This window comes from Emys orbicularis, chromosome 5 (assembly GCF_028017835.1).
Source record: "Emys orbicularis isolate rEmyOrb1 chromosome 5, rEmyOrb1.hap1, whole genome shotgun sequence".
Classification (NCBI taxonomy): domain Eukaryota; kingdom Metazoa; phylum Chordata; order Testudines; family Emydidae; genus Emys; species Emys orbicularis.
Window position 1 is genome coordinate 102,619,087 of NC_088687.1, and position 72,089 is coordinate 102,691,175.

At 43.7% G+C, this 72,089-nt stretch overlaps 1 protein-coding gene across 1 annotated transcript; it reads right to left on the reverse strand.

Annotated features, from left to right (window-relative positions):
• Window positions 1-8,049: 8,049 nt before the first annotated feature.
• Window positions 8,050-42,062, reverse strand: PGM2 (phosphoglucomutase 2). The gene is made up of 14 exons (XM_065404834.1): window positions 41,961-42,062; window positions 29,202-29,369; window positions 24,863-24,969; window positions 24,415-24,499; window positions 22,633-22,716; window positions 21,551-21,744; window positions 20,688-20,877; window positions 19,791-19,888; window positions 14,118-14,298; window positions 13,930-14,023; window positions 12,927-13,056; window positions 11,260-11,449; window positions 10,426-10,559; window positions 8,050-8,530 (listed from the first exon to the last, which is right to left on the reverse strand). The coding sequence occupies exons 1-14, from the start codon at window positions 42,012-42,014 to the stop codon at window positions 8,428-8,430; spliced, it is 1,812 nt and encodes a 603-aa protein (XP_065260906.1). The 5' UTR covers window positions 42,015-42,062; the 3' UTR covers window positions 8,050-8,427.
• Between the last annotated feature and the right edge of the window lie 30,027 nt (window positions 42,063-72,089).

Here is a 72,089-nt window from a genome sequence, read left to right on the forward strand (position 1 = left end):
AGAGATTACACAAGATTTTTGACAAAGTTTGTAGATAAGGATAAACCTATTTGTGCTGAACAGATGTACAGCAAAGCCTACAAGATTTTATATGCCGTCATCCACCAGAGGCTCATTGTAGACCAGGAGGTATTGCGGATGACAAGACTTACCCTTACCCAAGACTGTTTGCCAGAAGCTGGGAATGGGTGACAGGGGATGGATCACTTGATTACCTGTTCTGTTCATTCCCTCTGGGGGACCTAGCATTGGCCATTGTAGGAAGGCAGCGTACTGGGTTAGGTGGACCTTTGGTCTGATCCAGTATGGTTGTTCTTATGTTCTTACCCAGATTTTTCATCGAGCTTGTAAAAAAAGCATAGAAGGTCTTGATGATCCAAGTTACAGATAAGTGATACATTATATAGACCAATATTTTCATAATCATTTAGACACAATCATGGCAGAGACAAATGGAAATTTAAACATCACAGCATTTTTCTAACCTTTAAGTTTGTTGGTAGGTTTCAGAGTGGTAGCCACGTTAGTCTGTATCAGCAAAAACGAGGTGTACTTGTGCACCTTAGAGACTAACATTTATTTGGGCATAAGCTTTTGTGGGCTAAAACCCACTTCATCAGATGCATGGAGTGGAAAATACAGTAGGCAGATTGTGTATATATATATACACACACACACACACACACACACACACACACACACACACACAGAGAGTACATGAAAAGATGGGAGTTGCCTTACCAAGTAGTGGATCAGTGCTAACGAGACAATTCAATTAACATGGAAGTGGGCTATTATCAACAGGAGGAAAATCACTTTTGTAGTGGTAATGAGGCCAATGTAATCAGGGTGGCCCATTTCAAACAGTTGACAAGAAGGTGTGAGTAACAATAGGGGGCAATTCATGTACTGTGTATATATGTATATACATCTGCCTAATGTATTTTCCACTCCGTGCATCTGATGAAGTGGGTTTTAGCCCATGAAAGCTTATGCCCAAATAAATTTGTTAGTCTTTAAGGTTCCACAAGTACTCCTCGTTGTTTAAGTTTGTAGTAATTCTTGAATACTGTAGTAAAACAAATTTAAAGCACAGTAGCAGATTCATGATTTACAACTATGATAAATGTCCCCGTAGAGAACCCTGTTTTTAGAAATCATGCATGGTTTTGTATTGCAGCGTTGGCCAACTGAAATACTGTCTGATATGCAACTTCCCTCAGCTCACCTTTCATATACCACACAAGAATGTCAGTGAGATGGTGTACATTGACACACTTTCAACAAAGTACATTTATTAATAGACTTCCTTATCAATCAGAGGCAGAAACAGCTACAGACACAACTGTTAGTGAAGAGGGACAAATTCATTTTCAACCACAAGCTGACCTACCCTCTCAAGATCATCAACAGTAAATACACAAGCTCCTGATGTGCAGTCAGCTAGGACTCCGCACAGTGGTGCGCTGATCATCAAGAGCACTTTGGATGACACTCCTGGAATGAGTTGTCTCTGGCCACTAACAACAATCAATTTAAGTGTTGAATCTGCAACATCTGTCATGCCAGTTGAACTTTACAATTTGATGCCCTGGATTATTGGCACATCAGAGGCACCAACACTGGCTGGCTATGTTGATCTTCCAGATGATGTAGACCGTAAACTCATATTACTTTGCCAAGACTTTGTTTACCTTGAATCCAAGTGTTGAAAACAGTCACCTAAATCCCTTTGCCTTGGATTGACAATTACACTTGACAAGTGGTCGCCATACTAAACAAACTGGACATTGTGCATCTGAAAATACTGTAATTAGCCATGATGACACATGCCTTGCTCAGCTATAGCTTGATAAAGGTTCTGATGAGATTCCACTGGGCTTTGCAAAGAAGGCTTCAACAGTTCTAGTATGGGACCATATCGATTTTGGAGAAGAAACCCTATCTGGATCCTGTAGAGCCACATCACTGAATCAACCCCAACATTAAGCAGAGCACCACTGCCAAAAGGTGTATATAGTTCTCTTAAAGCACCCCGTAAATTTGTGATAAAGCAGTACTATCAGAACAAGAGGCAAGGTCCACAAGACTTGAGTCATAATACACATGCCCCATTAAAAGCTGAGTTACAGATCAAACCTGGAACCTGTACTGAGAAATGAACTGGCATATATTTGTATGAAGGCTCTCAATGCTGACTCATGTACACTTCCTGGAGGGACATGTTTTCATACTACTCTTCAGCATGACTGTGCTCTTGAGAAATCAGCTATCCCTTACCTTCCAGTTATTCAGGCATCACCAAACAGATGTCTACTGTCTACACAGTTCTGAAACAAAGTAATTTCAAGCTTATCAGCTATACAATAATCACGTAGTCTTGGTCTTTGACCAAGCAATATATACAAAAGCACAAGTCCAATGCAAAGAAGATGACTATACAAGATGTTTGATAGTGTGGCTAGGCAAATTGTACAGCTGCATGTCATTTCTAGGTGTCCTTGGCAAAGGATTTGTGGATGCAGAACTTTGTGGTATCTTGATAGAGTCAGAAGTTGCTGCCCAAGGATCAGAGTGTTCCGAGAGGATAGTGTTATAATTGCAGTATGACAGCACACACACTTCTGTATGAAAACATGCAGCATCTGAGATTCCAGACTTAAATCATTTCCCATGGACAAAGCAAATAAGTACCTAGAGGTCATTAAAAGAAAATGAAACTAGCATTCCCTGTTGACTTGTTTGATGTTCTGTGTAGAGCGGCTGAAATCACCAATGTAGTCATGAAATATGAAGACTTTGTCCAGAGAAAGAGCAAAGAGAACCCAATGTTTGCCTTCTGGAGCTCTTACATAAACATGGTGCAAATCTTGCTCCCTTTTGTGAGAGCAACCCAAGCGTCTGACTGGGAGTTGCATCTTTCAGTTATACGCTTCATGAAGCCCTGGTTCTTCTCTTACAATCAGAAGATACCTGGTATAGTTTGTCTATCATCTTGACTGGAAATGGAGAAACTCCTCATCACACACTCAGAATGTTACACAGAACTCAGCGCTTGAGGACAGTGGACAGCCCAACATCAAAGTGGACCTGGGTTCTCTTAAATTGCATGTGACCAGACAATTGAATAAACCTACAATAAAGTTTCAAAAGCAAAAGGTGGTTTGATTGGATTGACGCAAAGCCATTCAGCAGTTTATCGCTGGATCTTGTCACAACATAAAAGAGCTGCTATAACGACATAGCGTGAAGTGACGGCAGGCATGACTCCAGAGGCATGGAAAAAGAAAGATCTTGTCAGCACAAAAATTCAGGGTGATGAGACAGCTATAATGAGCATTCTGTGCACTACTGAATGCATGATCAATCCTTTTGATGCTCCTCAAGATGGACAAGTGTCTAAGTGTTGTAGCCACTAGTGAGATTACAAATTATATGATTGCTGCTCAAGAGAATGGTTCAAGAAGTCCATCAGTGCAATTTTACCTGTGTCTGCTTTCTGCTACTCAGGACATTTTCTTCTCCCATCAAAAGCCAGAAAACATTCAGTGATCAAGTCAAACCAAAAGCAAAAGTACCTGGAAAAGACATGATCCCTCATAATGACAAGAAACTCTTTTTGCAAGACTTCTTGTATGATCTCAGGGAAATCTTGAGCCACTCTTTGGGAGCAGTTTCCTACCCTCTTGCTAGTGCTGATGATACTCTGGCAAAGACCAACAAGTCATCTCTGCTCTATCTTCCTCAATCCAAAGGTGGAGAACACCTTATTAATCATGTTCCAGAGAATGATGCAATAATCTTTGATGGAATGGCTGTCATCCAAACACTATGTGATGATCCTTCAGACACCATTTTAGTGTACTTTCTTGAAAGCTTAATCAGGTACAAGTGTACTCATCTGGACTTTGTCACAAATAAAATGTATTTTACTCAGGGAATAAGCACTAAAGTGCAACACAATTCAAAATGAACACTGGATTTGAATAGGAAAATAAAATTCTGATTTATATCAATGATTACATCAATTCATACCAATCCAGAAAAACTGTCACTTATAAATATTTAATAAATGTCATGTAAAAGGGATTCTAGTAAAGAGGTTTGTTTTACTTTTTCAGTGCTATTGCTGAGGAAAATAGGCTGGTTGGCAAGGAAAATAGTAATATTTTAGGTATTTACATAGAAAAATGCATCAGACGCACTAAATGTATCATTTCAAGTAGTTAAGCTGATGTACAAATACTTTTCTTGAAGGTAAATAACATAACCCAGCCTACGATGAAAGGTGAGTATTGCTGAGAAAAACAAATTATGGGGATGGGTAATACCTTGACCTATTCTTACTACCTAGAGACAAACAGGTAATTTATTGCACATATCTCTTAGACTGATGATTGTAGAAAATACTGATGCATTAAATACCTAGTAGGGCAAGAATTTTTAGTTCTCTAGCACATTTTATTGTCCATTGATACTAAAAAATAGGGCTGTCGATTAATTGCAGTTAACCCACGCGATTAACTAAAAAAAAATTAAACACGATTAAAAAAATTAATCACAATTAATCTCAGTTTTAATCCCACTGTTAAACAATAGAATACCAATTGATATTTATTAAATATTTGATGTTTTTCTACATTTTCAAATATATTGATTTCAATTACAACAGAATACAAAGTATACACTGCTCACTTTATATTATTTTTATTACAAATATTTGCTGTTTTTAGTAATACTAGAAATTGAAGATGTGTACCATCTTTGGCTGTGAAGTTAAATCTATCTTCATTCTTGCTCCTTTCCAAAGTATTTAGTAGAAACAAATGGTTGTAAATCATGACAATGTATTTGTAATAAACTGTAGGAGATACTTTTACCAAGTGGCTACATGACTAGACAACTATCTTAAAACAGCTGTTTACATATATAGGTTATAAATTTAAGAGTTCTGTGAAAGTCCAAAGCAAACTGTTTTGGGGTGAGTTACAGCAGTAAATAGATGTAAATTACAATTACACATAGGAACTCTGGAATCAGACCAGTGGTCCATCTAGTTCAGTAGCCTGTCTCCAGTAATGGCTAGTACTGGTTGCAAGAAATCTTTTTATGGACCCATGTGAAATAATTTGCCCATAGGAGAAACTTCTTAACCATTAGTTAATAGTTGGCGTATGCCTTGAAGCATAAGGGCTTATATCCATTATTTTATCCTAACTACCATAGATATGTCTGCTGATGTTTAGGTCTCCGTTTCTGAAACTTAGTAAGTGTTTGGTCTCTATGACTCAAACTTTAAGGCCAGAAGACACCAGGATCATCTAGTCTGGCCTCCTGCACATCACAGGCCACAGAACCTAACCCACTCACTCCTGGAGTAGGCCCATTACTTTTGGCTGAAGTTACTGAAGTTCTCAAATCTTGATTTAAAAGTCTTCAACTTATCAAGAACCCACCATTTATTCTAGTTGAAACCAGAAAGTGACCCATGCCCCACATGGCAGAGGAAGACAAAAAACCTCTAGCATCTCTGCCAATCTGACTTAGGGGGAAATTGCTTCCAAACCCCAAATATGGTGATCAGTTAGACCCTGAGCATGTAGGTGAGACCCTCAAGTCAGAAAACTGGGATAGAATTCACTGTAGTAATTCAAAGTACTCCCCCTCTTGTGTCCCATCTCTAGCGGTCATTCTTAGCAGTATTTTTGTCCCATTTTTTAGTCATCTGATCACATTAGGAGATTCACTGAGCCAACCAAAATGACTCCCATTAAAATCCAGTCCTTTTAACCATTTACCAAGTTGAAAATTACTATTCCCATTGTGTTTTCTGTCTTTCACTTTGTGGCCACCATTTCTTACAGGATTTTAATGGTTATACAGAGTAAGCATTTCTGCTTCTCAGAGCTTGTAGCAGCTAAGCGCCACATTGGGCTATCTTTGGCACACCCACCATACTCACTATTGCCTCCTCTTTAAACCTACATGCTGTCAATAAGATCCATATGTAGTCTGATACAGCCTTCAATCATTTGAATTAAAAAGTAATGTGCTAGTTTTAACAAATATGTTCTGTTGCCATTTTCATAAAAGCTCCACCATATAGCGTGTATGTTTTGTTTGGTTAACTGCTTCTTAATTACACTTAGTTGTCTTGGTGGTTTGTAAAAAAGTCACATTCTGAATATGTACAGAACAGTGACAGCCAGGCATCAGTAGCGCTGTACCCTTTTTTGAAGGTTACACAAATTATCATCAGGTTTTACTGTTTAGAATAATCCTTGCTCTAAAGTTAAGGTGACTGAAGCAAATTAATTCTTACTGCACTTCTCTGGACTCTAGAAACATTGAAATAAGGGGTAAGACATCAGGGCTTTTGCTATCTACGAAGATATCATCTGCAATAGGATATTACTTTACTTACAATGTAACTGTCTAGCTATAAACATTCTGCGTTGTCATAGCCTAATATCTTGTGTACAGCCTAACATTTTCCCTTGCGTCAAAATAAGATCCTAGCAACTACCCATATATGGAGTAAGATCAGTAGTACTTATTTTACAGTACCCTGTTTTTTCCATTTTACCACTTGTTTACAAAGGAAAACACTGAAATACAGGAATCTCACTTTAAAAGGAATTATATTTTGTTTTCAAGATTCAATTCAGGTTTACACTATGCCAAATACATTTTAGCACAATAAAACAAACATACACAAGAATGTTGAGTTACAGACTAACATTTTGACCAACACTGGCTGCATGTACAATCCCCAACATTAATATGGCATTTACAATAAACACACATTATATGGTACTCATGAAGTATATTCATAATTCCAGACTGCAGTGTGTCCTCCCCTGGTTTTAATAAGTTATTTTAGAGTTGTCCTTGCATTTCATTTTCAGAAGATGACTACAGGGGCAATGAAAAGCCATATGCATGGAATTTCTGTACAAAGTGAAACATCCTAAGTCTCACTGAAGTCAATAGCAAACCCCTTCCGCCCGTTATCATTAGTAGTATTTAATAAGTAATTATGGGCCCAATCAAAGATCAGGGCTGCATCATATGAGGCACTATATAAATATGTACCAAGAAGCCAGTCTCTGCCCCAGCATGATATTAAGTGTCTTTAGAGAAAGACACAGGGCTGGCATGCTCAACTCCAACCCAAGATGCTGCATTTCCTCTTCCCCTGCCTGCAAGATGATGTATTTTCGTAGACACCCTGGCAATAGACAACCAATGTCCATTCTGGCTCTGCTTCATTGGACTAATTTATGCTGCCTAGCATATATGTAGTAATACGTATTATCTGCTCCATATTTTTATATATATTAGTATGCATTAAACACCAACAACATTAAGCACAAATATTGTATTAGTGATGTAGCCTAAAACTAGCCTACACCATAATCCCATAACTTCTTCCATTTGCTGATGTAAACATTTGGTATAAGCACATAAGAAACTTGTTAAAATCAAGATAGAATGAATGTATGTCTTAGTTTAAGCTAGGGGAGGCATCTTCATGGACCAGTACCTAGAATGCTAGTATCTAAAATAACAGAACAACAAGTTAGGGAGCTGGGACAAACTGATGGGTTGGATTTTAGTGACATGTAAAGAGATATACAACTTGTATTATGTATAAATAATACCAGCTGAAATGTGTAACTTGGGGAGCACTCCTTCTGTTTAAGGTAAATGTAACATCACTGCATCACATGGCTTCCCACACACTGGTATCGTATATAACCTTACTCCTGTACCATATTATTATTGTCTTATAGCAGTAAAACATGTCCACATGGTTCATTATTAAATAAAATGTGGTGGTCAAGCACTTTATCAACACCTACAAATTCACCATCAACCCCAGTAAAATCCTGCTATTGTGGCTAAAAATCACTTTTGGAAACCTGCTCTTCTAGGGACATCTACCCTGATTTTACCAAAATTACCTACAGATTTCCAGTGCCCCTTAGTTACACAACTAGCCTGCCTTGCAAAGATAAAACTAGACATATTCATGCAGCGCTATCCAGTTCCCCATCATCAAAAACGTGGTCGTTACATTGCTATCAAATTAGGCTACATACATGTAAAAAGCAGACTGCATTTACAGAAATTAAGGCAAGGCAAGTACAATACAATATTTTATTAGAACAAGACTTGATTAGTGAAACATATTTGCATTGTATCAGACAATATTTGGTTGCTAGTTTTTATAAGGAATCCCTTGATTTACCCGGATAAAAGAAGACATTAGACCAAAGAGGATGTGGAACACATATTGGTAAGGACATATATTTTAATAATTTTTTTTTTTTGGTCCTTAAAAATCCCTACTTTTTAAATAGTGTAGGGTTTTGCCCATAACATGCTGCAAGATAGTGCAATTAAGGAAACCATCTTAATTGTTTACTCTGCCTTGGGCTGCAGTTTATTTTTTTCTGGTTGAAAGAAATACTCTTCGATAGCACTGACCAGCTCATCTAATTCCTTCTTCAGTTGCTCAGGGTCACTAAGAAAAAAGAAAAAAAAAAAGGAAAACCAAGTAACAAAACCAAAAAATCAAAGAAGAGCAGCAAAAAAGGCTAGAAGGAAAAAAGGTCTATATTCTGAGGGTTTGTCAAGACAGTTAGTGCATGGCAAGCTGGGATGTAAATTACAGTACACTAGCAGTCCGTGTGGACCCTGCTACTGTGTGATAGAAGTTCCCCAGTGTGCACTGATTTATATCCCAGCTTGCCCAAGCACTAACTGTTAGTCTAGACTAGCCCTCAGTCTGATGTGTGATGTTTTAACCGCACATTTTCTATTAATGCTAGTAAAATTGCACGCTTGATTTCTTAGAACCACACGTGGGACTATGTCAGTGTTTAGCTCTAATCTTTGTGTATCAAGGAACTGAATTTACATGTTTGTCCATGTTTTTCAAAATATAATTTGATATATGACAACAGCTGATTTAAGCTTCAAATCTTTCCCATTCCATCCTAGTTCATATGTTTAGCAACATTTAGACCTTGTATCACATTTTCTTTCATTCACGATAAAGCATAAATACCATTAGCCTTATTTAACAAAAGTTAAAGTATTTTTAAAATATGCTATAAACATATATTCATATTTTTGAATCCATCCGTCGCCTCATCTTAGATTGTAAGCTCAAGGACTGTCTTTTTCAGATATTGTTATATAGAGTCTATCACAATGGGATTGGGGCCTTTAGGCAAATATTACCATAATATTCAACATTAAATATTTAAAGATAAATTTTGATGAGCAATTCATAGACGTTGTTTTCTGTTTTCTATTTGCGTTAGTTGTTAGTGTCCAAAATCTTCAATTATCACTATAGCTTAGCAATCAAAAAGTTATGGACACAGAAAAAGGAAGAAATGCAAACTTCTCCACAATACTCCATCAATGTGCTTCAGCCAAAACATAGCACATTGATATGGCAGTCTCCATTTCTATTCAATTCCTGACTTCTGCTGAAAAACTTCCAAAAAGTGTTTTTTTGTTTTGTGGAGACCAACTGAGCCACCAATTCATTTCACACAGAGCATGGTTCAGACACTACCAATCTGGACTAGATCTGAATGACTAACCTAAAAAGTAAAATACTACATATGCTAATTGTCAAAACTATAAGGCACATTTCCCCCTCCTCCCTTTTAAAAACAGGGAAGGAGGGTGCTTTGAGATTTGAAGTTGCTTGCTTTGATGATGGTAGGTTATACTAATTACTGCACTTAGAACATTACTTGTGATGTACTCTTAATTTATCTCAAGAAAGCCTAAAGCATAGAGACATGTGCCAGTTTTTAGCATCTGTACATCTACATAAATGTGTCCTTGGTTGAAAGAGGAGAGGAAAGATAACGTAGAGCTTCTGATGAGGGATCCAGAAGTCCCACCACATAATTAAGAGTATGTTCTTTGAAGAAAAAAAAAAAAAACTCTCCAAATTTTTTACATTTATGAAAGTGGGCCAAATTCATCCTGGTGTCAAACAAATGGGATAAATACCAAGATGTTATTTGACTTATGACAGTTGATTTCAAGGGTACTTGAGTCAAAGGAATAAGTATGATATTTCAGTAATTAGAAGTCTTGACAATATTAACTTTGAAACAAAAAAAGATTTGAGAAAGGAAGCAGCCCTTTCAAGTCACCTTGGAATATTTTAATACAATTTTAAAATGGTATCAAGTTGAGGGCCCCTTCCTGCTCCTACGGAAGTCAAGACAATGTTCAATGGAACTTCAGTGACAGCAAGAATTGGCCATTAATGTGTCCCAAGCTTTAATTCTGCACAATTCTTTTGCTAAAGAGTGTAATTATTAAAATTATATTAAAATAGGCCTTTAAAAAAAAAATAACAATTTAATCCTAAAAGCAACACAATACCTGTTTCCAGGAGGCGCACAGAGTTCAGCATAGTATTTGATTTTTGGTTCTGTCCCACTGGTCCTCATAGTAGCCACTCCTCCATTAGCAAAAGTAAATGTTATCATCTGGCTACTTTTACTGGTAGGAAGCACCTAGAAATACATATAGACATACACACACACACACACACACACCATAGAATAGCTTCCTTAAAAGTTCACTACTTAAATATATACAATGAGTTTTAGATGCAAGGGGGGGAAAAAACCAACAACTAGTATTCAGTACCAAATACACCAACTGAACTATTTTATTTTGGCCTCCCAACTTCAACAGACATATTAGAGTTAGTCACAATCTTGCCCTCAACCTAGGAGTTGAAAAGTGAAGCCATGTCATGGCTTGTGAGTCACTATTAGATAATACATCTTGAAATCTTGTCAAGATTTTGGTAGCATATAGAAAAAGCTACATAAAGCATGTGCTCAGTGACTATCAAAAGAAAAAAAAATAAATACAAATCACCCTTGATTCTAAAAGAAGGCTAAAGAACCCAAAGCTTCACATCTGAATAGATATTTTACATTTCTTATATCAATGCTGAGGGGAAAGATAATCCCTCCAAGCAGTAGGAAAAAACAGAAAAACTTGAAGCTGTAGTAAAATAGCACAATCCTCCAAGCTTCCTCAGCTGACTCTGCCATTTTATGCAGCTTAGACAAGATCACAAAGTATGGCTACAAGAATCTGCAGTTTTTAGTTGGGATTTTCACTTCTCTCAGTGTTAAGTATATTGTTAGTCATAAGACTATAAAATCTGATCTATTATTATTTTTATAAAAGGATACTTACCGCCTTTTGATCAGGCTGGCTGCTATCGTAGCCAGTAGTTAGATCCCTTACTCCAGAAACTTTAAATTTGCCACATGATTTTGGGTAAGTGTTCTTTCCATCATAATTTCTAAGTTTCTCAAATAGCTCTTTAATAGTCTTAGGATCATGGCAGATAAAATATGAAGCTTTAGTAATGTGGTAGCCATACCTGTTAAGAGAAAATATAATGATTGGAGAACACATTGTGTATACCTTCTCATTGTGATACAAAACACACCATGATACATTTGTGTTTATAATGCATCTAGGTCAAGGGTTCTCAACCTTTTTCTTTCTAAGGTCCCTCAACATGCTATAAAAATTTTACACCCCACCTGTGCCATAACAACTGCATATAAAAGCCAGGGCCAGTGTTAAGGGGTAGCAAGCAGGGCAGAAGATCTTACATACAAGATGACCAGTAACCGTTGGCCTATGCCTTGTTTAATGTAATCATATACCATGTATCTGCAAAACTTTCAGTAACACACAGGTCTTACAGGCACGAAATAACATTATATAAAAGACAGGGGCCAGTCCTGTGTGTAACATGAGCTCTAGTCTCCCATCAAGCACATCTCTTTGGCATTAATGGGAATTACACATACACCAGGTGCTGAATGGACCCACCTAAGTTTACAGTGTTGTGACTGTGTTGGTCCCAGGATATTAGAGAGACAAGGTGGGTGAGATAATATATTTTATTGGACTAGCTTCTGTTGGTTAAAGAAACAAGCTATGCCTTGTTTATGTATCTTGTGAAGCATGTAGAAGATCCCTGGGGTGGGTTCATGGGGGATGAGGCTGTACCATTTCCCAAGATACTCAAACCTTCAAAAGATGAGTCTGGGAGCTTAAATTCACAACTTTGCTAAACGCTAAAAAAATCATGGTCTTAAAAAGACTGGATTTATGACTTATTACAGCAAACTGTAAGTAACCCACTAACCCTTCCTTTTTTGTCCTATGACTGCAGGGGTGTTAATGGGCCACTTCACCTTGAATGGCCCCTTAGAATGTGTGTTAATTTCTTATGCTAACCGATCTGTTCCACCTTGTATGTAAAGGTGACACTGAGTACCACTCCCAGACCTGAAGAGCTTTGTGTAGTTCTAAAGCCTGTGTCTTTCACCAACAGAAGCTGGTCCAATAAACTATATTATCTCACCCACCTTGTCTCTCTCTCTGGGACCAACACAGCTGCCACACTGTAAACTTAGGAGGTTCCATTTGGCACCTGGTGTATTTGTAATGCCCATTAATGCCAAAGAGATGTGCTTGATGGGAGAATAGATCTCATGTTTCATACAGAATTGGACCCTGTCTTATAGAATCTGTTTTTTCTTGCCTACAAGATCTATGTGGTACTGAAAGTGCTACTGAAACAGTTGTATAGCTTGTCACATGAATAAAGACTCAAACTGAACAGTCAGTTGAGGCAACTGTGTATATTCTTAAAAAGAGAGAGACACAGGCATTGAATATGTTAAGCTTTGTTTTTATGAGACAGGGCAACTAGCAAGAAGATAATTACTGTTGCAAAAGTACTTTGCCTCTATATTGTATTACATATTATTCAGTAGCAAGTGAACATACATAGTGGAGATGGAGAACACCCGATAACTAGACAATGAAATTAAACTCACTCATCATAGATAGCTTTCAGCTGCTGAGACAAAGACAAAATTTTGGTTGCTAGCCAACTAGACATCTCTGCAGTTATAACAGCAGCACTGACGCCATCTTTGTCCAGGACAACAGGGCTGCACATATATCCTAAACAAAAGAAAGCATATGAAAATAAACCTGTAACAAAAGGAACTAGCATATACAGAGACAACCAGGTTGACAAAGAAATACTGACGCACTGCAGAAATTGAAAGTTTTAGTAAACAAAAGTATCTTCATCACATTCTGGTGTTAGGAAGAGCACCCATAAAAATGATTATATGATAAACTTCAACGTTTCTGTAAGCAACATTTCAGGTGATTTTTCTGCACAAAAAGATGAAATTACACACTTTAGTACTGTAGATCTATATCAGTGAAACATTTTCCAACCACTTGCAGATCCACTCATAAGAGGTACTTTTACAGGCGGGGGGGCGGGATATCAAAGTTTCACAATGGTGAAGCTTAACCACAGAGTTTGGTCCCCAATTTGATTCTTTCCATATGGCAGTATGTGGTAGTGCCAACGGAACTCCAAAACTCACTCTTTCACTGGTGTTGGAGTGCTATTCTTAAAGAAAGAAAAAAAAAAAGCTTCCCAAATGTGCCATATTTGTGTGTCAATTATTCATAACAATTAGAGTTGTTTGTTTTGTTTTTTAAATTGTCACCCATGGAAACTTGAATCTCAGATTTCAAGTTAACTTGGCTTCTTCATGGCTCATGCATACTCTGCAATTGGAATTGCGTTAACAATTCTGATGATAATGTACAAACCAGCTCACTACCATATCTGCATCACCTCTGAAGTGCTACAATAAGTAGTAAAAACTTAGTCAACCAGGTAGATATGATACTGAACACTCACGGGGAGTGAGTGTTGAAATGATGGCATTTTTACATAGCCACTTTCTGGAGCAGAAGTGATCTTTACTGTTCTACAGTGCACCAGAGCTATCTATACTGTTCATTTCTTACCTATAGCTTCTTCAAATGCAAATAAAACAGTTTTCCCCTGGTCCGTGAGCTGCTTGGCTCGATTTCCCATCCACTTGAAACCTGTCAATGTCTCCTAAAGTGAGATTGCAAGGGGGGAGGAGGGAAATGTAAGATAAATTGCACAGAAAAACAAAAACATGAATAGAGACTTTTACACAACGGTTTACCTCAAAGTGAAAGCCTTCCTTCAGTGCAATTGCTCTCAAGATTTTGGAAGAGACAGTACTGGATAACATGTACACATCTTTGATGGCAGTAGGGTCTTGATTCTGATTTTTCCAGCAAGTGAAGATCCACCAGCCTAAAAGAGCTCCAAGCTCATTGCCAGAAAACACTTTCCACTCACCACTGAAAACAAAACACGATGCAACCATTATAAAAACAATTTAAAAGACAATACTGGAGAACATTTAATAGTTGTTGTATACAAGAAAATTGGCAGAACAGATGAAGTAATCTAACCGCTATGGAGGTGAATTTGATTTTCAAAGGACAAATGGGAGTTAGGCATCCAACTCCCACTGTAAAAAAATCAATGGGAACTGGGTGTCTATTTCCATTTGAAAATGTTCTTTACTTTTTTATCCAACTAAAATAAGACATTCTTCTCCTTGTCATTCCCATTGGCTTATGTGCCTGTCAAAAGCTGCAACAATTCACTATTCACATTTGATGATACTTGTTTTTAATTCTGTTTAGCTTTAACAGTTGCATTTTTAGTTTTAAATTAAGGTATTTTGGTTTTGGAGCATTTACATCATATCTTGATAAAAAAGACCTCGTATTCACAAGCTACAGCACCAACATGACTTAGGGTAAAACAACTCGGTACTAAATGACCATTATTTGAGTGGGTTCAGTGACAGTCTGGGCTACTAATTTTCACTTAATGACAAGTACATCAGTACACTAGGTCATTAAGGAAGAATGGAAAAGTCTCAAACATAGGGAGAAATATCAAAAGGGTCAAAGCTGACTCAATTATTGGAAGAGCAAGGAAAACGAAGAGAAAAGCAGAAGAGAAAAGGAGAGAGAGAAAATTGTTCAAAAACCCAGTTGTGAAGGGGAACAAAGACATCACTAAAGCTGACATAAATGAAGACCTACAAAAACAGTACCTGTTGTGAAAGAGAAGCAGCCTCAGTCTCTTGCATCTATTGATGCCAATAGGCACAAAGTAATGCCCAGCAACAGTTTACTGTAATAGCAGATGACAAATTACTTGCGCTCTAACGGGAGTTTCTGTCAAGGAAGAAGTACAGATACTGTAGAAGTCTATTCTTAACATACTAGTTAGTGTACAAACATCTTCAGCAGGAGGAAGAGGACAGGACTCAAAATGCAAGGACTATGGCTGGCCAAGAGATCAGGAAAGAGAAAGGCACAGAAAAGCAAGTACACACATTGTGTGCTTAATTCAGACCTAGCTCTCACTGCTATAAAAGTGTGCTAAACTACAAGCAGAGTTTCTAATATAGAATATTAAAATCAGATTTAAAAAAAAACTAAAGATGCATTTGGCACTCTGCTCTAGGTAAATGTCCCCAGCAGAAGCATTTTCTTTTCCCTCAGTGCCAAGGAAGTCTTTTGTGTGTGTTTGACACATGCAACATTTTGCTGGTTGCTTGACCTTCTTCCTAATTAACACATTTGCTTTTTATATTTTATTTTTGCTGGTATGCTAGTGGACTTGGAAATTCTGTTCCTGACTGAAATGTACTTCTGATTTAAAACTTCAGTGCACGCATCATTATATAAGAACGACCATACTGGGTCAGACCAAAGGTCCATCTAGCCCAGTATCCTGTCTTCGGACAGTGGCCAATGCCAGGTGCCCCAGAGGGAATGAACAGTACAGGTAACCACCAAGTGATCCATCCCCTGTTGCCCATTCCCAGCTTCTAGCAAACAGAGGCTAAGGACACCATCCCTGCCCATCCTGGCTAATAGCCATTGATGGACCTATCCTCCATGAATTTATCTAGTTCTTTTTTGAACCCTGTTATAGTCTTGGCCTTCACAATATCCTCTGGCAAGGAGTTCCACAGGCTGACTGTGCATTGTGTGAAAAAATACTTCCTTTTGTTTGTTTTAAACCTGCTGCCTATTAATTTCATTTGGTGGCCCCTCGTTCTTGTGTTATAAGGAGGTGTAAATAACATTTCCTTATTTACTTTCTCCACACCAGTCATGATTTTATAGACCTCTATCATATCCCCCTTAGTCGTCTGGTTTCCAAGCTGAAAAGTCCCAGTCTTATTAATCTCTCCTCATATGGAAGCCATTCCATACTCCTAATAATTTTTGTTGCCCTTTTCTGAACTTTTTCCAATTCCAATATATCTTTTTTGAGATGGGGTGACCACAACTGCACGCAGTATTCAAGATGTGGGCATACCATGAATTTATATAGAGGCAATATGATATAATCATTTTTCAATGGGGGGGGGGGAGAGAAGGCAAACCTAGGTATGTCTGCTGGCAAAACATTAATATCCTGGAACTGACATGGCTACAACTACACAGCATAAAACATTTTAGAGTAAATGATGACAGGCTTCATCTACATGTCCTTAACGGACCCAGGGGAGAGGGTGCTGACAAGTCCATTCCTCTTCCCAGGTACAGAAGAGCCTCTCTAATCCACACAGCTAGAGCAAGGAAAAGCCCTTGAGTTGCTGTAGGAATGAAGAGGATCTGAGCTCTTCTGGTGCGCAGGAAGAATACTTGTGCTCTCCTCCTCTTCTTCCGTGGGAGCTTGAGAGCCTGAGTTCATTGGAGTGGTGTAAACTCAAACCTCTCTAATTTCAACAGCCACAGGAGGAGACATGTTAAATAGCACTCTCTCAGTGCTTAGCCAGTGTCAAGGATGGGGCCTGGGTTTCAAATCACTCTGATAGCTCATACATAGTGAAATATCACCCATACTGCCCCTGCCCTTGGCAGCAGCAGCAGAACTTTGTTCTGTACTGCAAGGAAATGAAAACCTGAAGTCCACCTTCAGTACAGGTTTACAGTAGGGCTGTCGATTAATCGCAGTTAACTCACACAATTAACTCAAAAAAATTAATAGAGACAAAAATATTAATCGCAGTTTTAATCATACTGTTAAACAACAGAATACCAATTGAAATTTATTAAATATTTTTGGATGTTTTTCTACATTTTCAAATATATCGATTTCAAGTACAACACAGAATACAAAGTATAAAGTGCTCAGTTTATATTATTTTTGATTAAAAATATTTGCACTGTAAAAAACAAAAGAAATAGTATTTTTCAATTCACTTCATACAAATACTGTAGTGCAATCTCTATCATGAAAGTGCAACTTATAAATGTAGATTTTTTTTGTCACATAACTGCACTCAAAAACAAAATGTAAAACTTTAGAGCCTACAAGTCCACTCAGTCCTACTTCTCATTCAGCCAATCGCTAAGAAAAACCATGTTTGTTTTACATTTACGGGCGATAATACAACCCACTTCTTAATTACAATGTCACGTGAAAGAGAGAACAGGCATTCGCGTGGCACTGTTGTAGCCAGTGTCACAAGATATTTATGTGCCAGATGCACTAAAGATTCATATGCTTCTTCATGCTTCAGCCATTGCTCCAGAAGACGTGCTTCCATGCTGATGATGCTCATTAAAAAAATGCGTTAATTAAATTTGTGATTGACCTCCTTGGGGGAGAATTGTATGTCTGCTACTCTGTTTTACCCGCATTCTACCATATATTTCATGTTATAGCAGTCTTGGATGACCCAGCACATGTTGTTCGTTTTAAGAACACTCACTGCAGATTTCACAAAACACAAAGAAGATACCAATGTGAGATTTCTAAAGATAGCGACAGCACTCAACCCAATGTTTAAGAATCTGAAGTTCCTTCCAAAATCTGAGAGGGACGAGGTGTGGAGCATGCTTTCAGAAATCTTAAAAGAGCAACACTCCAATTCAGAAACTACAGAACCCAAACCACCAAAAAAGAAAATCAACCTTCTGCTGGTGGCATCTGATTCAGATGATGAAAATGTACATGCATCAGTCCGCACTGCTTTGGATCGTTATCGAGCAGAACCAGTCATCAGCATGGACGCATGTCCTCTGGAATGGTGGTTGAAGATGAAGGGACATATGAATCTTTAGTGTATCTGGCACGTAAATACCTTGCAACACGGACTACAACAGTGCCATACGAATGCCTGTTCTCACTTTCAGGTGACATTGTTAACAAGAAGCGGGCAGCATTATCTCTGCAAATGTAAACAAACTTGTTTGTCTGAGTGAATGGCTGAACAAGAAGTAGGACTGAATGAACTTGTAGGCTCTAAAGGCTATTAGCCAGGATGGGTAAGGCATGGTGTCCCTAGCCTCTGTTTGTCAGAGAGTGGAGATGGATGGCAGGAGAGAGATCACTTGATCATTACCTGTTAGGTTCACTCCCTCTGGGGCACCTGGCATTGGCCACTGTTGGCAGACAAGATACTGGGCTGGATGGACCTTTGATCTGACCCAGTATGACCATTCTTATGTTCTTATGTTTTAAATGCAGTTTTTTGTACATAATTCTACATATGTAAGTTCAACTGTCATGCTAGAGATTTCACTACAGTACTTGTATTAGGTGAAATGAAAAATACTAATTCTTTTGGTTTTTTTACAGTGCAAATATTTTTTTTATCAAAAATAAATGTAAAGTGAGCACTGTACACTTCGTATTCAGTGTTATTGAAATCAGTATACTTGAAAATGTTGAAAACATCAAAAAATATAAATAAATGGTATTATATTATTGTTTTAACAGCACGATTAATCGTGTTTAATTTTTTTTAATCGCTTGACAGCCCTAGTTTACAGCTGTATAGATTAACTTCTGCTCTACCAGATTAGGTGAAATGAGAAAAATTATATTTCTGGGTGGTAGTATTCAGCAGTGCACTCCAACTGAATCTCTATCATCTGGTACAGCTTTTCAGAAGCTGTCTATATGATGCTGGTCACTCAAGGGGACTACTGGATGGTGAGCCAGAATTACAAGTCACATAGGCTACAGGCACATCTGACAAATGTGGCAGGTCCCCACTTTCTGTGGCCCCAGCAACAGAATCTAAACAGGTACAAATGTCCAGCTATGCATGTTTTACAATGGAATTGAGAACTAGTAGCCAGATCATCGGAAGTTGCTGAGCACCTACAAATCTCACAGAAGTCAAAGGGAGATGCAGATACACAGCATCTTTGAAAAATCAGGCTCAAGGTGTCTGATAAATATCTTACCATATGTAGTCAATCACTACCCCTATTCTTGAACTGGGGAAAAGATAGAAGGGGGTTGATATCTGAATGAACTATGCTGTCCCCCTGATTCTGGAGGTCAATGAAAGAGTGACATGCAATTAAAGATGTTAGTTACTACTTACTAAATGAAATGAGTGAGAAAGCATGTTTTGCAGTGTACTACGGAAGGTTTCTATTTAAAAACCTTGATAAACTATAAAGTAGACTAAGCTATTTGGGGTAAGAGCTGTCTCTTCATATTTGTCTTCTTTTTGTACATTACCTAGCACAATGGACTCTAAATCATCATTACAGCCTCTGGGTGCTATTGCAATATAGGTATTATCAATTCGCCCTGCCCCGCCCCCCCACACTTTTAAAGATCTCAGGGTTTCCCAATAATATCTATGAATCTACAAAAGATAAGGCCAGAAGGAACCATTGTGATCATCTAGTCTGACCTCCTGCATAATACAGGCCACAGGACTTCCTAGAATTAATTCAGGCTTCAAGTCAAATAGCTGTGGTTGAACTACAGCATATTTTTATTACTGTACCTTTCTTGTTTCTCTGCAACAAGAAGTCGATCAGCATCTGGGTCATTTGCTAAAATAATTCCAGCCCCTTCTTTTTCAGCCAAAGCAAAAGATAACGTCTAGAAAACAACGGTAAAGTGCAACACCAGAGAAGGATCAATACTTCCAAATAATATTTTCACTTTCTTATAGGTCTGTAACACTCCCATTTTATTTTCACTTGAACCCACAAAACCACAAAGCTAACAGAAACACTCTCCTTAATTCATTCAAGGGTACCCTCAGTATTGTAGAGATCTCAATGGGTAGCAGCAGTACATCAAAATAAGATAGGGAGTGTGAAGAGTACATTAATTACACCTATTTCTACATTTGGGGGGCTGATTCAAAGCCCATTGAAGTCAATGAGACTGCATTGAAGTTAATGGACTACTCACACAAGTCAAGTTACTCCCATGAATGTTTGCAGATAAGGCCTTAGATAATGTTTTCACCCCTCAGCTCATTTGGTATCATCTTATTCTATAGTTTAACTGTTAACAGCTGTTGGATTCAGGTTGTTAAAAAATTATTGTAATTGGACACTTTTTTAAAGATGGAGGAACATTCTCAGTTTGTTTTTTTTAAGGGCCATTTTAGTCTCCATGCTGATACTGTATATTCTACTGGAGAGCTAAAGAAAAAAAATCTTCTGGTTAATAACAAGATAAACTACTAGTTCATTAAAAGCTAAACAGGAACTATGACCTTGTTAGCTTTTCAAGAAATCGAATGGAATAGAAACTCAAAATGAAAAACTATTTTATAAAAATTTCATACCTAGGTTTACAGTGACAATTTCTGGCTGGTGGAGAGAACACTTTTTAATATAGATTGCAAATATTTAAAAAAAGAAAAGAAAAAAAAAAAGATATTTACCAGTACACCTTTACCCTCTTCAGGATTTGGGTACTTTACTGTTGGAAATTCTGGATCAGGATCCTTCTGTTCAGGAACAGCCAATGGAGGTTTAAAGTCAAATGCCTTAAAGGCTGACTGCACAAATTCATGGCCTACACCATGCACAGAAGTGTGGATGAACTTCAGCTTTGTTTCCTTGTTTATATTCCTGAAATGAAGTAAATTAATGATGATGTTAAATTAATATGGCCACTGTGTGCCACTTAACGGGGTTCAGAAACAACCATGACTCAATACTCTGCAACAATGTTAAACTATGAAACCAAAGACAGTTAGTTTGTATTAAAAGGTACCTTTTTTTACCCCTATCTCTAGCCCTACATATGACTGTACCAAGACATCAGATAAGATAAGCTCTACAGAGCACCAGAGGAGGGGAATAACATGCATGATTGGCTGATAACATTCAGTACCCCAAGTTGAGTAATGGCATTTAAACGGACTTCTACATAGGAGCAGAAGCTAAACTGAACCACAGTGCTATCTATTGCTATGTTATTTATCTTTCACTCACCATATGCTTTTGTTATAATTTTTAAATACTTTACTTAGAGGCACATACAACTAAGAACTAAAACCACTTATTCTCCTAAATTTGTAATATTGCAGCATCATTTTTCATACATTCCTGGCTTTCTAGTATATTGAGTTTAGCAGTTGCTAGCCTAAGGGTGAAGTTAATGTAACTGACAGAAGTTAAAGTTTTGGAACCCAGCTCCTCCAACTCCCCACCCCCAGTTTTAGTTTTAATCTTTCTTGTTTAAAATCAAGTTAAAAATATAGGTTGGTCACCAAGAGAATGACAATCATCACCAGCTCACCTGTGAAAGCAGTGCTTTTGTATGTCTTTAAAGTAGTCCTTATTGATAGTGACATAAGGATCATGAAGTAGCAAGCTGCTGTCAACCAGACTGTCATCCCAAGCCTGAGGCCATGGCTCTTGGTTCTCTTCAATAGCTTGAGAGATTCCTTTGTCATGAGGTGAGGTTATCTGTGCACCATTTTCCCAATAAACCTAAATGGTACACAGGACACACAGGGGTTATTTTAAACATGAATACCTTTACTGCTTTTAGTTGGCTAAATCCTGGAACAACTCATGGCTGATTCCAGTAAATAAATACAGTGTAACATACTTTGGATATAGATTTCCCTAAGCTTTGTTTTTCTGAGGATGTCGTACCCTATATTTAAATCCCCCATGGAAACCAAGTAGACCACCATCAGGCTCATCTCATTTAGAGATAAAACCAAATTTCAGACCATTTGCTAGGCAGGTAGTTAATACTTGTCCATAGTATATTGTATCAACCTACATAGTTTCCTCTAATTTTATATATAACCACTATGCATGAGACAAAGGGGGGAGGGGGGGGGAGAAGGGAGGGAAGATTTTTTTTTTTTTTTGGGTACTAAAAAAGAATTTTTAACTGCAAAAGCAGTCAAAAACTTTTAGTCCCCAACAACACCTGCTTCTCTTGGTCTTCGAACTACTTCCATGCATGCAACAAATCATCAGTTTAAGTCATGTTACTATAAAATTCTTAAAACTTTCAAAGGTCTGAACATATTTGAAAAAGCAGCAAGATTATTGAAAATTAAAAACATTATATATAAACATTTTAGAACAGTGAAGCAACACATTCTGGAGGAATGAACACAGGATAAATGACAAAGATCTGAGTTCTAATCTTGCCTCTGCCCCTAACTTGCACTATAGCCCTGGGCCAGCCATTGTCTCATCTGTAAAATGGGGATGATACTACTTACCTCCCTCCTTCCTAGGGCTACTATGAAGATTAAGGACTGGATAGCTTTTTGAACATACAGAGTGCTATTATAAATGCTATTATTAAATAGTTATGTCTGAAAACAGTGGAAGATTTAAGTTATATAGGAATACCTTGTAACCATTATCTTGTTTTGGGTTATGGGAAGCAGTAATCATAATTCCAGCAGAAAGTTTCAGATGAGTTATTGTGTAGGGCTGTAAAACAATAGTATAAAGAGAGTTATCCTGGAGTCTCCATCCTGTCAAATTCTGGGAATCAAGCCATCGATGCAACCATACAATCATGATTTCAAGTCTAGAAAATATCAGTATTCTCTTTATTGATTGTGAGCCATGCCATCTAGTGGCCTGACTGGTTAACTGCAGGCATATTCAGTACCACACGTCATATAAAAGTGTAAGGTCAAACAAAGAATATTTGATTTTCCAAAGACTAAATCTGGACTGAATATACCAAAATAATGAAAACAAAGAAATAATGTATATGAAAAATATTAGCCCAGTTCATTTTACTGCTGTGAAATGTAAGTATAACTAATTCCCTTCACAGTACGTTTCAACTGAAGTTTATTTAAAATTAGAGCTATAGAGTATCAATATTTAGGTCAACCAGAATTCAGAGTACAGTAGATTCCTCCAATTTGGGACAGCACAGTGAACAACTGTCACCATCAAGAAGTGTTCCTAACTCAGAGGACATTTTAAAAATAATGCTAGTCTCCTGAGAGCAGTAGCCAGTCCACTGTGTTACTGGACTGGTCCACAAAGTTAGTAGGCATTTTGTGCACTGGGTTAGGGACCAGATCTTGTTAGTTGCATGGCAGCCCAGCATGGCCAAAAGGAGCAAACCAACAGTCAAGAACAGGCAATAGTGAAAAATTCACACAGTATTACGTTAAAGGAGGAAATGAAAGCTGTTACATGAGCAAACATGTAGAAAAAGTATGAGCACAAGACACACTAAAGACCTAAGCATGACCATTACAAGAGCATATTCTCATTAAAGAACAGTCATTGCCATCATATGGCTTAAAATAATTTCCTGAAAGACAACTCATTGAAGCATGGCCTCATTGAAGAGTATTGTATAGGAAAACCAATATTTTTTTCTTCTATCTTGAAATTAGAAGAATATATTTGTAGAACATAGTAACCCAAGGATGATGGGAGATATAGGACTTTATTGTTCCAATCTATGAAATGTTTAATATTTTTCCTACCAGACAGGTGTGCTGCTGTAGCGCCAGTTTAACACTAGATAGAAGTTACTGGAATATGATATTGCAAACACATTAAGCAGTACAGGAGGTCCTGAAATACCCAATACCATTGGCAGTTACCAACTAGTTAGTAGCTGATCTAGTTTAAATAATGTTATTTGCTGGAAATATTGTCCAGATTCTTGGCATTCAAGCTCACCTATCTATAAATATATATGCATCTTTTGGAAGACATCAGCCATTGCTCATAAGCAGAAGTGTAGCGGCTAATCTTCCAAAATTCAATAAGTAACATGTACCCCATCAGGCAGGTGTGAAGGGACATACATATCCTTCAGAAACTCTGGTGGCTCTCACATCCCCATCCTTCAGAAGAGCTGCTATCTGGGCAGCAGCTCCATTTAACAGTATGGTTAAACGAAATCAGAAACAGGCAGAGCACTGGCTGCTTCAGAAGAAGCTGAGAAGTTCAGGGTAAAATATTGACTGCATATCCTAATCAGTTCCTCTATGGCTTACTGTACCTGAAGCAGCTAGGATCTTAAATCAGCCTGAGAGTAGCAAACCAATGAGCTGATAAATCAGTTTGTTTTTTCTAAAAAAAGATAATAGTTTTTTGTACTTGACAGTACCCCATTATGTTGTATGAAAAATAAATTATAGACAACCATACCACAAAAGGTGTTGGTGTTATATTGGAGAAGAGGTACACTGGAATTCCCTGACTGATGAAAGTTGTTGCAGCAAGCCTTGCAAACCTAAATGACAATAAAAGTTTATTTGGAAATACATTCATGAGATTCTCTCACTAGACAGTTAAATAAAACTCACAAGGAGCATATAGATTTGATTCTGGTGTAATTCATTTGTCCCTTATTCTGGTTACAAACATGGTCCAAATTTGCAGTACAGACTGGATTTTACCTGTATTTCATACCAAAATGCCAAAGAAGAGCAAAGCTATATTTCTTATCTTCAGATGTACAGTGTACACATTTTTACATTCAAACTGCACACACATCTAACTGCTCCAAAGAAAATGCTATTGAAGCAGTGACCAAACTAGAATACATTCCATATAACATGCAAAGAAAATCATTTCTACAGATTACTAAGAGTACCTCTTGCTGCTACTTCCACTTGAAGGATGTGCGCGAGCATCAAAACCAATAACTACCCCTCTTTTCTTTAGGTCACTGAAGTTCTTTTCAAGGTACCTGCAAAATCCCTAAAGACAAAAAACTCAGAACTCAATCTTAGTATTTTTAAATGTGGCTGCAATAAATTTTAAAATCTTAAAAAAAAAAAAAAAAAAAGGCAAGTAAAGTACTCTAAATTGGTTTAGGGTAAAATTTTCCGGGAGCAAGAAATATTGATTGAAAACCAAGAAAATGGAGAGTCTTCAAACAAAAAACTACCACTGATGGGTTTTATAATGTGAATAATTCCAAATGAAAAATTTAATCCAGGTAGACTAGATAAAAATGATAATTTTGGATTACTGAACTTCAAAAATGATTAATACAGATGCTCTTTTCCCATGCTTCTGGCCTGAAAAAGTAATCACTACTAGTCAATACATTCTATTTTTAATCTCAAAAAACACCAAAATGAAGCCTGTTTAGGACAAAGTAAATCAGTGACACGGGATAGGCCCCTACTTTTATTCAGCATCTCCATGTACAGCAAATCTACTCTAGAATGTATGTGGTATTAGAACTTTTATGCAAATTGAGGCTTACTCAGATTTACTAAATTGGCTTAATTTGTGATTTCCTAGATTTTTAATGCTTGAGACAGTAGGAAAAGCAATGGAGCTCCTTTAACTAAGCTAACAATTTTGTACATAAATTAGGGTTGTCAAGTGATTAAAAAAAAAAAAAAAATTAACCGTGCTGTTAAACAATAAAATAACTTATTTAAATATTTTTGGATGTTTTCTACAGTTTCAAATATATTGATTTCAATTACAACACAGAATACAAAGTGTATAGTGCTCACTTTATATTTATTTTTGATTACAAATATTTGCACTGTAAAAAAGAAACAAAAGAAATAGTATTCCAATTCACCTAATACAAATGCTGTAGTGCAATCTCTATCATGAAAGTTGAACTTACATTTGTAGAATTATGTACAAAAAAAATAATTGCACTCAAAAATATAACAATTTCAATTTAGTTTCAATTTAAAACCCGAGAGCCTACAGTCCACTCAGTGCTACTTCTTTTTCAGCCAATCACTCAGACAAACAAGTTTGTTTACATTTGCAGGAGATAATGCTGTTTGCTTCTTGTTTAAAATGTTACCTGAAAGTGAGAACAGGCATTGGCATGGCACTGTTGTGGCTGGCATTGCAAAATATTTACAGGCCAGATGCACTAAAGAGTCGTATGTTCCTTCATCTTCAACCACCATTCCAGAGGACATGCATCCATGCTGATGACAGGTTCTGCTCGAAACAATTCAAAGGAGTGCGGACCAATGCATGTTCGCTTTCATCATCTGAATAAGATGCCACCAGCAGAAGGTTGATTTTCTTTTTTGGTGGTTCGGGTCCTGTAGTTTCTGCATCTGAGTGTTGCTCTTTTAACACTTCTAAAAGCATGCTCCACATCTTGTCCCTCTGAGATTTTGGAAGGCACTTCAGATTCTTAAACATTGGGTTGAGTGCTGTAGTTATCTTTAGAAATCTCACATTGATACCTTCTTTGCGTTTTGTCAAATCTACAGTGAAAGCATTCTTAAAATGAACAACATGTGCTGGGTCATCATCCGAGACTGCTATAACATGAAATGTATGGCAGAATGCGGGTAAAACAGAGCAGGAGACATACAATTCTCCCCCAAGGAGGTCACAAATTTAATTAACGCTTTTTTTTTTTAAAACGAGCATCATCAGCATGGAAGCATGTCCTCTGGAATGGTGGCCGAAGCATGAAGGGGCACATGAATCTTTAGCACATCTGGCATGTAAATACCTTGCAACGCCAGCTACAAAAGTGACATGCAAATGCCTGTTCTCACTTTCAGCTGACATTGTAAAGAATTGGGCACCATTATCTCCCGTAAATGTAAACGAACTTGTTTGTCTTAGTGCTTGGCTTGTAGGCTCTAAAGTTTTACATTGTTTTTGAGTGAAGTTATGTAATAAAAAAAAAATTAAAAAAAATCTACATTTGTAAGTTGCACTTCCATGATAAAGAGATTGCTCTACAGTACTTATATTAGATTAACTGAAAATTACTAGAATTTAGCAGTTACATGGCCCAATGCGGGTGGTGGGCTCCTTTTGCGCTGGTCTGGGCGTGGGGGAGCGGCCCCTTTCTGGTCTCCTCCTCTTATGGGGCACTGGGGACTGAGAATGGTGCCACCCACTACCCTATGTGGGACACCTATGTGGGGAACCCTGCTGGTGCCAAGGGTCTCTGGCAAAGTCCTTCCTCAGCGCTGACTCATGCCTCATCGGTGCCGGCACACTGCACACCAATGCTGAGGTGCTCTGTCGGCTCCGCCGAGCCAGGGTCCTCCATCAGAAGGATCTTGAGGTGCTGATCCATCTCCTTCTGAGTCCTCGGATAAAATCCCCTGCAGATCTTGCAGCATTCTTTCTGGTGATTGTCCCCCAAACACTTCAAGCAGGAAGCATGGGGGTCACTTCTTGGCCTAGACTCGCCACATGCTGCACTGGGTTTAAACCCCAGGGATCGAGGCATGCGGGGGCAATAAAGGGAGAGGGTGTGACGTTATCTAATTAAAATATGATCATGCAAACTATTGTTGCTACAACTGTTATATAATTGCAACAAATCTTATATAAAGTGTGACACATTGCCAGAAAGGGTTAAGCAGCTTGCAGGTTGATTGACTCTGGGTCAACAATTAAGGACACGTTAGAAAAAAGTGTGTGAATGGTAATTAAGGCCATTCTATGGTAGATAGGGTAGAACTTTGAAATGCAAACCTATATTGTTAGAAATTAGAGGTAATGCTAATTGTATGCGTGTACTCATATCCTGTTTAATGCTAGCCATGTAAACAGACAGTTCCTGTCTGTCACTATAGCTATTGATTCAGAGATCGAAAGGGAATATTAACATTTAGATGAATCTTGGGTGCAATAATGTCATTGTCTGTGTGTCTCTTTAAAGTTTGTGATAAGATAATTTATCCATTAAGTAGTTTATGTTAATCCATGTAGTTAATTACCGGTGAGGTTTAGGAAACAGAAGGTTACATTAGAAGCCTATTGTTCACCCAGAACTGTATGGTCAAGTGGCTGCTAGAAAACTGTATATAAAAGACCCTTGGGTCCTGATCCTGTCATCTCAGATCTGCTTGATGCTTCAATGCAGGGGAAGCTTAAGCCACAAGATTGAGATCCCAGCTCTGACTGGACCACCCTGAATATAATTTGGACTATAACCTATGGACCAATTCTGAAAGAACTCTTTGCAACTACAAAGCTCACCATCTCTGCTATGAATCTGAACCTCAAGAATTATACTCATGTCTGTATGTATACTGATCTTTTAACCAACACACTCTCTTCTCTTTTTAATAAATTTTAGTTTAGTTAATAAGAATTGGCTGTAAGCGTGTATATGGGTAATATCTGAAGTATTCATTAACCTGGGGGGTAATGTGTCTGATTCTTTGGGATCGGTAGAACTTTTTTATACGATGAATAAGATTTTCAGTAATCCTCATCATATTTGACTTGGGCATCTGGGTGGAGGCCTGAGGCTGGGCTACTTTAAGGGAACTATGTTGTTGGCTTCTGGGTAACGAGTGAGGTATTATAGAAGCTGTTTTGTGCTGGCTTGGTAAATCTAAATATTGGAATATCCACCAGCTTTGGGGATTGTCTGCCCATTCTTTGCAGTTCACCCTAATTGAGTGACCTAAGTTGGCTCCCCTGGGACTCCAGTCACAGGGGATTACCTGCTAACTGAAACTTATCTAACACTAATCTAACTATTTACAGGACAAAAGTTCAAACTACTAGAAAAGTTGCACTTGCAAAGCAAGAGCTAACAAGTGTTCCAGCTAACCATCACAGATGGTAAGAAGGAACTGAAGTGGCGACAGGTCAGTAGGGCCCTATATTCAGCGCCATGAAGGCACGACCTCAGGGAGCGCCCAGACCGACCCAATGGGTACTGCTAGGGGAAAAGCCTTCCGGTGCCGCACAAGCACACCTAATTGGAATGGACATGAGCAATCACTTGAAGAAGAACTAGAATTTCAATAGATGTTAGTGGGTTTTCTGAAGTGGTCAACATTGGCCTAACTCTGCTCCCACTGAAAACCACCCTTGAGGTTTTGGACAGTGGTTAAGCTCAATTTTATTTCCATATTTCATCTGGTTACTTTTTCATTAAAAATATTCATTTCTACTGAATGCAGAAGAAAAGCCTGCAGTTAAGTAATAATAGAAAAACAAAGTGAACCTGGTACCTGAGTTGTCTGGATAATAGTCAAGTCATTCATCTGAGAAATTCCTGCCCCCATGGCTGCTCTGAGTCCTGCTGTGCCAAACTCCATCCGTGAACTAAAACATTTTTGTAGTTCTCCTGCATTTTTTTCAGCAACCAGTTGCTTCACTATTTCTGAGGTTTTAGTATTCTGTAGAAAGATAAAATTACAATATATTGCTATTCTGAAAAAGCTTGTTATAACTTTAGTCTCAAACTGTGACATTCCTTACCATTTCTTCTACTGAACTGATTCTCAGACTAGACTTGATATAGCACATCTAAAACTCCAAAGTATTGGTCATAACACCTTCATAATTTTAATCAGTGTTATTAAAATGGATTGTTATTCCAATACTATACCCATAATGTGGCATACCAATTGCAGTTTGCATACCAGTTTGAGAACCCGATGCTGAAATCTTAGAAATCTTTGCTACTTTTGAAAGTCTGCCAGATACAAGAATATTAGAATATAAGATGAGAGAATTTCTGTTATGCGAATAAAGGAATTTGAAAGAGAAAGCATACTGAAAGGCTATTTAGGGAGATTAGTAATTCTGAAATATTACTTGTATAGTATTACAAATGTGCATGAAGCGGGGGGGGGGGGGGGGGAGGGAGGAGAGGAGGGCAGCATCTCTGCCCCACAAGTTTAAAGTCTTCCTAATACAATAACTACAGGAGGAGGAAATAAGTGAAGGGATGAAAAGGGAGGGAAGATCAGGGCAAATATATTCCAAACAAGCAATCATTGGAGAGAATATATTCATCCATCCTGACGGTTACACTTTTTAAGATTAATAATAAGCTACTTTAATCCTCCTTGAATAAGTGAGTTTTGAAGAGGGAATTGGAAGAAAGGGTCTCATCACCAATTCTAGAATACAACCTTACTCTATTCATAATGTGGTGGGGGCTTTGGGGTTTTTTTTTATTTTGTTTTTTAGTTCATTATGTGCACCACTTTGGAGGCATTTTCCCCTTTTCTTGGAATGTTACATGCGAAACAATTATAATATCTCATTCTATGAAGTGCACAAGATCTTCACCATATTAAAATACCCTTACATTTGCAATCTCCATATTAAAAAGAGTATTGGGTTCAAATTTCTACAATAGTTGTATTTCCCTGAGCTCTGATGAGCCAGACAGAACATTAAGACAAGTGATGGTCCAGTGGTTAAGGTACTAGCCTAGGACCTGTGAGACCTGACCTTGAGTACTTGCTCTGCCACAGACTTCCTGTGTGACCTTGGGCAAGTCACTTACCTCTGACTCAATTCCTTGTCTGCAAAATGGGATGAATACTTCTTCTCTACCTCACAGGGTGTTGTAAGGATAAATACATTAATGATTGTGAGGCACTGTGACGCTCTGTACCTTGTGCACCTTGTAAAATGATTGTGTGGTATCCAATGCAAAGTTTGTCACGTCGGGTGTCTTCAGAAGGCTCATGATGCACTGAGCATTATTGTTACAGTAATGTTATAGGTTATAATTTCATGCATGTAGTTATGAGGCTGAAAATGTATCCTCATGGCTTAAAACAGGGGTCTCAAACACACGGCCTGTGGGGTTCTTTCATGCGGCCCGCCAAGCTCACCGCGCCCCCCCCCCCCGCCTACCCCATGTCGCAGCGAGCCCCGCGCCACTCCCTGAAGCGGCTGAACTACTGTATGTCCCTGCAGCCCCGGGCAGGGGCGTGGGAGGCGAATAGAGGGCTCCGTGCTCTTGCAGCTCCCATTGGCTGGGAACTGGGAACCGCGGCCAATGGGAGCTTTGGGGGAGGTACCTAGAGGAGCAGCAAGAGCAGCACATGGTGCTGTTTCCCCTCCCCCCCCCCCCCCCAGGGACTCCGGCTGCTTCCTGGAGCAGAGCGGAGCGGGGCCGGGGACAGGGCAGGCAGGCATGGAGCCTGCCCTGGCCGTGGTGCATGGCACTGCCACCCCAGATCCGCTCTAGGTAAGTGGCACTGGGCCGGAGCCCGTACCCCGCACCCCTTCTGCACCCCAACCCCCTGCCCAGAGCCCCCTGCCGCACCCCTCGCCCCTCCTGCACCCCAACCCCCTGCCTGGAGCCCCCTGCCACACACTGCACCCCAATCCCCTGCTGCACCCCTCACCCCTCCTGCACCCAGGGCCGGCTCCAGGGTTTTTGCCGCCCCAACCAGCAAAAAGAGCCGGGGGGGGGGGGGGGAAGAGGGGAGCCGCAATCACGATCTGCGACACTTCGTCTCTACCATCGCTGCTTCAGTCTTCGGCGGCAATTTGGCGGCTGGTCCTTTGCTCCGAGAGGGAGTGAGGGACCCGCCGCCAAATTGCCGCCGAAGAGCCGGACGTACCGCCCCTCTCCGTTGGCCGCCCCAAACACCTGCTTGCTGCGCTGGTGCCTGGAGCCGGCCCTGCCCGCACCCCAACTCCCTGCCCTGAGCCCCCTGCTGCACCCTGCACACCTCCTGCACTCCCTGCCCTGAGCCCCCGCCGCACCCCTCATCCCTCCTGCACCCCACATCCCAATTCCCTGCCGTACCCTGCACACCTCCTGCACCTCAACTCCCTGCCCTGAGCCCCCACCACACCCCACACCCCTCCTGCTCCCCCTGGGGGCAGGGAGGGGGCAGAGTTGGGGTGAGGACTTAGGGGAAGGGGCTGGAATGGGGGCGGGGCAGAGGCAGGGCCTCATGGAAGGGGTGTAGTGGGGGCGGGGCCAGGGGCAGCAAGTGGGGAGTGTCAGTGATGCTGCCCTCAGGCCAATGAACTAGTCCTCATGCGGCCCTCGGGGTCATCTGAGTTTGAGACCTCTGGCTTAAAATAAGCCCAGGCAAAATCTCTCCAAGAGCAGAGAGGCAGTTCACACCTCATCACGGCAGGTATGGGGCAAACCCAGCTCAGCCTCACAGGAACAAAAGAATCTGTTAGACTGTTAGGGAGTCACCCCCCTTCCTTTGGTCAGTTTGGAACTGCGATGAGGTAATGCTCACCTGACTCGGACGGGGGGGAAGAAGGGGCTCAAAGCCAAGAGGGAAGAAAGAACATGATAAAAGGGAGAGACATTTGCCATGCTCGCTCTCTTGCGCCTACATTTACAGACACACACCAAGCGACTGAAGAGCAACCACCCAGCCTGTCGTGAGAAGCATCTAAGTTTGTAAGGGCACTGAAAGTGTTAAAATCAGCTTAGAATGCGTTTTGCTTTTACTTCATTGGACCAAATCTGACTTGTTATGCTTTGACTTATAATCACTTAAAATCAATCTTTATAGTTAATAAATTTGTTTGTTTATTCTACCTGAAGCAGTGTGTTTGAAGTGTGTCAGAGGCTCCCCTTGGGATAACAAGCCTGGTACATATCAATTTCTTTGTTAAATTGACGAACTCATATAAGCTTGTAGCGTCCAGCGGGCATAACTGGACACTGCAAGACGGAGGTTCCTAGGGTCGTGTCTGGGACCAGAGATATTGGCCAGTGTCATTCGCTTGTGAGTAGCTGGGAACAGCTTACATGCCAGAGGCTGTGCATGAACAGCCCAGGAATGGGGGTTCTCACAGCAGAGCAGGGTAAGGCTGGCTCCCAGGGTCAAGAATTGGAGTGACCTAGCAGATCACTGGTCCAGATAACACCAGAAGTGAACGTCACAGGCATTCAGATCCTACAGTGATGGGTGCCAATAGAGTACCTTAGCTAGACTGGGCAACAATGCTATGTGATATGTGGTGTCTTGTGCAATGAATTATCCATCCCATGACTGCACACATTGTCTACTGAAGTGCAACAAAAGTTAGATTTTAAAATAGTTACATCCTATAGAGGATCCTACAGAGGATTGCTGAGTGCAAAGCTCACCACAAAGTTGTAAAGTGTAGAAACAGCCACAGGATTTTTTAAAAATATAAACAAACAAGCTCTCCCCACAAAGTAACATAATTACATATTAAAAAATACTTTATTTCACAATAGGAAAATAAAGACAGAAAATGCACTTTGTGTATATCATGTATTGAAAAAGTATCCTAGGGGCCTATCTGCAAACTGTGACTCATGGGAGTAATTCCATCAAAATCAATACAACCATTTTCATGCATAACAGTTCACAAGATCAGGACCTTATTTTGTTATAACTGGGATAGTGATATGCAGTTTATCAGTGATCAGAAGTGAACTTTACTTCTGATTTTGTAACTTTCGATTGGGATTAAAGCAAGCCCCTTGGAATTCAAGTACCTGAGTGGTGTTTTCTTGGATCACAGTATGCGTACGAGGGTTATAGCTATTCAAATTGGGTTTGCTCAATAACAAATATTCTTGGAGCTCATTGTGTGAAAAACAGTTGCAGACTGGCTCATCCCCCTTTCTCAATCATCGCAGTGACCAAACAGCATGTTAATCAAGAACATCTGCAACTTCAAAGAAGATAGCAGTTGATAAAAATTAATGTATTAAAATGTTTAAGTACATTTTTCTATTTTCAAATTTAATTTTAAGTAGTTTTTCAATTATGACAGACCTCATAAAAGTCACTGGCTAAGCAAGCAGAACGAGAGTTTGTTGAAGTGCTAAACCAGCTTTTGACAGCAGTAGTTTCTTGTGCAGGTGCAGAGAGAATACCTACTTTCTTGATCACTGTGGACACCACTACCATCCAGCTTGTCACTCAGGCCCACAGCCTATGCGTTATCTTCACTTCAGATCTTTCGAGGTCCTCACATCTCTGCTATATCTTGTCAATATTTTCTGTATAACCTTTCAAAGATATGGCCTTTCCGATCCATTCATGTAGCTAAAACCCTCATCCAAGCTCCCATCATCTTGCATCTCAATTAATACAACATCCTTCTCTCTGACCTTGACAAATGCAATCTTGCCCCACTTGTATCCTCTCAGAATGCTTCTGCAAACATCACTTTCCATGCCCGTTGCTTTGACCATGTCACCCCTCTGTTTGCATCCCTCCACTGGCTCCCTCTTCATTATCACATCCAACATAAGGTATTGATACCAATCAGCTCCGTGTTCTTAGGGAAAGAGGACGCAGTATCCAGCCTGTCTGACTCATGAAGGACACCCCCCCGCCTCCCAGCCTCTGCTTGATCCAAAACCGATCAGAAGAAAGACTTAAAGAAAGCAATGAAAAGGCGGTGGGAGACACACCTAAACCCCTCCTGACAAGGGTGACAGGATTAAGGCAACTCCCCTAGCCTCATCTGCATCAAAGATGGGACGGGGGGCATCTCTATTAGCATACAGAATGGAGAACAGAGATTACCACACTGAACTCTGGGACCAGAAAAGCAGGGAAGCACTGCATCATGAGGGATCTCTGCTCCAGAGGTTAATGAACCTATGCCTGCACACACCCAGCTCAGCAGTTATCAGACCAATTCTAGTAATGAATCCTTGATTGATATCCAAAATACTGAAGCAGCCTAATTGCACTGTGAGCTCCCTGGAAGGAACACCACCCATAGCTAGAAGTGATCAGCTCCTATTGTCTAGCCCAGGGGTGGCCAACCTGTGGCTCTGGAGCCACATGCGGCTCTTCAGAAGCTGATATGCGGTTCCTTGTATAGGCACCGACTCCGTGGCTGGAGCTACAGGCGTCAACTTTCTAATGTGCTGGGGGTGCTCACTGATCAACCCCTGGCTCTGCCCCCACTCTACCCCTTTCCGCCCCCTTCCTTGAGCCTGCTATGCCCTCACTCCTCCCCCTGCAAGCCACCTGCATACCACGAAACAGCTGATCAGGAGGTGTGGGGAGGGATGAGAAGGTGCTGATTGGCGGGGGGTGCTGGCGGGGTGGGAGAGAGCTGATTGGGGGCTGCTGACGTATTACTGTGGCTCTTTGACAATGTACATTGGCAAATTTTGGCTCCATCTCAGGCTCAGGTTGACCACCCCCTGGTCTAGCCTAAAGAAAACCCTTGAGTCATCAGTTTACCCATAAACAAATCTAGTGTTCTCCCTTGAACCATTGTTGTTTCCCTACAAAAAACCCCTACTCACACTCAAGTAAGTGTTCTGATGCATGGATCCAAACTCTGCATCAGTTCCACTGGGATTTCATCTTTTCCTGACTGATCGTGCTGGGGGCTCTGCCTGTCTCCTGCCCTCAGCTACCACCATCACCCCGACCAGTTCAAGCTTCATGGAGTGGTGAGACCCCAGCTCTCTCTCTCTGGGTTTTCTTTTCTACCTCAGGTATAACTTTTTAACCCTGACTTGTTTGATCAGGTATAGTTTTCTATATATGACTTTTGTAATCTTTTATAATGTAACTGTTATGTTTGTTTAGGCTCTCCTTGTGCGGTTATCACTATTATTCAATAAATAACTTTTATGGTTAAGCTGGTTGCTTCCATCCCTCTCTGAACTTTAATCTTTTGTGTTTCTGGCTTCCCTATTTACTCTGCAGCAACACTTCTCTTACCTAAGCTAAAGATCCCTGTAGTGCCCAAAAATACTGTGCAGTTTGCTCATCAAGTGGGTTACTGCCAGAACAATTGTAACCTGAAAGTGGGGATAGGGATATGCTGAACCTATGACATACGAAGGTGGCAGCTCGGAAGTGCTGCTTGACCCAGACTACTGAGTCCAGGGGCATACCAGGCTGCCACCCTTGAAGTGGTGTTCGACCCAGCCTGCTCAGGCTTACTCTATTCCGGTGTAGTACCTGTGGCATATAAGGGTGGCAACTTGGAAGTGCTGCTTGGCCTGGACTATTGAGCCATGGGGCATATAAGGGTGGCAGCTTGGAAATACTGCTTGACCCAGTCCAGAGACATATAAGGGGTCAGCTTCAGAGTGCTGATTGACCGGTCCACTCAGACTTGCTCTGTTAGAGAGAGAGAGAGAGCGCGCGCGCACACACACACACTCATCTGATTCTGGGGTTGGAAGAACACAGCCCTGGGGAACCTAGGTCCTGCAGGATAGCTCCATTGGGAGGAGACTTGCAGGAGGGAGAAGTAGAGTTCCATATGAACACACAAGTGACACAAGCAGTACACTGATAGAATTATAGAACCCCCCACCCCATAAGAGTAACCCTAATAAATGAGTGTACCCCAAAGTAACGGGCAAATCTGGTAACAGTACTTGTATTCACTCCCAAGGCCCTACACAGTCAATACCTGTCATTCAGTATCAACCTACTTGTTAAAATTTTCCCACAAGCAACTCCATGCTTTCTACCATGCTGCCCCACATTTGGGAGGCGCTCTCCATAAACCGCCTATTACTTGACTATGGTCAAATATTCAAGCAAAGAATGCCCTGATGTAGGCAGTGGCCTAGCTTTTTGATTGTATCATGGTGCCATTTGTTAGCTAGCCTACTTAAATGTCCTAATCACTCACTTTACTACATGCTAATGTCACCTGTTGGGAAAACAAAACTGACTGATTGGCTAGAATCTTAGAACAAACTTTTATGTACATCTTTATTTGTATAACAGGTCATCAATGCAAAGATAAAGCAAAAGATGATAAGCAAGATGTTTGAAGAGTAGGCCTGTTCCCTAGCTAGTCATTTAAAAATGACTTTCTTTTCCAGTTGCTCTGTGTTTTATTTCTGTTTAATTTTGGTTTTTTTCGTCTGTAACTGTTCAGTCTTGTCTAGTTGGCAGCCGGTATCAAGCAGAGTGCCCCAGGGGTCGGTCCCGGGGCCGGTTTCGTTCAACATCTTTATCAATGATCTGGATGATGGGATTAATTGCACCCTCAGCAAGTTTGCAGATGACACTAAACTGTGGGGGAGAGGTAGATACGCTGGAGGGTAGGGACAGGGTCCAGAGTGACCTAGACAAATTGGAGGATTGGGCCAAAAGAAATCTAATGAGATTCAACAAGGACAAGTGCAGAGTCCTGCACTTAGGAAGGAAGACTCCCATGCACTTCTACAGGCTGGGGACCGACTAGTTAAGCAGCAGTTCTGCAGAAAGGGACCTAGGGATTACAGTGGACGAGAAGCTGGATATGAGTCAGCAGTGTTGCCTCATTGCCAAGAAGGCCAACGGCATATTGGGCTGTATTAGTAGGAGCATTGCCAGCAGATCGAGGGAAGTGATTATTCCCCTCTATTCAGCACTGGTGAGGCCACACCTGAGTATTGTGTCCAGTTTTGGGCCCCCCACTACAGAAGGGACGTGGACAAATTGGAGAGAGTCAGCGGAGGGCAACGAAAATGATTAGGGGGCTGGGGCACATGACTTACAAGGAGAGGCTAAGGGAACTGGGGTTATTTAGTCTGCAGAAGAGAAGAGTGAGGGGGGATTTGATAGCAGCCTTCAACTACCTGAAGGGGGGTTCCAAAGAAGATGGAGCTAGGCTGTTCTCAGTGGTGGCAGATGACAGAACAAGAAGCAATGGTCTCAAGTTGCAGTGGGGGAGGTCTAGGTTGGATATTACGAAACACTTTTCATTAGGAGGGTGGTGAAGCACCGGAATGGGTTACCTAGGGAGGTGGTGGAATCTCCATCTTAGAGGTTTGTAAGGCCCGGCTTGACAAAGCCTTAGCTGGGATGATTTAGTTGGTGTTGGTCCTGCTTTGAGCACGGGATTGGACTAGATGACCTTCTGAGGTCTCTTCCAACCCTAATATTCTATGATTCTATGACTAATGTTCTCTTTTAAATGCCAACCTAACATTGCTAAAAAAGGTAATTATACTTTCTTTTTTGAGGTTCTCATTACATTGTACTTTGAGTTATTTTAATATAGAAAATGCGATTAAGTAACTTGTTTTTTTTTGTAATTAAGAGTAAGTACCTAAGGCTAAGCCTATTGGAGACAACAAAGTCTTACTCTTCTTTGCTAATGTTCTAATGAATTAGTGCTTTAAAATATTTGGCCATTTTTGACATTATTTGACCAATGTTTGACCAATTATTCTTGGATTGGTCAAATGTCCAATTCTACTTCAATTTACTAACTACACATAATACTTACTTTCTTTAATAAATCAGTTAGTTTTAAATGCTACACCTGTTTCGATAAGACAAAAAAGCTTATGCATCCAGTACATTCCAGGTAGTTTTAGTCAACTAACACAAACAACTTTAAAATGCTGTTTTTGCACATGCTAAATTGAATTCCAATTTCTATTAGAAGATTACAAGTGAAAAATTAGTCTAGTAATTAAGAAGTGTATGATTTCCCCATTTTTAACATAATAAAAATGTAAAAATTAACAATCTGTTTTAAGATAAATAATTGCATCAGAAGTGAGTAATGATATGGTCGGTCCTCATTGCCAAAAAGTACCAAGTTTAATGTAAAGACCACACTTAGTTGCAAATCAACATGATTTAATGGTTACCAGCTAATTAGAAACAACTTTTCTTTAGGAAAATACCTAAGTAGAAATGAAAACTACAATTAAAATCAATGGTTTAAACAATTTTTCCTGCTTGCTGATCATGATTAAAATTGGTGATTTAAATTGCTTGAGTTAAGTCAATCCACCTTAGAACAGTGGGGCCGAGGGATGTGCTGGCCACCCTTCCCACAGCCCCCATTGGCCTGGAGCGGCGAACCGCGGCCAGTGGGAGCCACGATCGGCCGAACCTGCGGACGTGGCCCAGCCCGCCAGGGGCTTTCCCTGAACAAGCGGCGGACTGGTTTTGAGAAACCCTGCCTTAGAAGACATTATTAATTATGACCCAATTACGCAGGACCACCAGATGAAAAATACTGTATGGGGTTCTGAGTTATATTTTAAAGAGTCTTATTTATTTATAAAGCTCTCCTGCAACGCAAAAGGATGCACCCCTGTATTCATATCCTACGTACTACAATAATAATATTTGTACAAAATATGTCTTGTGAGCTAGAATTTGAAAACTAATGACTCACTGGTTAGTAATATTATGGTGAAATGTATGTACAGTAGCAACATTATGTGTAAAGTTATGAAATCCCCTGTATGATGTTAAAGGCACATATTCAAACTCACATAGCCCTGATTAACTAGAACTGGTTAAGGAGGCCTGTCAAACAAAAGAATGTGTGTTTACCTCAATTTGCATATAAGCTGTAAAAAGAGTCCTCAGACAGCAAGCGGGAGAAGAAAGAAAAATCGACATTTCAGCATAAATAGGTGAAAAGAAACACCATGAAGCCTCCTTCCTCCACCAGACTCCATGTCTACTTGCTCTCAGCTGGAAAGAACTTTAGTGAGACATCACACTCAGGAAAATGCTTTTGAAAGGGAGACTGGACTATAAAAGTAAGGGGCAAAAACACCCCAAGTTCTTGTTACATACCCATTTCTCTCTCTCCACCTAAGACCACCAGAGAAACAACCACTGGACTTTGGGGCCAGATTCTGGCCTGAGAGTTTGGTCAGCAATGTTACTGGAAATGTGGTACGGAACTTCACTTTGAACCAAGTCTAGTTTAAGTTTAGAAAGCATTTTCTCTTTATTTTTCTTGTAACCATTTCTGACTTTAATGCCTCATTTCTTGTACTCAATATCTATCTTTTTGTAGTTTTGTTCTTTAATCAAAAATTAATCCAGTGTTGTGAATTGTTTGTGTAACTCAATTGAAGGCAACAAGCTATTATGTACTGATCCCCTTAGAGGGGCAAAGAACCTAGTGTATCCTGACTGTCCAGGAGAGGACTGGACACTGCAGAACACACATTTCTTTTTTGGGGGGGGGGGGAAGAAAGGGGGAGACGACTCAGGATTGGTGGCATGTTGGGGTCACCTGCAAATAGTAACCAAGACTCCTGGAAGCTGCTGGGGTCAAAGCCGCCGGACCAGGGCTGTGGCTTTACACAGACACTCAGGGTGCGACCTGCATACTGTCAGGCTAATTATGAGTGACCCAAGCTGGAAGCTACAACAGCAAAGCATTGCGAGGCACCGCAGGTAGCAGGGCAGGGGTGACACAGCCACTCTGGTCTGGATTGCACCCCGTAATGTCATAGGGACAAAACAGGAAAATTAAAATACAACATTGTTGAAAAGAAACTAAATGTAAGAACCAGATGGCATGGGAGGGATAGCTCAGTGGTTTGAGCATTGGCCTGCTAAACCCAGGGTTGTGAGTTCAATCCCTGAAGGGGCCACTTAGGGGGTCTGGGGCAAAATCAGTACTTGGTCCTGCTAATGAAGGCAGGGGGCTGGACTCGATGACCTTTCAAGGTCCCTTCCAGTTCTAGGAGATAGGATATCTCCATTAATTTATTTATATAGGATATTCAAAAGCCAAGTAAAGTGCCATCATTAAGAAGGGGCTACTAATAATTAAAATCAACTCTGAAAAAAATAGTAGCGATTATGATAGAAGCCAGGCAGTGGGACCTAATAGAAAGAGTATTGGGCAGGGGCTCTGGAGATCTGGGTTCTAGGCCCAGCTCTACACTACACTGGTTTGCCTCACATCCCTGTGCCTCACTTTCCTCTTCTGTAACACTGTACAGAAGGCCAGGAGCTTTTCAACACAACCCCAATTCCTCAAAATCAAAACCAAACCTTTTGCTGAAACGAACTGTTTGGATTAAATTTTTTCTGAGGTTCAGAATAGAATTATTGGTCAAAACCAGAGAGAAAGAGGGGGCATTCACCTGGGATGTGGGAAACCAAAGTTCAAGTTCCTGCTCTCAATCAAGCCTGACTTTTATATTTAACCACCAGCCCAGTTGAGGGGCGGGGCCCTCTCCCTCCAGAACAGTGGGGTGTCTGGAGGTCCCTTCTAGTCCTACATTTCTATGATTTCATAATTGTTCTGGAAATGCAATGCTTGTTCTCCAGCCCTAGGGACAGGTAACAACAATACTCCCTTTGTCAAGGGCTCTGGGATCTAGGGCAGGAAGGCATCCAAGAGTATTATTGCTCTGTCAAGGTATTATTCTAATCAACACGTTTGGCCTAAAACTTGAGGCATAATGGAGCTATTTTCTCCCAGTCGCAGGCCTGAGAAAATCATGAGTGATGTTGAGAAAGTGGATAAGGAAAAGTTATTTACTTATTCCCATAATACAAGAACTAGGGGTCACCAAAAGAAATTAATAGGCAGCAGGTTTAAAACAAATAAAAGGAAGTTCTTCTTCACGCAGCGCACAGTCAACTTGTGGAACTCCTTACCTGAGGAGGTTGTGAAGGCTAGGACTATAACAATGTTTAAAAGGGGACTGGATAAATTCATGGTGGCTAAGTCCATAAATGGCTATTAGCCAGGATGGGTAAGAATGGTGTCCCTAGCCTCTGTTCGTCAGAGGATGGAGATGGATGGCAGGAGAGAGATCACTTGATCATTGCCTGTTAGGTTCACTCCCTCTGGGGCACCTGGCATTGGCCACTGTCGGTAGACAGATACTGGGCTAGATGGACCTTTGGTCTGACCCAGTACGGCCTTTCTTATGTTCTTATGTTCTTATGATGCAACTCTCTCCCTCTCCTACCTAGCGAGTGTTTCTAGAGGTGCCCTCACAGCCGAGCCCAGCGGGGTGTTTTTCTCCCTCAGCTCCATAAAAGAAAGCGAAGGAGGCACTGGGACGCCGCCGCTTCCTGCGCTTTGCGACCCACACCCCGCGGGCAGGCAGCGAGCGAGCGGCTCCGGCCAGAGCTCAGAGGCAGATGACCCAGGGGGCGTGCCGGGCACTCTGCCGCCTGTCACGACAGCGCAGGATGATACCCGGGGAGCTCAGTCAGCCACCCGTGCGGCGACCGGGGCGATGTCGGGGACAGCGAGGCTGGGGAGCAGGCAGGGAGAGCGCGCCGGGCCCCGCTCCTTACCTTGTCCCAGCGCAGCCACTGAGCAGCCGCCTCGGTCAGCCCCGGCGCCGCCATCCTACCCGCTCCGTTCAGCTCAGCTTCCCGCCCGGCACTGCCCTTCCGGAGCGGAGCGGGAACAGCAGCGGCCGTTACCTTCCCCCCGCTTAGTCGCAGGGTGGGGCCATCAGCGCAGCTGTGGAGTGGGGCGGGGCGGGGCGGGGCGACGGAGGGTCGCTACCCGTCCCGCTCTGCTGCCCTTACTGAGCACGCGCCAGCCGTATGCGCATGCTCACTAGCGTCGCCTGAAGTTGCTGCTTTGCTGCCTCTCCCTTAGCTCTAAGGAACACGTTTTCGGGGCCAGAGAGCGGGCAGCTTTTGTGCAGGGGCCAAGCCGTGCCGAGGGGCGGGTGAGACAGATGGAGGGGGCAGGCGCCGGCGTAGAGGCTCGGGACATTGCGGCGGCCCGCGATAGGGACGGGCGGGGGGCTGGGAGGTGCCACACGTGAGAGTGTTTTTTGTGGTTTAGTTTAAGACTCTTCCAAGCCAACCAAGCTAAACTTAAAAAGGCACTCTTATACCTGAACAACGGCCTGGGATGATTTAGTTGGGGTTGGTCCTGTTTTGAGCAGGGGGTTGGACTAGATGACCTCCTGAGGTCTCTTTCAACCCTGATATTCTAAGGCCTGGTCTACACTAACCCCCCAATTCGAACTAAGGTACGCAACTTCAGCTACGTGAATAACGTAGCTGAAGTTGACGTACCTTAGTTCGAACTTACCGCGGTCCAGACGCGGCAGGCAGGCTCCCCCGTCGACTCCACGTACTCCTCGCGCCGAGCAGGATTACCGGAGTCGACAGCGAGCACTTCTGGGTTCGATTTATCGTGTCCAGACAAGACGCGATAAATCGAACCCAGAAGTTCGATTGCCTGCCGCCGAACCAGCGCGGTAAGTATAGACAAGCCCTATGATTCTATGAACTGTGTCCACACACAGAGTTATGGGAGTATAACTATACCAGTTTAAACCTACAACATTAGCTTAGGGCTTGGCTGCACTCAGGCGCCGACTTCCCCTTTGCCCGGTGGGTGTTCGACCCCCACCCTGGCCCTGCCCCTGGCCCACCTCTTCCTGCCCCTGCACTGCCCTCGCCCTGCCTCCAGTTCATCCCTTCCCCAAAGTCCCTGCCCCTTCCCACCCCCATTCCACCCCATTCCCCCATGTCCCCACCCCTGCCCAGCCTCTTCTCCACCTCCTCCCCTGAGTGCGCCGTGACCCTGCTCCTCCCCCTCCCTCTCAGAAAGTCCTAAGCACCGCCAAACAGCTATTAGGCAGCGGGAAGCGCTGGGAGGGAGGGGGAAGAGTGGACATGGCGCGCTGGGGGGGGGGGGGGAGAAGGAGGCAAGGAGGGGGGAGCTTGGCTGCCGGTGGGTGCGGAGCATCTGATAATTTTTCCCTGTGGGTGCTCCAGCCCCAGAGCACCCATGGAGTCGGCACCTATGGCTACACTTGCAAGTTAGAGCGCATTAAATCAGCCCCGGGTGCCCTAATTCCTGAGGTGACCACACTGGCAAGACACTTAGAGCGCCTGGACTCCACGGCTGGAGAACCCCTAGTAATCCACCTCCACAAGAAGCATAGAGCTTGATGATCCCTGGCTGAAACACCTGGGTGTCAGTGTGGACGAAGTGTTGCATTATGGGCCTCCAGAAACGTCCCATAATCACTTGAAGTCAAGTGGCCAAATGATGTTCATTTTACTACTGATTTGTTTATATTTCTGATTGGATATCTTATTTTCATAGCCCTGGCCAATAAATTGTCTTTACATTATCACAGTTCCATAATATTTCATAGATTTTAAGGACAGAAGGGATCTATAACACAGGCCATATAATGTCACCCCTTATCCCTGCACTGGGCCTAATGTATTTGACCCTTCAGCACCTGGTATTTTCTCTCTGTGAAGGTACTTAATACACTATAATCAAGCCATCTCTCAATCTTCTTTTTGACAAGATACACAGATTGAGCTCTTTAAGTCTCTCATTGTAAGGCCTTTTTGTGGCTCTTTTCTACACTTGCTCCAATTTTTCAACATCCTTTTTAATAACTAATAATACTTAAGAACTCTATATAGTATTCCAGTATCAGTCTCACCAATGCCGTATACTGAGGTAACATGACCTCCCTTTTACTCACTACTCCTTCTCTATACAACCAAAGATCATATTAGCCCAGCATTGCACTGGGAACTTCTGCTTAGTTGCTTAATCACTCTGACTCGTAAATCCATTTCAGAATCATTGCTTCCCAGGATAGAGTCTCCCATTCTGCAGGTATGGCTTACATTCTTTGGGCCAGATTTTCATAGGTATTGAAGACTAGAAAAATCAACTGATGCCTGCACACAAGTGTACTTGATCCTGTTAAGTCTGATCTTTTTTATTCTTATTGGAAAAATAAAATTGTCCATGTGTGACCCAGGAACCTCTTCATGCCAACTAGAAGAGGACACGGGATGTGCATAGGGTTTTACAGGGATCCCTTGGATTGGTATCTGCATAATAGTTCACCAAAGGGTGGCATGTGAGGTCTCTACCGAGCGCCAGTAGCTCACTTCTCATCATTATCATTGCAAAATATATTTATGTATAATGTTTAAGAAGTAACATATCTATAGTGAAAATTATGTTCTTAAGGTCTTGGAGCTAAGACAGGTTACCAGGAGGTGACATGCCTAGGAAATGTTCCTTTATACTTATCTCACTGTCTGGTCATTTGTATATTATTTATTGTATGCCTCACAAAGTATTCTCATTTGCATACGAAGCCACATGCGGACTGAGAGACTACAAAATCTACAAGAGATGAAATCTACAGGAATAAGCAAACAGCAAGGGGGGTGTCCTGTTTGTGAATAAAGACAAAAGATTCTTCTGGTATATGTAGAAGTGCAAAGCAACACACTGAACCCTTCAATGAGGTTATAGGGTTACTATATGTCTGGGTTTTCATAAACGTGACCTCTTTTTTGGCAGTGTCAAAGTTAGACTCAGGACTCATAATTTGTCAGACCACTCTGGTTTATTAGCACAGCGCTCTGCTAATAACACCCAGATAATATGAGCCCCCATGCAAGATTCAAACAGTCTTATTTATACAGATAAAAGGGTGCGAACTAAACAAAGGGACAGAGAGAGCAAAATTGTAAAATTTGCCTGGGGCACAATATGCATATCCTGCTTCCTTATTAATTCTTATCGATCTAAGCCTAATGCTTCACCGATTGCCCTTAAATGGAGCAATTCATTAACAGTTAATGTCTGCTTTCCTGATACCTGGATTGTAGCATTTCTCATTTCTACTTAAAGGTACATATAGCATTCTTTAATTCATTCTGTTTCTTTAATATAATTCATTTCACTTTCACAGTAGTCCATTTTCCGTCCGGGTGGATTTTTGAAATAAGAGTTAAAGTCCAGGGTTTTTGCAGAGCAGATGTTGCAGCTTAGAAAAAGACCCAATTGGTGCACTTTCCAATTGGTCCTTCCTCTGCATCCGCAGCTGATTGGTCCATTCCTCTACATCACTGGCTCCATGGAGGGGCTTGTGCCAGCCGCCCTGCCACCATGACAGGAAGTGACACTGCCCACCCACCTCCAGTGAGAACCTCCGCTGCTGCTATCCCCTCCAGCACCTCCAGGTACCCCTCCCAATACACACACCCCTCCAGCACCCCTCACATACCCATTCCAGTACCCCCAACTATACCCCCCTCCAGGTCCCCCAGCTCTCCTCCCCCCACCCAATCTCCTCTCTTTGGGAAAGTAAAATATGGTAACCCTAAATGAGGAGGCACATTGACAGTGTGCTTGTTTTATGTAAGGAGGGTCACAATTAACCTGGCTGCAAAGTGCTGCAAGGATTTTGGGTGAGCAATACTCTACAAGATACGAGAGAATCTTGTTAGAATAAAGAACAGGAGTACGTGTGGCACCTAAGAGACTAACAAATTTATTTGAGCATAAGCTTTTGTGGGCTACAGCCCACTTCATCAGATGCATAGAATGGAACATATAGTAAGAAGATATATATACATACAGAGAATATGAAAAGGTGGGAGTTGCCCTACCAACTCTCACAGATCTTGGGAGACAGACCTGTCCTCGCTTACAGATAACCCCCCAACCTGAAGCAATTACTCACCAGCAACCACACATCCTGAACAAAAACACTGACCCAGGAACCTATCCTTGCAACAAAGCCCGATGCCAACTCTGTCCACATATCTATTCAAGTGACATCATCATAGGACCTAATCACATCAGCCATGCCATCAGGGGCTCGTTCACCTGCACATCTACCAATGTGATATATGCCATCATGTGCCAGCAATGCCCCTCTGCCATGTACATTGGCCAAACCGGACAGTCTCTATGCAAAAGAATTAATGGACACAAATCTGACATCAGGAATCATAACATTCAAAAACCAGTAGGAGAACACTTTAATCTGTCTGGTCACTCAATGACAGACCTGCGGGTGGCAATTTTGCAACAGAAAAGCTTCAAAAACAGACTCCAATGAGAAACTGCTGAGATTGAATTGATATGCAAACTAGATACAATCAATTTAGGCTTGAATAGAGACTGGGAATGGCTGAACCATTACAAACATTGAATCTATCTCCCCATGCAAGTATTCTCACACTTCTTATCAAACTGTCTGTACTGGGCTATCTTGATTATCACTTCAAAAGTTTTTTTCTCTTACTTAATTGGCCTCTCAGAGTTGGTAAGACAACTCCCACCTTTTCTTGCTCTCTGTATGTGTATATATATCTCCTCAATATATGTTCCATTCTATGCATCCGAAGAAGTGGGCTGTGTTGAGTCTGAACTTTTGATGAGCTTAAACTTAACCCAGACTTGATGTCTCTGTCTGAACTTTTAATCAAAGCTCTGACCTGCGAACTACTCATGACACCCCCTTCCCCTTAAGTAGCAATCTCCCCTTTTGTCTTTTTGAATCTACATTTTAACCTGTTTTATCCTGTAGAATCTTGATTGATTATGCATGACCATTATGATCTGTTAATCACTTTGTTTACTTCTGTGTATAAATATTGATGCTCACCCCTAATAAACTTGCCACACTTACTCCGAAGCCTTTTAAGCTAAGGATAGTGTGAGCCCGTTGATCAACGAATTGGTGTCTGGTCTCTGACAGATTGTGAGCCCCATACCAACTCCGCACGAACTCGGGTGCTGGAGAGGTGAGTAAGGACTTGCTTTTTACCTAACAATTTGGGGGCTTGTCCGGGATTTCCTTCTGGTGCGGTGCCTCTGTCCAGTGGTCAGACCACTCATATACGAATTGGCAGGCGCCACGGGAGATTTCTCCCAGCCAATTCAATATTGAGGGGTCGTGTACTGGACAGCAGGATAAACGCCAGTTGGAGGGCTCCTGTCAGACACCATGGGTCAAGGGACTAGCGTGCCTCTTGAGAGTCCGTTGGGGATTGTAAATAAGTTATGGAACGAAGGGAAACTCCCAGTACAGACAGAAATGTCTAGGAGGAAGTTGTACACACTGTGTGTAAGGAATTGGACTGGGTATACCGCGGTATTGGCCGACCCGGAGATGAGGTGGCCTTCGTATGGCTCTTTCGAACAGGCTGCCTTAAGAGGAGTAAGGAGCCAGATCGAAAAAGACCATCCGGGACAGTTATGTTACTGGTTTTGTTGGGACACAGCAGCAGAGCTGTGGAAATCTTTAAAAATTATGACAGTCAGGTATTCTCCCGAGAGTGAATCCCCTCCATGTTATTTCGATGAAGGGTGTAAACCACGGCGTGTTTTAACTCGTCAGTTGGTCCCCACTGCGCCTGCCCCTATTCCTCCGCAGGGGGACTCTCTCCAGAGCGCAGAGGGAAATCTGCAGGACTCCAGATCGGAATCTCTGCAGAGGGATAAGGGGGAAATGGAAGGGCACACCTCGGGAGGAGTAATTACTAGGCAAAAGATCAAGCAAATGCAGCAGGATGCATATCCCTCCCCTGGGGACGCCCAGAGGGTCCGGTCGCATCCGCAGATACTTACACCAGGGACGAATACACCCCTGCACCACCAGCCCAGCCCGTTCCTCAGGCCTGGATCAACTACAGGCAACAGCAGCAGCTGCAGCAAACTCAGCCTCCTCAATGATGGTACCCCGGGGGCGAAGGCAAACAATGTGATGGTCTTATTTCCTTAATGTCTTTAGCGGGCTCCTTCCTCACTTTCTCCCCTCCCAGCAAAGAGCCTCGTCTAACCCTTTCAGTCCAAGGACTGCCTGTCTCTTTCCTCACTGATACTGGAGCTACTTTCTCTCTTTTAAATCATGCCCCCTCTCCCTGGCTATCCTCTGAGGTTAAAACTGCAACTGGGGTAAAGGGCAACCCACAGTCTCTGGAACTCACTTTGCCTCTAAATGTTATTTATGCTAATAAATGTTTTTCTCACCGTTTTCTTTTTTCCCCAGCTTGTCCGATCCCTTTGATGGGCCGGGATTTACTCTGTAAGCTTGAGGCTACTTTAACCTGCACTCCTGAAGGGGTAGGATTATTGATGACAGTGTTAGGAGATTCTGCCCCAACTCAGGGTAATTGGGAACCCCGCCCCCTCTCTCCCCTGACCTCACTGACTTGCCTTTAACCCGCTGGGGAATTTCTGACACTGATGTTGGCCTGCTCCTTTCGGCAGAGCCAGTAAGGATTCAAGTGAAGCCCTCCTTAACCCCCCCGTCAGTCCCTCAATACCCCCTGTCGCTGGAAGCCCGGGAGGGCATCCGCCCCATTATCAAGGGATTCATTGCACAAAAGCTAGTCCGCCCTCAGCGCACTCCCTGTAACACCCCTATACTGCCTGTCAAAAAGCCTCCTAAAAAGGACGGAGACCCTATTCGTTGGCGCTTTGTACAGGATCTACGGGTTATTAATCAGTATGTGGTCCCTCTTCATGCAGTAGTTCCTGATCCAGCTACTATCATCAGCCAAATCCCCTGGGATGCTGAGTGGTTCACTGTTATTGACTTAAAATCAGCCTTTTTCAGCATTCCTGTGCACCCAGACTCTCAGTATCTCTTTGGTTTCACCTGGGAGGGACAAAGTTATGTCTGGCAACGACTTCCTCAAGGATATAGAGACAGCCCCACGATTTTCAGCCAATGCCTCCGCCACGACTTGAAAGGCTTCACCAGTCCGCAGGGATCCACGTTAGTCCTATACGTAGATAACATCCTATTAGGTAACCGCAAAGAAGCTGCCCTCCGCATCGATGGTAAGGCACTTTTATTATACCTACACACCAGAGGCCACAGGGTAGACCCTAACAAGATTCAGTGGGTCTCACAGAAGGTCCGATGTCTGGGCTTCCTGTTAACCCCAGAGGGGAGACAAATGGACCCAGTCCGCATAAAAACTATCCAAAACTGCCCTCTGCCAAACACCAAGAAACAACTTCGAGGTTTCTTAGGATTAATTGGCTTCTGTCGCCCCTGATTGCCGTCCTGCGGGGAGTTAAGCAAACCGCTCCACCGACTCACTGCTAACCTTGCTCCTGACCCTTTGCAGTGGTCCCCAGACACGATCCAAGCCTTTCAGTTACTCAAGAACAGTGGCCTCCTCCATGTCTCTGCGCCCCCCCAATTACAGCAAACCCTTTCACCTTTTTGTCCACGAAAGGGGCGGAATTGCTAGTGGCGTCCTTACCCAGCTGAGCGGGCCCCACCATTTCCCGCTTGCTTTCTACTCTCAGCAGATCGACCCTGTCGCTCAGGGAACCCCATCCTGCACCCGGACTCTGGCAGCAGCTGCCCTGCTGATCACAAAGGCAAAGAGCCTGACCCTGGGTCATTTTACCATGGTTTGGACCTCTCATGCCTTGTCAGCCCTTCTGCGTAGGGGCACAACCCAAGTCTTTTCGGCCCATCGTCAGCAACAGCTAGAGGCCGAACTCTTAGAAGACACTAACCTAATTTTTGAAAGGTGTGGGCCCCTTAATCCAGCTACCTTGCTTCCTGACCTGCCAGTCCTCCAGGATCAGCACGACTGTGTGAAAGTAGTTTATAGCATCTTACAGATAATAAACAACCTGTTTAACGTGCCACTGGACAACCCTGATTGCATCCTCTTCTCGGACAAAAGCTCCTTCTATGTTGATGGCAAGTGTTTCACCGGTTATGCAGTCACCTCTGAATGGGACATTCAAGAGGCCGCCTCACTGCCAGGCAACTGGGGAGCCCAAGCCGCCGAACTCTATGCCCTGGCCCAAGCTTGCCAGTTGGCCGCTGGTAAGACCGTTACCATTTTTACTAATAGCAAGTATGCTTTTGGAGTTGTGCATTGTCACATCCACCTCTGAAAGTTTTAAGGTTTCCAGACAGCTGCCGGTAAACCCATTCAGCACCTCCCCCTCATCCACAAGCTTTTAAACGCCCTCCAAGAACCCTCGGTCCTGGCTGTAGTTCACTGCCGGGCCCATACTAAAGATGATAGCCCCGTCACCCGTGGGAATGCCCTGGCTGACGCCTCCGCCAAGACGGCTGCCGTCTTACCCTTAGCCATGCCCACGTTGGCTATTGTAACCTCCTCCTTTACTCCACCGCACCCTGTACCAGTACCCGCTGCTGAACTACAGTCGTGGAAGAGCCTCGGAGCCACTCTGGTCAAAGGAACCTGGCTTATGCCGGATGGCCGAGCCTGCCTCCCTCGCTCCACGTACCCCGTGGCAGTTCGCTGGCACCATAATAAGGGGGGTCACTACGGCACGCACGCCCTTGTGGACACCATCGCTCGCTTTTGGTATGCTCCAGGCATTCAACCCTACTGCCTGTCAATAGTGAAAGCATGCAGCACATGTCAGCGTAATGGACCTGCTCCGCCTCTTAACAAAATTAAGGGTGGAAGACCTCCGCCTGCTGCTCCATTTCAACATCTTCAAATTGACTTTGCAGATATGCCAAAGGCTTTTGGGAAAAAGCACCTCCTTGTTTTGGTTTGCCCTCTGACTTCATGGGTCGAAGCTTTTCCTACTGCTAATTGTACTGCTGCCACAGTGGCGAAGATTCTCCTTAGAGACATTGTACCCCGTTTTGGCATCCCTCTCGTGCTTGACTCAGATCACGGACCCCACTTTACTGGTCATGTCCTTGGCCGTTTAGAACAAGGACTGGGCATTTCACACTTCTTTCATACACCTTACCACCCCCAGTCTAGCGGGAAAGTTGAGCGTATGAATAGGGAGCTTAAGCTTACATTGGCTAAATACTGTCAGGAAACAGGGTTAAAGTGGCCTCAGGTACTTCCCTTGGTCCTGTTTCACCTTCGTACTCTCCCAACCCGTGTATTGGAATTATCCCCCTTTAAACTGCTCTATGGACACCCCCCTTTCAAAGGCGGGGCGCTACCACGTGCTGATGTTTCACTATTGGGAGGGGATCATATGACCGCGTGCCAGTTTCTCTCCCTACAGGCTCGCCTCCGTACCCTTTGGAAAGCCTCGCAGTTTTCCCAGACCGTGCCGCTGGAAGAACAGATCCACCCGTTCCAACCAGGGGACTTCGTCTGGGCCAAAAAGTTCGTTCGTGGCGACACCCTCCAGCTGAGGTTTACTGGACCCCACCAGGTTCTTTTAACAACCCAGACTGCAGTGTTCCTGGAAGGACGCAAATCCTGGATCCACCACTCCCACGTCAAGCCAGCCGTAGTGGACCACAGTGACGGACCAGCAGCTCTTGCCACCACTGAGGACACTGCCTCCGACCAGTGGACCAGCTTACCTCTTTCAGACATCAGACTTAAATTGAGTCGGCAAAAATGAGAGGACCTTTTATTCTGACAACTGTATGTTTTTTATTATGCCTTTTTAGTTTATTTTCTGCTTATGAAGATAATGCTTTTATTAGATATTCCCACGAGGTTAAAACTCGTATTTTAGGAAATAGAAGTAATTGCTGGGTATGTACTCAATTTCCAGTAAATGCAGAACAGGGACTCCCCTTCACACCCATTCCCCTGACCACTGCTAATATGACTTGGATGCCACCGGCTAGAGAAAAAAATCCAGTCCAACACAATCTTACATGGGACAAAACAGGAGTGCCAATTAACAGATATCTCAGGGTAACCAATCAGACAGGATCACTGTGTTTTGTTAAAGAAAAGGGGTCAACTTTTGTGGGAACAAGTAAATGCAACATGTATTTTAATGGCACCGCCTTTAGTAAAAATCTTGGCTTCAAGCCTTGCGCATCCCACTTATCCCATATGTGGATCCCTCACCCCGATCCAACTTTTTCATGGGTGGGCAAGCCTTCAGAGTCAGCTTTTAAGAAGCCCTGCTCCGATCACGAGGGTGTCCAACTAATTGTTAAGGGATATACGATTGCCTTCTACAACTGCTCAAGCAGTACTACACTGCACTTTGAAAACACCACTACCAAATTGTGCCTCTGCAGTTCGCACAACGACCCCTCTGCATTACCAGGGGAACAGTGGTCCAACGGGTGGTGGGTTACCTCCTACTTTGAGCAATGGAATACCCGAAACGCATTGTATGGAACATACTGGGTGTGCGGGCCCAAAGCTTATTACTTTCTCTCCCCTGATTGGGCAGGGTCATGTTATTTAGCGTGGCTAACACCGCCTTCTCGCATCTCCCTCACTCCCCCTCATTTTCCCCACGTTCGTAACATCCGTGAAACCTTCAGAGATATTAATATCCGTGATGGTTTGTCGTGGCAGCGGTGGGCTGGTCTCATTAGCTTGAGGGGTGGTGTCATCCGTCTACAGGGACTACTAGAGTCTTTAACCAATGAAACTGCGACCCTATTTGAGAATCAGGCCGGGGAAATGTCCCAGCTGCGCCAGTTAGCTTTGCAAAACCGAATGGCTTTAGACATAATGTTAGCAGCCCAGGGAGGAACTTGCGCCCTCATAAATGAAGAATGCTGTGTTTTTGTAAATGACACCTACCCTGACACTTTTCAACGTACCAAACATCTAAGGGAAATGGCTAAGAACTACTCCTCTGGCCAGCCACCTTATGATTGGTGGGGAGCCTTATGGAATTGGCTGCCTGGATTTGGGTGGGTTAAAAAACTCTTGGTGGGTATTGTTGGGGCCATAGTAATCCTTATAATACTGTGTTGCTGTATTCAGTGTGTCCCCTCCCTCATAGACTCATGTGGGTCAGTTTATTCTTTTCCTACTTCAGCCAAGGGCCTTACTCTCTTCGAGTTGGCCCAGGCTGAAATTGCTAAGCGGCCCTTGGCTCCTTAAAATGGGGTGTAGCTTTTGGTAAATAGTTATCCCAAAGCTACAAATGGAGGAATGTTGAGTCTGAACTTTTGATGAGCTTAAACTTAACCCAGACTTGATGTCTCTGTCTGAACTTTTAATCAAAGCTCTGACCTGCGAACTACTCATGACACCCCCTTCCCCTTAAGTAGCAATCTCCCCTTTTGTCTTTTTGAATCTACATTTTAACCTGTTTTATCCTGTAGAATCTTGATTGATTATGCATGACCATTATGATCTGTTAATCACTTTGTTTACTTCTGTGTATAAATATTGATGCTCACCCCTAATAAACTTGCCACACTTACTCCGAAGCCTTTTAAGCTAAGGATAGTGTGAGCCCGTTGATCAACGAATTGGTGTCTGGTCTCTGACAGATTGTGAGCCCCATACCAACTCCGCACGAACTCGGGTGCTGGAGAGGTGAGTAAGGACTTGCTTTTTACCTAACAGCTGTAGCCCACGAAAGCTTATGCTCAAATAAATTTGTTAGTCTCTAAGGTGCCACAAGTACTCCTGTTCTTTTTGCGGATACAGACTAACATGGCTGCTACTCTGAAACCTGAGTATTCTCTGTTCTACTCAACACAAACCACCCCAGACTTACAAAATGTTATCATTCCTTCACCCTTTTCCTACAGATTCCTTCTGAGACATTGTGACCTTAAGAACAATGCCAACTGGCAAAGGGTTCAATGTTCTGTAACAGCAACTCCCATCAGGCCTGACAAACTCACTACAACTAGCACATATAAAGAACGTCTTGTGAGGTATCCCATGGAAGCTTACATCATACTGATCCTTATAATCGCGTGATGTATGAATGGGTGATATTTAAGGAGTTATGTATATGTGCTGAAGATACATTTTAGAAGCAGAGTTGGCAAACAAGTTTTTTGTCAGACATAGGATGTTTAGTCATTGCCTCAGTTGATATGTAGATTAAGCATTGTAAGCCAGACACAATGGGATCTACATTTGCATTCCAGATCAACAGATACCTGTGAAGTCAACAGGAAAGGAGCACACAGGAAAACAAGCAAGTAGGGAGAAGAGTTTTATATGTGGTGGTGCACTTCAAAAGGACACACTTCAAAGGTTTACTGGACTATCTCTGGGGGGACAGGGATAGCACCCTGTTATCCATCTCTGAGGAAGCAAAAAGTACAGTGCTTTTTGCATTTGTGAAAGTTAGATCCTGGCCATGTGGCATAGTGACACTGGGAGAGGCTGCTTTAGGTGAGAAACATTTTTAGACAAGGATTTTAGCCTGTTAGAGTTAAGTTTAAATTTTAAAGCTAAGAAGTGTGTTATGCCCTTTGTTTTACATGTAACCAGTTCCGTTTCCACTTATCCTTATTCACCATCTCTTAAAACTTATTCTTTGATAAAATACTTATCATTTCACTATAAACATATTTCAGTGCTGTAATGTTACAAAGGACCTGATCCTGAGTTGTGCTAGTCAAGCTGTGTGTACACCATCTCTTCAGAGACAGCTTATCTGGTCATTTCTGGGAGTGTCCAGTGACAGGCTGGATACTGCAGAGGGACTCGGGGTGGGGTGGGGGGGGTGGAGGTGTGAGTGCACAGAGAGAGTGAGGTCTGCGGAGACCTGGAATTCAGGGCTTATCTGTGGCTAGAGACTGTTGGTGTCAAAGCTGAGCTACAGCAGGCATTAGGCAAAACTGCTTCATGCTATGGGCAGGTGGTGATGAAGTGTCTCACAACCCAGAGTACCCCTGGGAAGCATCACACGCATTGCCTTCACTTACCCCTCACTAAACCTCGGAGACCACTGTCACATATCCCACCAGCCTGCTGATCGTCCCCAGGGCAAGAAGACTCCTTTGTGCACCTTTATTGATACAATCTACAGGACTCAGCACTGAAGTGAGGCATAATTCATCCCTCAAATTATACATGTCCTTCTCCCCATATCACAGTGACAACTCTGCTAAGCTGCTCCAACTGATCCCTCCACCTTTCAATACCACTACACCAAACACAGACAATGGCAATTTGGGTGCATGCGGATGAATGCTGGAATTCAAATCTGTGGCCTACAACACAAATGATGGCACACTTTATTTAGTCCTTCCTCATGTCTACTTATGGTAACACTGTTATTGAATCATTCCCACTGACTATTGCCAGCTCCAAGGAGCAGAGTTAAGTCAAATTTAATTCAAAACTGACATCACAAGAACTAGGGGATGGGCAAAGGCGAGGGAAAATGAATTCTGAGAGAGAGGCCATCATCCATCAGAATTTGCAACTTGCAAATTTTGACAAGGTAACACTTAGGACACTATATCTGTCTGAGCTTGCCAAACCTGGCTCAGGTTTATTATTCCAAAGGCCTGGAGCAGCCAATGATTCATATAAGGGGATTTCATCAAAATCATTGATCCTTTAGCTTGCTAGCTCCTGCTGGAACTGTGGGGCCCAGGGGACTTTCTTAGCCTGCACTGAAATAGTCTGAACTCACCCTTAGACTGGGGTGTGGCTTTATAAACAAAGAAATTAACAGAGTGACAGAATTAAACTTACCCAAGATGAGCTGCTCCTGGCGTTCCTACATTCTCTGGCCAGGTTGGCCCTTCTAAGCACCCATGTGTTGGGGAATTACGAATCGAGAATTTGTTGCAGGGATAAAATGAAGCTACAGTGCACTGGCGCCACAAGTTTACAAGGGCCAATTAAAAGTGGAAAGTCAGAAGCAGCACTCGCCTGCTTCAATGTCCAGCCCTGGCTGGGATGATTTAGTTGGGGCTGGTCCTGCTTTGAGCAGGAGGTTAGACTAGATGACCACTTGAGGTCTCTTCCAACCCTAATCTTCTATGATTCTATGAGAATATATTATATTTTGTTGTACGCTTATACAACCAATTATATACTTTACTTTAAAGAGTATAAAATAATCAAGTATTGTGCTAAACACGATCATACCCCAAACTGACCGCTGAATTTAAGTTGTGTGTTTTTTCCCTTAGGCACTCATACAGTGTATGGATGCCTTTCAAATAGGGTGACCAGATGTCCCGATTTTATAGGGACAGTCCTGATTTTTGGGTCTTTTTCTTATATAGGGTCCTATTACCCCCCACCCCGATCCCAATTTTTCACATTTGCTGTCTGGTCACCCTACTTTCAAATGAAGCTGGATCAGGGCCTTATTTGTAAGAGATACAATGGTGCAGAGTGGGTGAATTCGCGACACAGACTTTTCAACCACCTGCTTAGACGATGACAAAAATGACGTCGGTTTGCATCGCAGTCCCACGTCATTGTCGTAATTGTGTGTGCAGACTGTCGGAAGCCTGTGCGTCACAAAAGCACCCTGATTATTTAGCCTGTTTTCACAACATAGGTTTGCACTACCTTAAGAAAATAAGGTTAAGTGTTCCCTTCAAGTTGATGCTCAGTGAACAATTGTGAACAGAGATATTGTTTACATCAAAATGTATGTAAAATATAAGCCCAAACATTGGTGGAGCCGGGCCCACGTTCCTGAATATTGGTGGAGCACGGGCACCATGGGCCTATATAACTCACCACCTATGAGCACAGGGCATTTATTCCTCAGGTGCTTAGTGGAATTACAATAATAGCACCTTCTGGGCTCTTCAGCTTTTTCAGGAGATTTGGGACAAGGACTAGAGGAATGAACCCGCGGAGATGAGTGTCCAGCCTCCCATCCACCATCCTTCTTCCTAGGGGTAAAACGGGGACCTTGCTTCCCACCAAACTTTAACTCCTCTGCCTGTGATTTATTCCTACTAGGTGCTTGGGATTGCTCAAATTTATCTGCAAAAGCTGCAAGTTCATCAACTGTTTCCACCTTTTTATCCCATAAACACTGTTTTACATCATCACTAGACATATTCAGGAACTGTTCCTGAGCAACCAAATCACACATTCCTTCAAAGGTTGTAATACCTTTTCCCCTCACCCACTTGTCCAGTAGATCTCTCATTTGGTTCACATAAGCCACATTACTTAATCCAGCCCCTCTTTTAAGGCTTCTAAATTTTACTCTATAAATGTTAGGTGTAATCTGAAACTGTTTTAAAACCAAGTCCTTACATTTACCATAATTGGAAGCATCACCCATTGGCATCTTATTGAGTATGTCCAGAGCTCTCCCAGTCAATTTTGCAACCAAAGTGGTCATCTTTTGATCACCAGAAATTGCATGGAGCATACATATTCTCTCAAAGATGATGAAATACTCAGCAATGTCCCCAGATTTGCTATATGCTGGACACAACCACTCCCACTTGTGGATTTTTGGAGAGGTGGAGCCCCCTGGTGTGGGGTTCTGTCTCTTCCACTCCAATATGGCCAGTTCATGCTTTCTCTCTTTTTCTTTCTCTTCAAAGGCTAGCTTCTGGATTTCCATGGTGCTCTCATGGTCTGCTTTTTGTCTGGCTGCTTGTGCCTCCATTTCTTTGTCAGCCTCTAGCTGCCTGAGTTCCATGGTCCTATGATGTGTAGCCTTCTGCTCATCAGTTTCCATCTATTTTAATTCCATCTATCTCTTATGTTCTTATGTGCCTGAAGGAGCTCCAACTTTTTGGTAGCTTCACTTTCACTCATTTTGCTGTTTTTCCTGTCCCTACTTCTCTTACCTGAAATAAGCAAACAGAAAATCACTTTGCCTGTTCTCTAGCCATCACACTTAAAACTCACTAAAATCACCACCAGTGTTTAAGGGCAATAAACTGTGCACACTATCCTGCTCGACTATGCCACTGTGAAGGGTTGCCCCCTGTTAAGATGCCATCTGATATGCTGAGATACCACTGAGCCCGCCTGTTCTGCCAGCCTGGGAACCCTTTTTACCTGTCTTGCTGAGCCAGGCTATTAAGCCTCCTCCAGCACACACACAGGCAGGGCCACACCCAACTGCAGAACAACACAGACACTGAAATCAGCTCTGGGAAGACTCAGCTAAAGGGACTTGCCCCAGCACTCAGGTGTCCACCTCACTTGGAGTGCAGACCCAAAGGTATATTATGAAATCCGCCTCCTCACTCAATGTGGAGGAAGTAGGGTGACCAGATTAGTAGTGTAAAATATCGGGACGGGGGCGGAGCAAAAAAAAAAAGGGGGGACGGAGCAAAAAAAAGGGGGGGGGCGGAGCAAAAAAAAAAGTTTTAAAGGGCCCTGGGGCATTAGCAGGCCCCGGCCCCGCGCGCTGCCCTCCCAGCGGAGCCTCCTGCCCCCCGGCCCGCCACGGGCATATGCGGGGTGCGCTGGATCCGGGCGGGGGCAGCGCGGAGCGGGCAGGAGCCGGGTGGGCGGCAGGGGCCGAATCCCCGCTGCTGCCAGGGAGCCCCGCGCCTCTCCCTCCCGCTCGCGGCTGTGGCTCCTTCCCAGCGGGACGCGCCTCCCGCTGCCCCGGCCACATGCAGCGCGCGTCCCCCGCGCCTAGTCTCCCTCCCCCGGGAAGGAGCAGCTGGACGCGCGCCGCATGTGCCCGGGGCAGGCCGGCGGGCACGTCCCACCGGGAAGGAGCCGCAGCCGCGAGCGGGAGGGAGAGGCGCGAGGCTCCCTGGCAGCAGCAGGGATTTGGCCCACGCCCCCGCGCCGCCCACCTGGCCCCTGCCCGCTCCACGCTGCCCCCGACCGGACCCACCGCGCTGCCCCGCGGGCTGCAGGGCTGGAGCAGCCTCCAGGCTGTGCTCCCGGCTCCGGGTGCAGCAGCCCGGGCAGAAGCCCTCTGGCGCGGCGGGGGGGTTCACAGCTGAGCCCCCCGTCTCCCTCCCTTGCCAGCCCCCCTTTGCCCGCCCGGTGCCCGGGTGCCGGAGCTGACTCACCAGCTCCAGGATCCAGGCACCGCCGCCACCCCCCCCCTCCAGGCTTGCGCCGCCATGCTGCAAGCCTGGGAGGGAGGAGGAATGCTGCGTGGTTGGGGAAGAGGCGGGGCCAGGGCGGGGATTTGGGGAGGGAGCCAATGGGGGAAGGAGGGGGCGGAGCCGGGGCGGGGGGGGGCGCGAGCGCCAGAGCGGAGGGCAAGATTTCTTTTTTGTCCAGTGTCCCGACCAAACATTGGTCGGGACGCGGGACAAAGAAGCAAATATCGGGACAGTCCCGATAAAATCGGGACGTCTGGTCACCCTAGGAGGAAGGTATACACAGCCTCTTAACCCCCACCCCAATTATGAATTGCACAAACTGGGTTATATTATAAACAAGAAATAAGTTTATAAACTACAAAAGGTGAATTTTAAGTAAATATAAGAGGTGACAGAGCAAAGCAGATAACAGAGCAAATAAAACAAAATACGCAAGCTAAGTTCAATATACTTAAGGAACAGGTTACAAAATGTAATTTCTTACCGTAAATATTATTTTAGGCAGGTTGCAAAGTTTCTGTAGCTTAGAGTTCCAGTTATATTTCTTTTCAGACTGGACCCCTGTCTCAGTCTGGACTCCCCCCTTGCCTGCCCTTCGGGTATCTTTAGCAGTCTTTCTTCTTGGGCAGACAGGCCATGGAGTAGAGATTCCCCTTTGCCTTCCTCCCCACCCATAAATAAGGTTTACATAAGGCGGGAATCCTTTGTTTCCCAAACTTGAGCCCCCTCCCTTTTTAGTGGAAAGTTACAAGAAGTCCAAGATAATGTTTAGTATCAGATGACAAGACCACCTGACTTAGGGTTTGTCTACACTGGCACTTTACAGCGCTGCAACTTTCTCACTCAGAAGTGTGAAAAAACACACCCCTGAGCGCTGCAAGTTTCAGCGCTGTAAAATGCCAGTGCAGACAGTGCATCAGCGCTGGGAGCTATTCCCCTTGTGGAGGTGGGTTTTTTTATAGTGCTGGGAGAGCTCTCTCCCAGTGCTATCCCACAACTACCCAGCCATGTTAAAGCGCTGCTGCAGCAGCGCTGCCGCGGCCAGCGCTTTAATGCTACTAGTGAAGACATGCCCTTGGTAGTATCACATTATGTCCCAGGACACATCCCAGGAGGGAGAGAGATTAGTATCTTCACAGTCTTATTGTTCCTTCCTAATGGCCCATCAAATCTGATGGCCTGTCATCTGGTGGATGCCTTCCAAATACACACCCAGTTGTAATTGTTACATAGTCCATATTCCGTACTTTAGATACAGAAATGATACATACATACAAATAGGATAATCACATTCAGTAAATCATAACCTTTCCAATGATATCTTACATGAGCTATCTTGCATAAAGTACATCTCAGTTATGTCATATTCATATCATAAGCATATTTTCATAAAAAATATGGAGTGTAATGTCACAGTGTATTAATGCCAAAACAGCATGTTACTGATTGTCTGTTTAAAAGCAGTGCTGCGTGGATTGAGGGTAGGATGAAGTGTCACTGTCCTTAAACCAATGTTTTGCCACTAACGTTCCAATGTCAGCCTATGATTGAACACATCTTAGAACAGTATGCCCGTAAGCAAATGCATTATCTCTTAGGGTATGTCTACACTATGAGAGTACTTCGATTTTAGTTAATTCGACTATGTGGAATCGATATTACAAAGTCGAACGTGTGTGTCCACACTAAGGACAGTAATTCGACTTTGTGAGACTTTGTGAGTCCACACTAACGGGGCAAGCGTCGACATTGGAAGCGGTGCACTGTGGGCAGCTATCCCACAGTTCCCGCAGTCCCCGCTGCCCATTGGAATTCTAGGTCGAGCCCCAAATGCCTTCTGGGTAAAAAAATGTGTCGAGGGTGCTTTTTGGTGCCTGTCGTCATCCGTCCGTCACTCACGCCCTCCCTCCCTCCCTGAAAGCGCCGGCGGGAAATCAGTTCGCGCACTTTTCTGATTACTGACAGCGCGGACGCCACAGCAGTGCGAGCATGGATCCCGCTGCGACCATCGCTGCAGTTGTGGCAGTTCTCAACGCATCGCAGCTTCTCATCCACCTTTACCAGAGGCAGCTGCAGATAAATCAGGAGAGGAGGCTACGGCACCACCGTGACGGCATGAAGTCGGACACTAGCTCCGACCTCTCAGAAAACATGAGACCCAGCGCCCAGGACATCTCGCTGCCACTGGGTCTTGTGGATACTGTTGAACGGCGATTCTGGGCCCGTGAAACAAGCACGGACTGGTGGGACCGCATAGTGCTGCAGGTCTGGGATGAATCCCAGTGGTTGCGCAACTTTCGCATGCAGAAGGGGACTTTCCTCGAACTGTGTGAGTTGCTGTCCCCTGCCCTGAAGCGAAAGGACACCCGGATGCGGGCAGCCCTGACTGTCCAGAAGCGAGTGGCCATAGCCCTCTGGAAGCTTGCAACGCCAGACTGCTACCGGTCCGTCGCTAACCACTTTGGTGTGGGCAAGTCTACCGTGGGGGTTGCTGTCATGCAAGTAGCCAAGGCAATCGTCAAGCTACTGCTATCAAAGGTAGTGACCCTGGGAAACGTGGAGCTCATCATAGATGGCTTTGCCGAGATGGGATTCCCAAACTGCGGTGGGGCTATAGATGGGACTCACATCCCTATCCTGGGACCGGACCACCAGGCCAGCCAGTACATAAACAGAAAGGGATACTTTTCCATGGTGCTGCAAGCACTGGTGGACCATCGGGGACGTTTTACTAATATCAACGTTGGATGGCCTGGCAAGGTTCATGACGCTCGGGTTTTCAGGAACTCTGGTCTGTTTAGACGGCTGCAGGAAGGTCTTTACTTCCCGGACCACAAAGTAACTGTTGGGGATGTGGAGATTCCTACAGTCATCCTCGGGGACCCTGCATACCCGCTCATGCCCTGGCTCATGAAGCCCTACACTGGCGCACTGGACTCAGGGAAAGAACTCTTCAACTACCGGCTGAGCAAGTGCAGAATGGTGGTGGAGTGTGCTTTTGGCCGTCTCAAGGGGAGATGGAGAAGCTTACTCACTCGCTCTGATCTGAGCGAGACCCATTGTGATAGCTGCTTGCTGTGTGCTCCACAATCTGTGTGAGAGCAAGGGGGAGACCTTTATGGCGGGGTGGGAGGTTGAGGCAAATAGCCTGGCTTCTGAGTACGCCCAGCCAGACAGCCGGGCGATTAGAAGATCCCAGCGGGACGCGCTGTGCATCAGGGAGGCTTTGAAAGCCAGGTTCCTGACTGAGCAGGGTCTCCAGTGACTGTTTACTTTGTGGACACAGATGCTGAACCTGCCCCCGTTTCTTTACCCAGTTACTGTTGACTATCCTTCCAAGTTACATACCCCCTTCACCACCTTCCCAACAAATAAAATCTGTTCCGTTTTGTTAATGAACAAGGTTCTCTTTCTTACTGTTTTCGCGGGAATGTTTTAAACCGGGGACGCAGACTGTGGCGGGGGGCGGGTTTAGTGTTCTGATGCAAATGATGCTTCTAAACTCCGGGACTGACAGGCTCCGCAGTGCTGGATTGGTTGTTTCAACGGAGCCTGCCAGCAGTCCTGGGCGGGACTGCGTGTATGTGTTGGCCAAGTGACTTTCTGGCAGGGGGCGGAGGGTAACAGACCCCCTGCTGCGTGGCTCTGTGATCCAGGATAAGGACCGCGGCATAAGATCTCTAACTGCCCTCCCCCGCCACAAAGTCACAGATCAACCCCCTCGCACCCCAGAACATGAAAACCGCCTCCCAGACTGACCAGGGTAACTGGTGACTGCACTGTGTATGTGTCCTGATGCTGGACCTGCCCCCGCCTCTGTAGCCTGCTAAAGGTGACTGTCCTGTCCAAGTAACAAACCCCTTCCCCCCCTTCAGACAGTATCCCCTCTAAAAGACACTCTCGGAAACAGTACTTAACAGAAACAGATGTTTTATTATGAACCGCACATGAAAAGGGGGGGGAGGAAACTTGGACGTGGGCTTCTGTGAGATGGGTAGGAAAGGACTTTTCAAACTTTGTGGAATGAGAGCCTTACATTGCTGCAGCAGTGTGCAGGGGCTGACTGAAAGTTTTAACGGCCCTTGCCGCCCCTCCTTCTTTGGACTTTTGGTGAGGGGGGTGTGGGACTTGGTGGCGGGGGAGGGCGGTTAGAGATAGACAGCAACAGGGCTCTGTCCTCCTGCCTCCGGTCTTGCAGAACATCCACTAGGCGCCGGAGCGTCTCCGTTTGCTCCCTCATTAGTCCAAGCAGGGTTTGAGTAGCCTGCTGGTCCTCCTGGCGCCACCTCTCCTCCCGTTCCATGACTGCTCTGTGCATTTGTGACAAGTTCTCCCTCCACTGTGTCGTCTGGGCTGCCTGCTCTCGTGAGCAGTCCATAAGTTCATAAAACATGTCTTCACGCGTCTTCTTCTTCCTTCTCCTAATCTGCGCTAGCCTCTGGGAGTGTGATGCCAGGCTGAGTTGGGAGACAGTCGCAGATGTGTCTGTGGGAATGGGAAAAAGGGAGTGAATTCCTGAGACAGATAAATGAAGTTGCTAACAAAGAACATAGTCTTTCTCTGTGAACAACACCATGCACTGCACCTTTCACATGCGCACTCAGGACAAGGTCGAATTTTCGGCCCTCGCCTTCAGTGCCTGGGGTCTTGCAGTTGCGATCAGAGAAGCGTGGCAGGACACCTCTACTTTTGTTGCAGGAAAACATGGTAAGCCGTAGACTTGTGTCAGCTTAAAAATGTAATAGTAGCACTGGGCTCCTTTCGCACTGAATGCAAGGCCACTCTCTGCTGGCAGCAATCAGGGAAGCATGAGCTCTGCCCCTGTCCCACCACCTCGCGGCTGTCCCCGGGAAAGATCACTGTATGCTGCCCCTCTGCCGCCTCCACCGCGTGGCTGTAAAGCAGTCCCAATACTAACATTCCCCTCCCTAATTTAAAGCAGGGCGTCATGTGCGATATAACTCTAATGAGGATCTCGGAGAGCGAGAGGGGAAGAATGCTTCGGGAGACCATGCAGAGGCCAGGGCCGTATGCCGCCATGCTGTGCCGTGCCATGATCCCGGACTACTTAATGGACTCATGGCGTGGGAACGTGTGTTACCACGGTGGACCGAACAAGATCGCCCTGCCACGGAACCTGATGCGCAGGCTTGAGCGGTACCTCCAGGAGAGCTATGCTGAGCTATCCCAGGAGGACTCTCTGTCAATTCCCGGGCACATTGACCGTCTTTTCGTTTAAGTGCAGTATAAGGGACTACAGAGTGGAGCGTCCTGTGGTGGCCTAATCATGAATATCCGGACATTATTTGATTTTTTATACATAGTTAGGACTAAATAGTTGACTAAGCCAAATAAATCATGAACACCAAATTGCTAATACAGTTAATATTCCTGTTTTGTTATAAATAAAAGTTTCTATGTTTAACTGAGTGAATGAAAAGCCCATTCTTAACAATATAAATATTCCAGTTATGTTAAAATTACATGTTTAGATATTTAAAGCACTCACTGCTTGATCCTTCCCCTGATTCGGTGTCCGGGGTAACGGCTGTGGACGGTTGGTAGGGGATCTCGGTAAGGGTGATGAAGAGCTCCTGGCTGTCGGGGAAATCAGCGGTGCAAGCGCTGTCGACTGCCTCGTCCTCCTCATCTCCTTCCTCATCTTCCCCGTCCGCTAACATTTCCGACGAGGAACCGGCCGTGGACAATATCCCATCCTCAGAGTCCACGGTCAGTGGTGGGGTAGTGGTGGCGGCCGCACCTAGGATGGAATGCAGTGCCTCGTAGAAACGTGATGTGTGGGGCTGGGATCCGGAGCGTCGGTTTGCCTCTTTGGTTTTTTGGTAGCCTTGTCTCAGCTCCTTGATTTTCACGCGGCACTGCGTTGCATCCCGGCTGTATCCTCTCTCTGCCATGGCTTTAGAGATCTTCTCGTAGATCTTTGCATTCCTTCTTTTGGAGCGCAGCTCTGAAAGCACGGACTCATCGCCCCACACAGCGATGAGATCCAAGACTTCCCGATCAGTCCATGCTGGGGCCCTCTTTCTATTAGATTGCACGGCCATCTCTGCTGGAGAGCTCTGCATCGTTGCCAGTGCTGCTGAGCTCTCCACGCTGTCCAAACAGAAAATGAGATTCAAACTGCCCAGACAGGAAAAGGAATTCAAATTTTCCCGGGGCTTTTCCTGTGTGGCTGGTCAGAGCATCCGAGCTCGAAGTGCTGTCCAGAGCGTCAACAGAGTGGTGCACTGTGGGATAGCTCCCGGAGCTATTACCGTCGATTTCCATCCACACCTAGCCTAATTCGATATTGCCATTTCGAATTTAGCGCTACTCCTCTCGTTTTCGAGGAGTACAGAAGTCGAATTTAAGAGAGCTCTATGTCGAACTAAATAGCTTCGTGGTGTGGACGGGTGCAGGGTTAATTCGATGTAACGGCGCTAAATTCTATATAAACTCCTAGTGTAGACCAGGCCTGTAGAGTATGTCTATGCTGTAATAAAAGACCCACGACTGGCCCAGGTCAGCTGATTCAGTTCTGTGGGGCTCAGGCTGCAGAGTTATAAAATTACAGCGTAGAAGTTTGAGACCCTGTGAGTGGGGAAGGTCCCAAAGCCCAGGCTCCAGCTTGAGCCCAAACATCTACACTGCAATTTTATAGCCCCATAGCCTGAGAATTGTGAGCCTGAGTCAGCTGAATGTACCCACCCGGGGCTGTGCCGTGGGTCTTTTATCGTAGTGTAGACATACCTATAGGACTCAGTCCTATGAAGTGCAAAGTACCCTCAACTCCTATGGAACTTAATAGAAACTGAGGGTGCTCAGCACCTCATAGGACTGAGACCTTAGGCAGCAACTTTTGAGAAAGAAATGAATGTAATATGTGCAGTCATACCTCCAGGAAACATATTTATAGACATGGTCATGACAGGTCAGATTGGACCTTCATACTCAACATGAGCAGCACATGGAAGAAACGAATACTCTTTGATAGTTGGTATCCCTAATATACATGTAACTGTACTTAGATGTTTGCAATCCAAAAAAATTGAGTGATGAGCTTTGGGTGATCCCCAATTAGGGATAGTTTCTGTCTTCATCAGTTAATAATGAACGATTTTACCAAATTTCAAGATTCTACATGAAGGGGAACATGGACATTAAGTCACAGAGTGACTTGTTTTAAGTATCTGTATAAATTAGATAGAGCATTTTATATTACTATTTGTTATTTAATATTATTTAGTATTTATTATTTCTAATACAGTAGTGCCCAGAGGACCTGTTGAGGGGTTAAGTGCCCAAATAAAATGATAATCCATGTACCAAAGTCTTTACATTCTAATTTAAAACAAAATGTAACAAATAGGTAGCCTGAGCACAAAAATCTATTCACTAACCCTTGCCATAATGATGATGATGAAAAAAATAATCATTCTCAGGTCAAGAGCTGATAAAACTATCGTGAATACATTATTCATATATAGCTCCCTTTTTTGTAGCTGTTCTCATTTCTATGAATGTATTTGCTAGTTACAGATTTTGCCAAATAGTGAACAAATTCCCATATATGGGTTCGTTATTGATCATCTAAATCATGTATTGCTGTTTCTACTCCTTAAATCGGTGGCTGAATAGGAGAATAATGAGTACTCCTTATATGCACGTACATACAAATAATGTGTTGCATTAAAATTTGTGAAACTTTAATTTCAGGATTTGTGGACATGTACACAAATAAGTCAGGGTTGTCTGAATATCTGTGAACAACAAACTTGTATTTATTTGCCCAAAAAAAATTAGTGTAACAGTCCTGGAGGGCTGAGGCTAGCTAACCCTGATTATTAAAGGGGCACAACTGGGTTGGATCAAGAGATTCCTTATAAAGAGGAGCAGGAAGGGACCTGACAGGAGAAGGAAGTGGGGGAGGGGGATGGATGGATGGATGGATGGATGGATCCATCGATCGATCAATCAGTCAAGGGCTAGAGCAGACTGGAACAGCTTGGTATATTGCAGAAGAATGACGGCTGAGTATGAACTTTTGTGATATGGTTATGGACTTTATCTTGGGGATTTTCTGAAGATTGTTTGAACCATATTTATTATTAAGGATCTGGAGAATTTTTTGAACCTTTTCTGTTATTAAAACCACACTGTGTGGGAGTGCTGTGTGGAGTTCTTAAGGGGCCTGAGAGAGGTGGAAGGGTCAGAGTGCCTGCAAAGTGATCCCACATTTGAGAGGGAAAGGACCAATCACAGATGGAAAAAAAGACACATGCATTTTGGGCCTCAAGGACTGGAGAAGAGTCAGTAAAACCTTGAGTTTGCAAACCACTTTGATAACATGTGACACATGATCTAACCTCAGAAAAATTGCATACTGCAGTAGATCCTCAGAATGCTTCCCCTGCCGATACACATGGCCTCCATTTTACTCAGATTGACTATAAACCAGCTGGTTTTCTTTTAGGGGCCAGATATTGGAAGAGTAAGGAAATAACTCTCTCCAAGGCTGATTATGTAGTAGCCTACTCCAGCTAACAATCTCTCCCTGCAACCTCACATAGAAATTGAAGAAAAAAAAATCATGGAATTTAGCATCACCGTGGGGGGTTTCGCTGAACAGAATGACCAGAATCACTCTAAGTTGATTCCACCAGCCCCTGCAAGGTGCTGCAGTCCTGTCAACAGCATCCCATGATCGATGGGTATTGAAGGGTGCTGAAAACTTGTGGTAACAAGAATTTTCGGCCTGTCTACTGCTCTGCTGAGATTGTCACCTCTGTGATTAACACCACTTGCATGCCATGGTTGTGATCCAAATAATTTGAAGATAGCAGTTGCTGTTGTCCTGACACTTTCTCAGTGACCTACTCCAGAAAAGGGTGATTAGAAAACAAGCAATATTTTATAATGATGCTAATATTTCCAGTTGGATTCTTGAACAAGAGCTCTATCATAGATTGTTTGAGTGTTGCTTGAGCTTGTCCTTCTTTAGGGATGCATTAATGACTCCCTCCAATTTAGGGCCCAGGCATTCCCTTCTAGTTTTCAGTAGCCAAGATGACCATTGGTTTAAGTCACAGATGGCTGAGTAGATGACTCTTGAAAAACAGATGTAATTCAGCCATGATGGTGGCTTTGTTCCATCGGGCTTTACCAGCTGTTGTCCTAAATCAGATTGACCTGTTTTGCAAAATATGTGGGCAGTTGCTAATTTTACTCCAGCCATCTTCAGGACACATGGAATTACTACTACATACTATCTGCTAGAGCTCTGAAGTCGAGTACTTCACTGGTCCTATTAAAGTATACCTGTCTGCTTATATCTGCCACCAACTTCAAATCAATACTGGAACTAGTAACCCACAGTCATGATGAATTGTAGCAGCACCAAACACTGACCTCTGCATAGCACCCTCAGCTGTTCTTTAAGTCCTATTAAGTAAAAAGAGGCTCTGACTCATTTACATTGTAAACATGACAAATGCAATTAAGAAAAAATAGTAAGAAGCTTTAGAAGTGAACTCAGTATTGGTGGCTGAAATTTACTTGAAAGTTCTCAATTTCATTAAATATCTTTTTTGTTATGTGTGTTTAAGGAACTAATCCACCTCCCATGGACGTCAATCAGCTGGAAAGATTCCAGTTGACTTTAATGGGAGCTGGAACAGGTCCTAAATCTCATCAGCACTGGCAATTATTTCTTTACTTTTGAGAGAAAAGCACTTCACAATAAGTCAATGAACAATAACCTTTTTTTAAAGGGAGTAGTAAGTAAACAAGAAAAAGGAACACCTGGGTTACAAAAATACATACATTTGACTAGATACACTTTATACTGCCTTTAACTTGGAGTCCATTTAGGCTCAAAGCAGCTGACTGATAGTACTAATGAGGCAGGCTTTTTACGGGGTAATACACAATTCTGCCAATGTAACTCAATCCTGAACTGCTATTCCAGTCATCAGCAGAATCGGCCAAATGTGCCAAAATTTGTCTATTTGTGTGGTGGTTGGTCAGACTGCCATTCCTTGAGAAACTGCTGTACAAGAACATGGTATGCCCCTGTAGCGGGGTGGTCACCCACTCCTGCTCTGAGAGGTTTAAAAACAGCCCTTGGAAAGGACCGGGGGGTGAGAGAGAACACCCTGGGCTGATTGGGGGAAGTAGCTGCAGCTGGGCCGCGCCCCAATCAGAGCCCAACTGGCCCTATAAAGGCCAGGGGCGGCCAGAAACTCAGCAGTCTCTCTCTGAGTGCAGAGAGAGAAGGGCCTGGCTGCAGGGAGCTAAGTCAGAGTACCTGGGTGGAGCAGGGCTGGGGAAGGGCTGGGGAGCTCCAGCCTGGAAAGCCCCAGGCTGCGGGCTAGTGTTAGGCCAGGAGGTACTGGGGGTTGCAGAGGGCAGCCCAGAGATAGCTAAGGCAGCAGGCCCAAACCCAACCTTGCCTGTGATAAGTAGGATGATACTGCAGTCTACCCCAGGGAGTGGGGCTAGATGGTGACTGGCAGTAGCCTGACACTGAGGCGAGGTGGGGTTAGTGGGTGGGGGTTCCCCTGGGAGGGGAGACCTAGCGTGTGGGTACTGCCAAGGGGCAGCACCCAGAGCAAGGGTCCTGGGAGGGAGACGGGGCCCAAAAGTAGAGAGCAAGGCAGATCACCGGCCTGCAGAGGGCGCTCTGGAGGCTGGGTTGAGCTAATTCCCTGAGAGACCAGCAGGAGGTGCCGCAGGGGTAAGTCGGACCTTCTTACAGCCCCCTAAAAGTCAGAAGAACAGAATGACAGTAAAGCTCCAAAAATATCCATGACCCAGAGACAAGCTGACACAGGACATCCTTGGGTCTTGTCACACAGCACATCTATCATGATCCCATGTGACATACATCTGCTTTTCATAAACATGTCTTTTCTGAAAGTCAAAGAAGATGGAGAATGACTGAGTTGGGTAATGGCAGAATTGTCTATGAGACAGAATAGTCTAGTGCACTGATCATAGGAGTAGGGATAGAAACCAAATCTGTTCTGACATGTGCCTATCTATCCTCAGGCTTGGGGGGAATTTCCCAGGCTCTCAAGGCTTTCACTGGTGGGGCAGCCATTGCTACTACAAATTCCACTATTCCAGTTGTTAAAATGATGTTAAAGACAGTGGTGGAGGAATTTAATAAAGAGCTTTAAAGAGAACCTATGTTTGGTCCCAGTGCAAATAGGCTATGAACAAGATGGTCTGAATTCACTTATTGTCAGGGAATATATATAAATTTTGTTTAACCAAATTTATATTTTATGTGATTCCTTTTTCAAATGATCCCCCTCCCCCAAATAACCAAAACCAACCACCCAGCCAGGGTCCGTTGAGAAGTGCGTCTCAGGCTGTTCATTTTCCCATTGGAAGCAGGTATGCTCTGATGCTGACTTGCAATGTAACCTTGGGCAAATCACTTATTGTCTCTATTTCAGCTGCTGCAACTTGTAAGATGTGGCTAGTACTTATCTAACTCACAGGTGTGTTGTGAGAACTGATTTAATATTTGTACATTAATTTGAAAATATGAGTGACCCTGCAGATTATAGACAAGAGAGGACTTCAGTAGAACAAATCAAAAGGGGATATTTATTAAGCAGCTAGATGCAGGCTGACAACTAGTAGTTCTTTGTCGCTCTCTCTCTTAGATTGATGAACACAGTGGTGTCTACATCAAAAGGAACTTATAACCTAGTGCAGGCTAGGATTTATCTGACCAATCCATCAATACATTATACATTCCTAGCAATATCATGGATTTAGAAGCAAGATATTATACAAGAAATCATTCCCAATGACATGCCACTCAGTGCAGGTTGAAATGATGTGATGAAGAATCCCAGCTATCTTATTTACAACATTTCTAAAAGAATAACGTTGAAATCACTTGGGGAGGATACAGGAGCGGCGCCAGGGGTTTTGGTGCCCTAGGCGGGGGTCCTTCCGCGCTCCCGGTCGTCGTCAGGAATTCTGCGGCGGGGGGGTCCTTCCGCGCTCCCGGTCTTCGGGGCACTTCGGCGGCGGGTCCCGGAGCGAGTGAAGGACCCGCCGCAGAATTGCCGCCGAAGACCCGGAGCGCGGAAGGACCCCCCACCGCTGAATTGCCGCCGAGGGCGGCAAAATGCTGCCCCCCCCAAATCCTGGTACCCTACGCCTAAATGGAAGCGCCGGCCCTGGGAGAATAGGCAAGATTCCATGTACTCCATGGCAAACTGCACCTAAACGCTGCATCAAGGGCACTGAATTCTGCACCACCACAGTGTAGTTGAGTGGAAATTTTGCAGAAAATTAATGTAAATTAAATGTGGAGGTTTTTAATAACTATAGAATAAATACAGTAACTCCGCACTTAACGTCCTCTCACTTAATGTTGTTTCGATGTTACGTCCCTGCTCCATTACAGAACATGCTCGTTTAAAATTGTGCAATGCTCCCCTATAACATCGTTTAGCCGTCTGCTTTGTCCACAGCTGGCAGCCCCCCATCAGCTCCCCTACGCCCTCCCCCCAGCGCCTCCCGCCCGCCAGCGGACCCCACAGATCAGCGCCTTCCCCCTTCCCCCTGCCCCCCCCCCCGCCTCCTGCCCATGGCAGTCAGCTGTCTTGCGGCATTCAGGAGGCTGGGGGAGTAGTGAGGACTTGGCGCGCAGTCTCCCCCCTCCCTCCCCTGCCCCTGTCCACGGCAATCAGCTGGTTTGCGGTGTTCAGGAGGCTGGAGGGAGGGGGGAGGCTGCGCACCGCATCCTCGCTCCTCCCCCCAGCCTCCTGAATGCCGCAAGACAGCTGATTGCCACGGGCAAGAGGTGGGGGAGCAGGGGGAAGGCGCTGATCCGCAGGGTCCGCCAGCAGGCGGGAGGCGCTGGGGGGGTTGGTGTAGGGGAGCTGATGGGGGGTGTCAGCCTGTTTAATATCTGTATTAA

Bases quoted from the DNA above. Each gene is read 5' to 3' on its own strand.
- PGM2 (XM_065404834.1), bottom strand. From the start codon at position 42,014: ATGGCGGCGCCGGGGCTGACCGAGGCGGCTGCTCAGTGGCTGCGCTGG. The intron at 24,500-24,862 runs GTACTCTTAGTA...ATTGTCATTTAG, and splicing joins AGTGGAAGTAGCAGCAAGAG to GTTTGCAAGGCTTGCTGCAA. The intron at 11,450-12,926 runs GTGAGTTTAATT...TTCTCTTAACAG, and splicing joins CTGAAAGCTATCTATGATGA to GTATGGCTACCACATTACTA.